The sequence below is a fragment of the Colobus angolensis genome, unplaced genomic scaffold, assembly GCF_000951035.1.
Source record: "Colobus angolensis palliatus isolate OR3802 unplaced genomic scaffold, Cang.pa_1.0 Scaffold11, whole genome shotgun sequence".
Taxonomy (NCBI): Eukaryota; Metazoa; Chordata; class Mammalia; order Primates; family Cercopithecidae; genus Colobus; species Colobus angolensis.
Genome location: NW_012112030.1, coordinates 2607544 through 2677933, shown reverse-complemented (window position 1 = coordinate 2677933; position 70390 = coordinate 2607544). Strand labels below are relative to the sequence as shown.

Genomic DNA, 70390 nt, shown 5'->3' with positions numbered 1-70390 from the left:
TGGTCAGGCTGGTCTCGAATGCCCGACCTCAGGTGATCCACCTGCCTCGGCCTCCCAAAGTGCTGGGATTACCACTGCGCCCAGCCTAATCTCTTTATTTTCTAAGTGTTCAAGTCTACATTCCTTTTGTTTGGAGGAGGGGTAATACAATGGTTTGAATGTGTCCCCAAAATATTAATGTGTTAGAAACTTAACCCCTCTGCCCTCGTGAGTGGATTAATGTCGCTATCATGGGAGTGGGCTTGTTATAAAAGCAAGCTCTCTCTGGCTTGCTTGCCCTTGCCCTCTCACCATGTGATGCCCTCCACCATATTAAGATGTAGCAAGAAGGCCCTCATTAGATGGTGGCACCATACTCTTGAACCATGAACTAAATCAACCTCTATTCCTTATAAATTATCCAGCCTCCATAACTATGACCTAAATAAACCTCTATTTTTCATAAATTACTCAGTCTGTGATATTCAGTTATAGCAACAGAAAACAAAGACAGGTAGGAAATGGGGGATGACCCCATCTGATTTGATTCTTTAGTTTTTGAATGACATCAGATGCAGAGTAACAGAAGTTTCCATGCTCTGGAAATTGCAAATCAAGTTACAATCTTTATACATGTACATTTGGAAGGGCTTGTTGGTTATGATTACCCATCCCTCCTTGCAGCCCTCATAGTCATCACTGGCAGAGACAACTTGGCAAAGGATGAAAGCAGTATATGTGATGAAATGCAGCAAATCCCAAAGCTAGGACCAACTAAATAGACCTGAAGAAATCTTAATTTGCTTTAAAAGTGTTCAAAGTAGTGATATCTAGATATACCCAGGTGTACCAAGCAGTACGCACCTAGGTTTGGGTACAAAGCATCTTAACTCCACCCCGGCCACCCAGTAGATAATGCTGCCAGATGACAGCAAGGACTGTAGTACACACTGTCTTTACCCCTATGTCTTAGTCTGTTCTGGCTGCTATAATAAAATACCTTAGACTGAGAGCCAGGGTACAGTGGCTTATGTCTGTAATCCCAGCACATTGGGAGGCTGAGGTGGGTGGATCACCTGAGGTCAGGAGTTTGAGACCAGCCTGACCAAGATGGTGAAACCCCATCTCTAAAAATACAAAAATTAGCCGGGCATGGTGGCAAGCACCTATAATTCCAGCTACTTGGGAGGCTGAGGCAGGAGAATCGCTTGAACCCCAGAAGTGGAAGTTGCAGTGAGCCAAGATCATGCCATTGCATTCCAGCCTGGGTGTCAGAGCAAGACTCCATCTTTAAAAAAAAAAAAAACCTTAGACTGGATGGCTTATAAACAATAAACATTTACTTCTCGCAGTTCTGCAGGCTGAGAAGTCCCATCAAAGCACCCGCAGATTCAGTGTCTGGTGAGGATCTTGCTTCCTCATAGATGGTGCCTTCTTGCTGCATCTTCACATGGTAGAAGGGCTAGCCACCTCTCTGGGATCTAGACACTAATCCCATTTATGAGGCAGAGCCCTCATGACGGAATCATCTCCCAAAAGCCTCCTAACCACCTCCTAATGCCATCACACTGGGGGTTAGGATTTCAACATATGAACTATGGAGGAGACACCAACATTTGGACCATAGCATCCTGCTTCTAGTAGAATCTTACCACTTTTGAAATCCAGAGAAGTTTCAGAATATGTCACCCTTGCCAAATCCAGCTGGGAACCCTTTGATTGTCCCCACACAGAAAAGGAAGGAAGAAAAAAAGAAACCAAGATTTTTTACTTGGGAATATTTCTCCAAATGAGTGGTTTTGCTCCCTTTTCAGGATTTTTTTCACCAAATATCTATGGCATACACAGATAAGCTGTGTGTGTGTGTGTGTGTGTGTATGTGCATGTGTGTGTGTTTGGAGAAAGACCCTGCTTAAGGAAAAAATGGAGTAGACACACTTTTCTCTATTCCTCCCATTCAGTACAACTTAAAACCCTGAGCATTATATGCAAACCAAACATAAGAAGACTCTAAAAGGTGTAGAAAAGAAGGCAGACTGGCTAGGGACCACAGGACCCAAGAAACAACATGGTAATGAGTCCCATGGGTTTCCTTTGCTTCACGTATCTCATACTGAGTGCTTAAAAGGCCAGCAACCCAGAAACACCAACATGCCCAGACAAAATAAATTCCAATAAAAGCCTGCTCTTTCTAACCAAAGGACAAGAAGAGGGGCAGCCTACCAAGACAGAAACTTCTAGACAATAACCACTCCATTCTAGCTAAACACCAAATTTAAAACTGTGCCCCTAACCACACACCCAGCAAAGGCCAAGAGGGGAATCTAGACTTCCTCCCTCATGAGGCTGTAACAAGACACCCCAATAGCCAGGTGGGTACCCCTAAAACTGAGGTGTCAGCAGAGCTATGTTCCTTCAGGAGATAGTAGGAAGAAATCTGTTTTCTTATCTTTTCCAGCTTCTAGAGCCCGCCTGATTCTTTGGTTCATGGCACCTACCTCTGTCTTCAGCCAGCAATGTCTGGCCAAGCCCCTCTACTACTGTCATCCCTCTGGTTCTCTCCCTGCTGCCTCCTTCTCTCACATATAAGGACCTCAGTGATCATATTGGGGCCCACTTGGATAATCCAGAATCATCTCTACATTCTCTCTCCATACCCTGGAGGATAATCTCCAGGACCTCTGCTACCAAGAGAATGCAGTAATAACCTTTTTTTTCCCGAGATGGAGTCTCGCTCTGTCTCCCAGGATGGAGTGCAGTGGTGCCATCTCATCTCACTGCAAGCTCCGCCTCCCAGGTTCACACCATTCTCCTGCCTCAGCCTCCCGAGTAGCTGGGACTACAGGCGCTTGCCACCACGCCCAGCTAATTTTTTTGTATTTTCAGTAGAGACAGAGTTTCACCTTGTTAGCCAGGATGGTCTCGATCTCCTGACCTCGTGATCTGCCTGCCTTGGCCTCCCAAAGTGCAGGGATTACAGGCATGAGTCACGGCACCCAGCCAGTAATAACTTTTCTTAAGCCACTTAGTTTGTGAAAAATTTTTATAGCAGCAATGAGAAGCCACTGACTTGGAGAAAATATTTGCAAAACTCCTATGTGATAAAGAACTGTTATCCAAAATATAAAAATAACTCTTAAAACTCAACAATAAGAACATAAGGTGGGCCAATTAATAACTTCCATCTTCAACTGTAATTTCTCTTTGCCATGTGGCCTAACATATTCACAGGTTCCAGACAGTAGGACATGAACATCTTTGGGAGGGACATTATTTTGCACCACACCCACTGAAAATATCCTTCAAGAATGGAGGGAAAATCAAGACTTTCTCAATTAAGGAAAATGAAAAGAATTTGTCCCCATCAGACCTATCCTGAGTGAATAGCTTAAAGCAGAAAGGAAACAATAAAAGAAAGAACTTTGAAACAACATGAAATAAGGAAAAATGCAGTAAGTAAAAATATGGGTCAATACAATAGGCTCAAGTTTTCTAACATGTTTGACAACTGAAGAAACATCATATCGTTGTTTATTTTTTGGAATAAGCATTAGCTAAACAAATGAAACCTGAGTTGCCCAACCAGTTACTTATATTCACCATCTATGAGTTTCCACAACTTCACCTTGACACTCACATTTTCTCATCTACAATCTGAAGGGATTGCACAACAGATATCTAAAAGTCCCCGTCTCTAAAATCTGTGACTGTCCATGTATACATATGTAACAAACCTGCACATTGTGCATATGTACTCTAGAACTTAAAATACAATTTAAAAGGAGAGAAAGGGAGAGAGAAAAGTGGGTTTCAGGAAAAAAAAAAAAAAGGTGGTGCCTTTGCACTCAGTGACAAGTTTTTGTTACAGATTAATTTTTCCATAAATTGAATCAATCAGTAATTTTAAGGTTTTGTTTTTTCTGAATGTAAGAGTTCAGGATTACACTCTATTAAAATTTTGCCCTAAAATAAAAAAATAAATAAAATCTGTGACTGTCATGTAGTAAGTAGTGTCAAATGCCCTCTATAAAAGCCAGTCTCATTGTCCATTTTAACTCAATAATTCAACAAGTGTGTATTAGGCATCTATTGAGCACAAGTCCTCATGCTAATTCCTTAATTTCTTATTATTTGTAATTCCTTATTATTTAGGCATTTACTCTGATGTTTGTATTATCTTTAAATCCCCTCCCAGGGCTTAACCTTACCAGTCCCACCACCACCACACACACACACTTACTGTCCATGGGAGCCTTTTCAAGCAGGCTGCTCCCACCCGGCTACCCAAGATGGCTTCCTGTGAGACCTCCACCACATTCATTGATTCTAAACAGTATCACTTTAAGAGAATGACAAGACGAGCTACTAACTTGGAGAAAATATTTGAAAAACTCTTATGTGATAAAGGACTGTTACCCAAATTTTAAAAGAACTTAAAACTCAATAATAAAACAAACAGCTCAATTTGAAAGTGGACAAAACATCTGAATAGACAAAAGAAGATATACAGATGGCAAATAAGCATATGAAAAGATGTTTAGTATCATATGTCATTAAGAATTGCAAGTTAAAACAATGAGAGACCACTACACACCTATTGGAATGGCCAAAATCCAAAACTGTGACAGCATCAAATTTTGACAAGGGCATGGAGCAACAGGAACCCTTTTTTCTTGCTGGTGGGAATGCAAAATGGTACAGCCACTTTGGAAGACAGTTTGGCAGATTCTTACAAAACTAACCATACTCTTATCCTATGGTCCAGCAATCACACTCTTTGGTGTTTAACCAAATGAGTTGAAAACTTATATCCATACAAACCTTTGCACAATATTATTCATAAACACCAAAAGTTGAAGAAGGGAACCAAGATGTCCTTCAGTAGAGGAACAGATAAGCTGTGGTTCATCCATAAAATGGAATATTATTCAGCAATAAAAAGAAATGAGCTATCAAGCCATTAAAAGGCATGGAGGAATCTTAAATGCATATTACAAAGTGAAAGAAGCCAATCTGAAAAGGCTTCGGAATACATGATTCCAACTGTATGACATTCTGGAAAAGGCAAAGCTATGGAGACAGCAAAAAGATCAGTAGTTGCCAAGGGGTGGAGGTCAGGGAGGAAGGATAAGTAGGTGGAAGACAGAGCATTTTTAGGGCAGTGAAGCCACCTTGTAATGGTGAACACAATCATTTGTCAAAACCCATAGAACTTACAACACAGTGAGTGAAGTCTACTGAAAACTATGGACTGTGGGTGACCATGATGGGTCAACGTAGGTTCATAATTGTAACAAATGTACCTCACTGGTAAGGGATATTGAGAGTAGGGAAGTCTGGGGGTGAGAACAGGAGGTATATGGGAACTCTCTGTGCTTTCTGCTCAGTTTTTCTGTGAACCCCAAACAGCTCTAAAAAATAAAGTCTATTTTTTTACAAAAGTATCACTGGACTTCTTCAGATGAAAATGGAGTATGTTTCCTACTGCCTGTTGCTGCAGAATTTAGCCAGCTCAGTACTCTTCCTCCCACATTTCTGTAACACAGAGGAGATAGCACACGCCATTGGTTACACACAGCCTGTATTCTGCAGACCTTGGCTGATGACAGGGTGAGCAAGATCTATTACGTGTCTCGGGGTAGCACCTACTAGCACCTGCTAAAAATTTTCTGCTAAAATTAAAGAGGGATGGTATCAGTAGATGGTATGTCATGATATAGTCATATAAGTCATAATTCCAGGCATGAGTCCCAGGAGCATGGGTCTCCTTCCTCCTCACATCCTTATTCTTGGGTGTAGGTGCCCCCTTCTGCACAGTATTGTAGCAAAAAATGACAATAACTGAAGTTATAGCAGTAACTCACATTTTTAGGTAGTACTCCTGTTCCAGGAACTGTGCTAAACACATTCTCAAGCATTCTCAGTAACTTTAAGAATGTGGGAGACAAGCAGGATTGTCTGGTGAATTACCTGGGGAGCTCCTTCCAGTCGCCTGGCAAGAGGCTAGCTTGGAGGGGTGGGAAGATCATTATCGTCTTTCTCCCAGCAGGACATGCCACTCCAGACAGAACTCAACTTCCCTAGTGACCAACGGCTTTCCAACCTCTCCTCCAAGTAAGAAAAGTAATGCCTGATCTCAGTATATTCCAAGGTCTCTAGATGCTGGGCTTCACGCTTTCCTAGCTATTGCGGTAAATGATTAGCACTCAAACTCAGACCGTCAAGGCCACAAAGCCCCCCATACTTGCCGCCTAAAAGTCACAGCAATAGGAAGAGGGAGACTTTTACAACCCCTCTTCAAGATGCTGAGAGAACAGGGAACCTATTCACCTGCTGACTCTTCCACCTGCTTCATCCCACAGCAAATGACCCACTAGAGTTTTCCCTAAGGGCTTTGCAAGAAAAGAATGTAAGCCCCATGACAGCAGGGACTTCAGCCGGCTCAGTGCTGGATCTCCAGGACCTAGAACTGTGCCTGACACACATAATAGATAATGTTTTAATTGGTTCTATTATTTTTAGGTATGGTAAATCCAACAGACCAGGAAATGATTGCCATTGAAAAGATAGTTTGTTACAATTCCCAGAGAAGTGGGGGGCACACCATAACTACTTTAATATACTTCAGCGGCTTTACCAACTCCAACTATGTCAAATTGAGCGGGTTGAATTGGCCACATGGACAGCCAGTGCTGTAGAGAAATGATTGAAATGTCCGCTCCTGTATCTACCAAACCTTTAAATTTCTTTCCTTGAATAGTTATTTCATAGGTAGGACGTTTATCAGTAATTTGATTTACCCAGTAAGCTGCTTTGTGTTGTTTGTTTGTGTTTCCAAATCCTCCTGTTCATTTAATTTCACTTTTTCCCTTTCCCATATACGGCACAATCAGGAGCTGTCCTATGTGCTCTCCTGGCTCTGCTTTCCAGGGAACAGAAGTAGATGTAACAATTTGAATTTCCCCATTATAATCTGAATCAGTGACTCCTGTATGTATTAGTACACCTTTTAATCTTACACTAGACCTTCCTAAAAGTAATCCTATTGTCCCTGCCAGCAAAGGTCCACAGACTCCTGTTGGGACCTTTTGCGGGGGTTCCTCAGGCAGAAGGCTCACAGCTTTTGTGCAGCATAAATCTACTGTGGCACTACTGGCTGTGGCGGGGGACAGACATTGTACAGGGTGAGGGAATGGCCTAGTTAGAAATGCCCCAGTTTAGAATGGGGCCCAGGACGGGCCCCTCATGGCGTTTCCCAAAATCGGGTTCCCATCTTTATCAAACTTAGAGTGACACTGACTAGCCCAGTGTTTTCCTTTTTTACATTTTGGACATATTTCAGGCTCAACAGTTTCCTTTTTTCCCCTATCTGGTGGCCTGACTCACTGATTTTTTTCTACATTGTTTTTTAGTATGAATAACTTGTCTAAATTCTTGGAGTAATTTAAAAGGAAAAGGCTCAACTGCAGCTATAGTATTTCCCTCTTGATCTGGAGGGTATAGTCTAACAGGGAACTGCCAAGCTTCTGAATCACCGTCTCATCTAGCTTGCTGAATTCCTGCCTGAATAGAACTAAGAGCGGTCACTCAAGGCACGGCTCGAACAGTCACTGAGGCAACTACTTTCCGCCCAGTGTCCTCCAGAAAAGAAAGATCTGGGAGGTCATTTTCTTCAAAATAATAATGAGAGGGTGCAGACACAGGGTAGGGATGAACCTCTCCTTCCTTTGCCACTTTAGCTTCAGCTGTCAAATAAGCATGCTCTGTAACCTCTTCTGTTACCTGGCTATACTCTTGTTCCTCCCTGTCATCGGTGTGAAAAAGTTCCAAGGTGGAACGAACCAGACCCCAAACTTGCCCCATTGTTACCCTGATGCTTCCGAGCTCCCCTTCTTACTCACCACAGGGATTGCTTTAAGAGTACTCGGGTGTCTTCCAGCTTGTTTTCCATTCCAACTGTCACTCCGGTGACCCTTCGACCTGGATTCGAGCCCCCACAAATGGACGCCACTTGCTGAGACCAGCTCGTTCGAGGAGACCCTAACCCAGCAGCACTAGAAGAATTAAAGATACACACACAGAAATATAGAGGTGTGAAGTGGGGAATCAGGGGTCTCACAGCCTTCAGAGCTGAGAGCCCCGAACAGAGATTTACCCACATATTTATTAACAGCAAAGCAGTCATTAGCATTGTTTCTATAGATATTAAATTAACTAAAAGTATGACTTATGGAAAGCAAGGGGATGGGCCGAATTAATTGCAGCAGGAACACGCCCTTAAGACACAGATCGCTAGGGCTTTTGTTTGTGGCTTAAGAATGCCTTTAAGCAGTTTTCCACCCTGGGTGGGCCAGGTGTTCCTTGCCCTCATTCCCATAAACCCACAACCTTCCAGCTTGGGCATTATGGCCATTATGGACATGTTACATTGCTGCAGATATTTTATTTATGGCCAGTTTTGGGGGGGCTTGCTTCCAACAGGGGCAAGTTTATAGCCAAATTTTGGAGGGCCTGCTCCCAACAGAGATATCAAAGAAAAATGTTCAGCCAGCCACTTGTCTACCACCATGGGAAACTGTCCATTGGGTCAGGGTCTAAGATCCCCAGTTTACTTATTTGAGAAAGGCCACTATTTGGAGCTAATGGAAGGTTAGCTCTGGTATTGACAGGGAGTTTTTTCCCCATCTCACCAGGGACAGTTAGGACATTCTCATTGCCAATGGCCCTTTTGCTTATGGTAGACACACTGATTCTGGCCCAGAGGCCAGCAAGTCAGGGGCTCTTGTCTGGGAATCCCAGATGCTGATCTTGTGACACTTTCTTGGGATGGGCAATTTTGAGGTGGCAGGTGGCTTTAAGCAATTGTTAACAATTTAACTTTTTGGCTATTTTTTGTATGTGTTTTTTCCACCTCTTTTGCCCTGGCCCTTTTGTTGTAAACTTTATAGGCCATGTTTAAATGTTGACTTATAGAGGTTTAAAGTCCCCTTGCTGCTTTTTGTAGCTTCCTCCTAATGTCAGGGGCAGACTGAGTAGCAAAATGTATACCCAGGAGAGCTTGCCCTTCTGAGGAGTCTGGGTCTGCATTGGTATATTTCCTGAGTGTCTCAAACAAATGACCCTGAAACAGTGGGATTTTTGTCTTTGAGTTATTTCTCTTGCCTTCTCATAATTCACTGGCTTAACCACACACCTTTTCTTCTGCTTTTTTTTCCACAGTACAGCAAGCAGATGACAATACTTGCAAGTCATGACGAGTTGAATTTTAAAACATGGTTTATTTAACAAATTCTTTTGTAAATTTTTCTGGATTCTCTGGCCAAATTTTTCCTTGTATAAAGCCAAATCACACATAGAAAATGGCACACGTATTCTGTTTCCTCATTTCTATTAGGCATTTCCCTCAGTGGACACAGGTTTGATTTTAGGGGCTGATATGGAGCCCTATTCCTGGTGGTACTGGTTGGGCTTACTTTCTCAGGCAGCAGGGGTGTATAGGCTGGGGTAGCTGGATAAGGGGAATGGGTACCCAATGATCTTGGGTGGAATTCTTCATTAGAGAACTGGCAGGAACCCCCTCAGAATCGGGGGACTGAGGAGACTCCAGGGAGACCATAGGCCTTCTAGGGGGAGCAGCTAGGAGGGGATCCCTTAGGCATAGCTTTCTGTTACTTAGAAGTAACATGAGCCAGTAAAGGATCATAAAACCCTGTACACAAGGGACCTCCTCTCGTTTTCTTTCTTCTTTACAGAATGAGTCTAATGGTAAAATATTATTATAACTTATAGAACCATGTTTAGGCCAAATCTATTGGTTTTCTAATTTGAATCGAATCCGAGTGGTATTGTAATAGAAAATGAGTTGCTTTTTCTTGAGGCCAAATTTGAATTTGCTCTAATAGCCTAAAAGACAACCCTAGTGGCAATTCCTCTGGTATACTTGTCATTGTCCCATGTCCAATAAGGATTTCTACTGGACATAGGTTTTCTAAGTCTAGGGAAAGGGAAAGGAACTGGGCTTTTACTATGTTTCCCTTTTAGATTCTCACTTCCTGCTGAGAAGGTCTAAGTAGCAAGGCATTATAAAAGTGGGTTAGAAGCATTTGCCAGTGAATGAACTATGATAAAAGGAGTATTTTTAAAGCAAAATGTAAAAGGAAAAGTGCAAATAAAGTGACAATAAGAAAAGAAGATGCTGTTATGGAAAATGAAAACTTTAGGGCAGGAAACAAGAAAAGGCAAGACCAATATTCCCCCTAGGGTGTGCCTTGAACCCACAATCCTAGAGGGAACACCAATGCTGAAAGCCCTGGAGCATTCAGAGGGTGGCCAACAATATCAAATGCCAATAACCCAGAGTACCAGAGTGTTAGCCAGTGAGGATCCCTACACCAAATGCCAGAAATTCCAGAGTACCTGGGGCTAACCAATGCCAATAACTTCAGAGCATCTAGGGGAAAGCCAACAGTGAACCCCAAAGGCCTGGTTGGAGCCACAGAACAATGTGACTCTAGCGTCCCAGAGTCAACACAATGGGAGGGCTCTCACAACCAGGTGACCTGCTTTAAACAATTGCCCAAATACAGTTAACAGAAAGTCAAAGCAAAAAACACTGCAGGCAAAACACACATTTAAGAACTGAAAATAAAATGGCTGGTTATTTAAGAAAGAGATAGTAAAGACAAGTCAAAAAGTTCAAGCATGTTGTAAATGGTCTTTGTAAGTCGTGATAAGGTTCATGAAGGGGAATTTATGAAAGGAATTCTGTGTATGATTAAGCTAGCTGTAATTAAAATAAAATTGCCTAAAATAGACTTTCTACTTTAGGAGGCCAAGGTGGGTGGATCACCCAAGGTTAGGAGTTAAAGACCAGCCTGGCCAACATGGTGAAACCCCATCTCTACTAAAAATACAAAAATTAGCTGGACATGGTGGCAGGCACCTCTAATCCCAGCAACTTGGGTGGCTGAGGCAGGAGAATTGCTTGAACCCAGGAGACAGAAGTTTCAGGGAGCTGACAAGATCATGCTACTGCACTGCTACCTTGGTGACAGAGGGAGACTCCTCTGTCTCAAAAAAAATTAAAAACTAAAAACAAATAAAATAGACTTTCTAAAAAACGATCTGCATGTTAAAACCAAACTTTCTTGAGGTACTGGTTTGCTAAATTATGGGAAATTTTGCTTTCAATACTATAACCAGTTGTGTTTTTTCTTTTTTAAGCTTCTCATATTAGTGTATCTAGTCCTTTCTGGGCCATCTCTTTTCCATCTTTTAGATTTCTTTGGACTCCATCATTCTTTCTGATCTAATTACTGATACAAGTTTCACACACACACACAATCATCATTGTGAATATTTTTAATATCTAATGTGTGTGAGAAAGACTATTTCCAAGTACCTGGGTTTTTAATCAATGTTTACTAAAATTATAATTATAAAACCTGATTTTGCATAAGGCTTTAAATTCAAATTACAAATCTTGAAATTCTGTCTATAAATGTACTAAGTGTTGTTTTTTGAAAAAAATCACTTCCGCTTGTTCTTTGATTGATGTTTAAATCAAACAGATTTATATTTTGTTAGCAATTAGTCCTATTTACAAAGTAAGTACATTTTTCATAACTGATATAAACCATATTCACATGCTTAACGTATTGGATTTTTTTTCCTCATGCCTTTTCATTACCTGACAAGGTAGACTTAGAATCCTTATACGCAAAATCTTTCTCATCACTTAAGCAACTCTTGTAAATCTAATTACTTGATTTGCCATGCTCAGATGTTTGATTTGTCCTAAATGTTCTAATACTGCTTATAAGCTTCAGCAGCATCTTATACCTTTCAACTAAAACTCATCAGTCTAAAATCAACACATATTTCAAGTTGAAAACACAATTTAAATTGAGGTTTAACTTAAATTCACACCAGTTTTTAAAATTTATCTTAAACTTGACATCACAATATTATAATTTACCTCACTGATTCTATACTAAGTTTCACACCTTGTAAGAGTTGTAGAGTCATTCATCCCACTAAGCAAAGCAATTTGACCTTCTCAGGAAGATTCTGGTTATTAGGTCAAAAACTTAGTACCTAATATGGAATGAATGTTTGTGTCCCCTCCTCCTAAAAAATTTATATGTTGAAATCCTAACCCCTAATTTGATGGTATTAGGTTGGTGCAAAAGTAACTGTGGTTTTGCCATTTAAAAAAAAAAAAAATGGGCCGGGCACGGTGGCTCAAGCCTGTAATCCCAGCACTTTGGGAGGCCGAGACGGGCGGATCAAAAGGTCAGGAGATCGAGACCATCCTGGCTAACAGGGTGAAACCCCGTCTCTACTAAAAATGCAAAAAAATTAGCCGGGCGTGGCGGCGAGCGCTTGTAGTCCCAGCTGCTTGGGAGACTGAGGCAGGAGAATGGTGTGAACCCGGGAGGCGGAGCTTGCAGTGAGCCGGGATCACGCTACTGCACTCCAGCCTGGGCGACTGAGCGAGACTCCGTCTCAAAAAAAAAAAAAAAAAAAATGGCAAAAGCCGCAATTACTTTTTCACCAACCTAATATTAGAAGGTGGAGCCTTTGGGAGATAATTAAGGCATGAAGGTGGAGCTCCCACGAATGCAATTAGTGTCTTTCCTTATAAAAAGAGATACGACCACTCATCCTCACTCTCTCTGCTCTCCACCATGCGCAAGAAGATAGATATCTACCAACTAGGAAGACAGCGAGCCCTCATCAGGAACCAAATCTGCTGACACCTGGATCTTGAACTTCCCAGCCAACAGAATTGTGAGGAATAAATGTATGTTTTCTAAGTCAGTGGTCACCAACCTTTTTGGCACCAGGGACCAGTTTCATGGAGGACAATTTTTCCACAGACTGGAGGGTGCAATGGTTTCGGGATGATTCAAGCACTTTTATTGTGCACTTTATTTCTATTATTATTACATTGCAATACATAGTAAGATAATTATACAACTCACCATAATGTAGAATCACTGGGAGCCCTGAACTTGTTTTCCTGCAACTAGACATCCTTTCTGGGGATGATGGGAGATATTGACAAGTCATCAGGCATTAGATTCTCACGAGGAGCACACGTGATCATGTGATCACGTGATCACATGCACAGATCACGACAGGGTTCATGCTCCTATGAGAATCTAATGCTGCCGCTGCTCTGACAGGAGGCAAAACTCAGGCAGTAATGCCCGCAATGGGGAGCAGCTATATCATACAGATGAAGCTTCACTTGCTTGCCTAACACTCACCTGCTGTTAGCACAGTTTCTAACAGACCACAGACTGGTACTGATCAGTGACCCAGAGACTGGGGACCCCTGGTTTAAGCCACCCAGGCTTAAGCCATCTCAAGGTGGCTGTTGAATTGTAATCTTTATAATCCTTTGGTTACCTATACAATCCTTGGCCCTGAAGTTGAATTTTGGAGACCAAAACTGTTGGCTTTACCCACTAAGAGTATTATATTTTTTCCAATGTAGATATCAAAAGGAGGAAGAATCCCTCATTATATACCATGGTATTCTGTTACAGCAGCCCAATTGACTAGGACAGTGCTATAAAACAGTTACTTGTCAGATTGAAGAGCAGGACAAGAGAGCTACATGCTGCCAAGGTAATTCTCACCAGTGACCTCATGAGCATTCTCCTGGTAGATTTACCTCTGCTGACCACAGTCCAGGTTTTTGGCTGGACTGTTTCACAGCTCACATCAGCAGGGCATCTTTTGCATTGTGCCTTCTCCCATCTTAGGTAGATGGAACAGTACTGCACCCGTACCTGGATCCTTAGCAAGTTTTCCTCACTTAATAAGTTATGCATTCTGCACTGCATTTTTCTTGTCTCACCAGACTCTATAGCCTTGTTAACGGCCTTGTCTAACCCTCTAATTGAGGGTCATCAGACCCACATACACCTTTTCTCTTTCGTACACATCTGGCCTGGCCTCTAAGTCCTCATACTCCTTTAATATTGTCCAGCTTGTCTTCAAAGACCATAAACCTTTCTCCCAGTGAAATTTCCCTCTTCCTCCATCTTAATCAGCCTTTTATTTTTCTTTTGTTTTTATTTATTTTCACTGCACCTGTTCCAGAAGAAAGACTAAATTCTGTGTTGTTTTATTGGTGCTGCTGCTGTTGTCTTTAACTAGTTCTTCCTTGATTCCTTGAGCAAATCTGATTCTTAGAATGTTTTAAACATAGGCATTTTAATTGCTTTCTTGAGCCTTTGGGTTTGCAGTAAGTTCAGTTATCTCTATATCTTAACAAGAAAATGGTATATAATGAGGGATTCTTCCTCCTTTTGATATCTACATTGGAAAAAATATAATACTCTTAGTGGGTAAAGTCACAGTTTCAGTCTCCAAAATTCAACTTCATGGCCAAGGATTGTATAGGTAACCAAAGCATTATAAAGATTACAATTCAACAGCCACCTTGAGATGGTTGGAAGTAACTCCTCAGAGCTTGTGGACAAGCCTCATGATCTGAGCTCAAGATACCTCCACACTTCACTGTCTCATCTCATGGTACAGTTCCCAATGACAGTAAGAAACTGACCAGGCATGGCCCACTTAGGCCTGCACAAAGCTCACACACACATGCTTGGGAGAGCAACTTAGCTTCTTTTTAGATTTGAAGCTCAGACTGAAAACCTGGCTGAAAAACACAACAGAAAAAAAAAATCATTGCATCCACCAATGCTTACCTAGAAAGCTTATATTTTTGAGAATCTTTTGAGATTCTGACCATTTTGAGATGACTCCAAAAGACTTTCTATATGGTGAGCTAACCTCCTCTATCTTTGCCTTCCATGCAGCACTAGGTCACCTTTGCTCATGCAGCTCAAGATCAGCCACAGAAGTTGAAATCCAAAACTCTGTGAGATCTTGCTTACTAAGACCCTAGAGGCTCAGTTCCTGTGTGCTAAAGCCCCCATCTATTAAAAAATAATAACAGGCCAGGTGTGATGGCTCACACCTGTAATCCCAGCACTTCAGGAGGCCAAGGTGGGTGGACCACCTGAGGTCGGGAATTCGAGACCAGCCTGACCAACATGGAGAAATCTCATCCCTATTAAAAAATACAAAAATTAGCCAGGTATGGTGGCACATGCCTGTAATCCCAGCTACTCGGGAGGCTGAGGCAGGGGAATTGCTTGAACTCGGGAAGTGGAGGTTGCAGTGAGCTGAGATCGCGCCATTGCACTCCAGCCTGGGCAACAAATGCGAAACTCTGTCTCAAATAATAACAATAGTAATAACACTGTGCCTGTTTAAATAATAACACTGTGCCTGTTTAAAACAGCCTGGCAATGATAGTCACACTCCTATGGACATTAGCCACAGTAAGCTTCTGTGAGCTGACAACGTGAAAAAATCCAGGTGTGTCTGGCTCCAAAGCATGTGTTCAAAACCACAACCCCATGCTGCCTGGGCTTCAGATGGGAGAAGCTTGAGGAATTCTGCCATTCCTAAAACCCCACGCTTTTAAAGACCCCAGCGTCGCTGGAACTAAGGATGGTTTTGTTTACCTCCCGGTAATTAATGACAATAATAGCTAACAAGTAGCATGCACTCTACAGTATGTCAGCTCTGAGTTATTCAGAAAAGGTTATCTTATTTAAGCCTCATTCAACCCCTTGAGTAAGTAATTTCCCCATTTATGTGATGAACCAACCCTTAGAGAAGCTGAAGACCAAGAGTCAACACTAAGTTCCTGGAATATGAACACAGGCAGCACCGACAGCAAAGTCCATGTTCTCAGCTCCCTCCCCACCACCACTGCACCCAGCAAAAGGAGCCCACTGTGCTTTGGGATTTCCTCAAAGCAAAAAGATGGCAGAGCAAGAATAGGTCCCTGAGGAAGAGGGGAAGTGGTCCAATGGTCTGGGAGGGGGCTAGACTTTCAGGGGGCAAGTGGCAAGAGCAGCCTGTATCCTCCTTGGGCCTGGTACCCTGGCGCTTTGCGCAGTTGTCTGGAAATTGTGTTTGCCTCGCTTCACTGCTTCATGCCTTTGGACTTATCTTTCCTCTCTGTATTGCCATGGAAGGAAAACTACTCTCCTTCCAGTGACCTAAATAAAAATCAGAGGTTTTCTCGAATGCTGCTTTTGTCCCCTGGTAATACCGTCTTCTCCCAGAGCCAGCCACACTGCGACTCAAGGAGAAAGGGTAACAGAATCCCAACCTTTAAGTGTGGAAGGGAAGAGACCACGTCTGATGGGGGAGGTGGGAGAGGGCGACAGAACTGGGGTGAGAACTTCTGAAACTCGAGTCAGGAGGCTGAGATTGGATATTGGGACAGAACTTCCCGTATCCTTATGAATTAGAATCCCCACTCAGGAAATACAGGATTCCTACTCCTTTTCTGACAACGCCAGCTCCCCACCCCATCCCGGAGTCTTCATTCCCCCTCTCCTACCCACTGTCGCTAAATTTAGAGCCTCATCTGTCCTCTTCCTGCAGGACGCGAGTATTTTAAGTGCTCCGCAGCGTGGTGCCGCAGGAGAGGCAGTGACGCCAGCACCGTGGAGGTAGGCGCGTCAGCTCCTCCTCGCTGCCTGTCAGACACGCCCACCTGCCCGGGCTCACCCGTCTCTCTCCACACACCTGTCTGCCTTCCTCCTGTTCTTCCTTTCTCCCAGGAGGCCGCCAGAGGGCGCACACTGAGAGCCTCCGCAGGTTGCTGGGGAGTTTAGGAAACTGCACAAAGGAACCTAATGGACACACTCATCTCCAATTCATGCTTATGGACATCTCAGGGAAACACCCCAGAGTCTGAAAGGTTCACCGGCTGGAAACACTGTCCAGAAGAGCTCCTAGTTGGGATAGGTCTGGGGATATAGGGGATCTACTTTGGGGAGCCCCTGACACAGACCTAAAATCTGAAGGGAACATGAAATATCCCACAGTACCTAGAAGGCTAGGAGCACATGTGACCTTCCAGGCCCACCCCAATGAAGCCCCCAGGGTGAAGGTGCATCAGCCCAAAGGCTGCAGGATGGAGTGCAGACTTTGAAAGTGGGTAGAGCCACACCTCTGCACACCGCCAGTGCATTTGTGTCCAGCTGCTCTGACGGCACAAAAGTGAATTTCCAGGACTCTGGTTTGGTGACAGGAAGAAGGACACACTTTGTTCTTGAACTGGTGGTTAACATAGTTGCCTCTAGAGCATCACTTTTCCCCAAGGATGTGCTTTTCATCATGCACCTTTAGAGAAGCTAATTAATTTTCATTGTGGAGAGTGGACTTGAGAGGAAAACAGCCTTCCATTGCAGAAAGAACGATTTGAGTGATGATGCCAAGGGAAATGTGTTTGCCGTTTCAAATTAAATTGGGAATAGGTGAATTGGAAACTCTGCCCCAGGCCTGATATCTCCAGGCTTTGCCAGCTTCTTTGAGGGAAGTTAGGAAACATCTTTCCAGGAGATCTTGAGCAACAAAATAAAAACTCATGCAGAATCCTGCCTGCTGCCCTTTCCCTGCGTCACTGGAGCTGGCCTCCTGCCTCAAACCTGATCCCTGTGCAGTGTATGTGTGAGTGTATGTGTCAGAGAGAGGCAGAGATTGAGAGAGGGAAGGAAGTCAGCAAGTGACAGCAGAGGTTCAGGGCATGTAGTGGCACAAGGAATTCATGGTCTTCTCCAGGCCTCTGGTGCCCATGTACACCCCCACCCCAGGTAACATCTCGATGGGCCCAGTAGTCACACAGGGAGATGTGCTAACCATGGGCCCAAGACCTGGGTGTCAAACACTGAGGGTGAAGAGGAGGGCCAGGAAAGGTTACACCAACAGAAATAATCAGTGGTCAGGGCTTCTGATTCTGGAGAGAGTTTCCAGGAATCTCAGGTAGAGTGGTTGCATTTAAGAGAAAACCCATGTCCAGCCCCAGAGGCAGCCAATCCAGGAAGGCCAAGAGTCGAGCCAAGGCTGGGCAGATGCTAAGAGAAGGACATATGCTACTCTGCGGCAGTCTGCAGGGGTGTGTACATCAAGAGGGAAGCAGAGTTCATGGCAAACTTGCCTTCTCACCCACGGCCGCTACCCCTGAGGCTTGAGCTAGAGGTGAATAAGGAGCCCCGAGCCTCAAGTCTCAACAACAGTGCAGGGGGCTCCAAGGACAAACACAGAAATAGTAGAAGCCACTTGGCTTCTGCCCCTCTTCATGGGAAACTGTATCTCTGAGACAGGGTAGGTGAGGACTAAGAGGATGACAAGGAGGAGGAGGGGGCTGAACTTCACCCACTGAAATTCAGGACCACCAACTATTAATAAAAACTCTCTCTCAAGCCCCTTTGAGAACCAAAGCTCTCAGATGTCTGAAGTCTGTGATCTTTTGAGCCTCTGGAAGGCTCTAGGTAGACAGGCAAGGCGGTCTTCTATGCAGTTTTGCCACAGACCCCGGAACGTCAGCTTGGTGTCTAGGCAGACCTAGACTACCGGAGAGGCCACTGCAGGGTGTCTGTTTGGCCATGCTCAGCCCCTGGACCTCCCATGCCGTGAGCCACCAATGGAGGTCTCCTCTCTCTTCCTACCAGTGAGTCGTCCCTGAGTCTGAGAGCCATACACATCACCTCAGTCACCACTGACTGAGCCCCTACTGTGTGCCAGGCCCTATGCAAGATCCTGGGGATACAGAGAATCTGTGGGGAGACAGACATGTCCCACAGCTTTGTAGTCACTACCATCATGGAGGCATGAACAAGGGGTCCCGGAGCACAGCAGAACTCCTGGAAGAGGCAATTCTTGAACCGGGTCTTCAGTAATAGTAGAAGACTGCCAAGGCACACAATGGGTAAGGGACATGCCAGGGAGAGGGAACAATACCTGCAGACACAGAGGCGAGAAAGAGCAGGGTGCGTGTGGGAAGCATACATGATTTCTGTGACCCCACCGCAGGGGTGCAGGGGTGGTAGCTGCAAAGAGGCCAGAGAAGGAGGAAGGCAGGACCTGCTCCACCTGGGTTAAGGGGCTAAGGCTTCGGGATGCGACCCAGGCCTGTCAAGGAGGTAGGAAAGTTGCTATACCGGAGAGTGGTCCAAACAGAGTTGCACTTGAGAAAGGCCACTGAGATCCAGAGTTGAGGACGGGTTGGAGTGGAGCAAGGCATAGGAGACAAGGGCAGGTGGGAGGCAGGTGGAGGGCAGGTGGGAGACTCTTGCCACAGACCAGGCAAAAACACAGAAGGTGCGGGTCAAGGCAGAGGCAGCAATAGGGGGAATAGAAAGCAAAAGACCTATTGGAGAGATTTTAAGGCGTAAGAACAACAGGGTTTCGTCACCATTTGGCCATCGGGTTGAGGGAGAGGGAGGAATCTAGGCTGACTCTCAGATTTCTGGCATAGGCAAATGGGTGAAAGGTGATAGGGATAGGTCACAGAGAAGCTGGGGAAAGGTGGAGTCTGAGGCACAGGAAGGGCAGGTGAATATGCCAATAGGTAGTTGCAAATATGAGTTAGGACAGAGATCCAGGTGGGAGATAAAAATATGGAGGCATCAACATACAGCTGGGAGTTTATGGCTATGGGCAAGAACAATGGTACCTGGTAGATGTCAGAACAGGCGTCAGGTGGAGCACCCACCTCCACCACAACTGCGCTACAGGCAACCACAGAGAACCAGGAAGAGCCTAAGGATGCCCTACCCCCTCATGCTGCAGGAAGGAACTAAGACTTGGATCCCTGGTATTTCCTGGGCCAGGACAGCACAAGGGGGGATGCTCCCACCAGCAGTTCACTCTTCTGAAATAACCCCTTCGGGTTACCATCCTTTATCACCTGCGGGTTGAGTAAGACCTGGGTCAGAGAACTAGTGGCCCAAAAGGCTGTGGAAGGGCCAGACTCTGCCTGCTGTCAGGCCAGGGGCTGGGCCAGCGTGGAGAGGGCTGAGGTCATTCAGCAGCCATGTGAGGTAACCACGTGGACGTGGGCAAGGAAGGCAGATATCCCCTGGGTCTGAACCTTGGCCAGCAGGGAAGGCTCAGCCTGGGAACAGTCTCCAGATCCCTTTGGTACAAATATCAGGGTTGCCTGCCTTCTCCCTGGGGACACCCAGCAGGGAGCCCGTGTGCACAGGCAATATGTTCCAAGTTGTGGGGTGGGGTTGGCAGCGCCCCTACAAGGCACTGGGCATCTGCCTAGGTGTCCATAGCATTCCCTGAATCTTCTATACTTTTCCAGCGGGTACTGAAGGAAGGGGGTGTGGGAACCTTCTGCCCCAGCTTACTTTCCAGGTGATCTGGCATCCTGGGGACTTACCCGGTCAGGCCCTCAAGATCACCAGCCCTGCCCACCTCACTTCAGCCCTGCGCAGAGACCAAAACAGCCCCTGAGGCCTCAGAGCCTCCGTCATGCCCACACAGGACCAGGCAGGCAGGAGACACCTCACAGAGCTTTTTTTTTCTGATTGTTTTATTTGAAAACCCTAGGATATGTCCCTTCCCTCACCACCCCCATCCCCCGCCCCTGCCCCAGGACATGACGATGCCACACACACACACACACACACACACACACACACACACACACACACGGCTGTGAGCTGCACACGGGAACACAGGGGCTGCACTCACAACACTGAAAAAATATACATTATATATATACACCTGGGGCCCCCACATCCCCTCCCGTCCCCGCAACTTGGCCACACCAGGTCACAGAGGAGGGGCCGGGGCTGCAGGGCCTCAGGACTGCAAGGGCAGGAAGGGAAACAGGACAAGAAAGGAAGGAAGTTGGAAAGGAGGGAGAAGCGGGGTCCCCAGACTGAAATGGAAACGAGGTGGGGTGATCATAAGAGAAGCAGGGACGACGGCCCGGCTGAGGGAGCCCTGCAGAGGGAGACAAGCTTCCCATGGACGGATGAGAGAAGGGAAGGGGAGAAGAGAGGGTTTTTTCTTCAGTCCCACTCCCAGCTCCAGCCCCAGCCATTGCAATTGTCACCCTCTCCCCAACACAGTGACTGCTAAGGGGGCAGATGCCATTGGGGGTAGAAAGGCAACTGAAGTCCAGCCCACTTTCCCACCCAGTCAGCTCCAGTGCAAGGGGCACACCAGGAGCATGACAGCCCAGAGGTGAGGGATGGGGGGCTAGGGGAGGGGCAGGCAGACTCCAGAGGGCCTGCTGGGGTTTTGAGATGAAAGGAGGACTGGTTCTGAAGCCTCTCTCCCTCTTGGTCTCTATTCTCCCAGAAGGTCCTTCTCCCACGTCTGGAGTGTCTGTTTCACCAGGGCAGAATTCTCCCTCTGCATGGGGAGAGGTGTTGGCCTCAGTAGCGGTGTGGGGGGGTCTCGATGATGCATCTCTCGTCGCTGCTGGGGGAGTCAGCCACCTCCGAGTCACTGCTGTCCTCGTCCTCCTGCTGGCCCCTGGCAGCCCCTGCCACACAGGCCTGCCGATTCTGGTAGGACTGGAGGGCGGGAACAGAGAGGAGAAGGGACCAATGGCCTGCCCACACCCCAGCCTCTCTTTCAGGGGTCACACTTCCCCCAGTCCCCTTATCCCCTTTGCACCCCCCTCCCTGCCTGAACCGCTCTCCCTCCTGCTCACTGCAGCTCTGCGAACAGCCTCCACCCGGGGCCTGCCCCTCCTCAGGAGTTCTCCCAGTGTGTGCTCCACAGTCTTGACCCTACAGAACCCCCCTTCCCTGGCCTCTCACCTCCATGGGGTTCACAATGATGGTGAGAGCTGAGTCATCCCAGAAGAGGTCAGGGTCCTTGGGGTCACTGGAGGCCCCTGGAGGCCCGCCAGCCCCCGAGACGCGGCGGTGAAGGGAATGGATGCGCACCAGGCCCAGGATGACCATGAGCACCAGGAAGCCCACGCACACCACAATGATGAGGGTCGCGGCGCTGGGAATCACTGCAGAGAGAGTGCGGGGGGTGAGCAGAACGTGACCAGGCACACCTGGGGGCACTCAGACAGGGGGCTGGGTAGGAAAAGAGGCAGCCCAGGCTGAAGGAGTCCCAGGGCAGAACCCACAGTGACCGAGAAGAGAGGAACACCTGGAGAAGCCAGAAGAGAAACAGCCCGCCAGGAAGGGCAGGAGACGAGAGGGGAGGAAGGGAGCTGTTGCAAGGCAAAGGGACGAACACAGAGGGTGGCAGCTGTACAGACAGGCAAGGGCAGCGGAGGAAAAAGACTCCCAACCCAACACTGTCATGAACAGCTCTATTCGCACAGGACAGAGGGCAAGGACTGGAATCTGCCCCTGTCATTCACCTGTGCCTTCCCCAGAGACCACTCAGCCGAGGAAAGAGGTGCCAGTGCCCAGTGAGGGAGGGGCGGGGCCACTACATGAGCTTGGCTGTGCAGGAGGAGATGCAGCTCCAAGCCTGGCCTGGCTGCAGGAGGAGGGCACTAGCACCTGAGGCTGGGGACAAGTCCAAGGGGCACAGAGCAGCCCCTTCCCTTACCCACCTGGGCTGAGCTCACTCCGTGACACCTCCCTTCTCCTGGTGGGCTTGGGGCTCCTGGACGCCTGGGGTTCCTGCTTCCCCAACATCTCCCCCTGAGGCGCACCTGCCTCCCCCATGGCTCTGCCATGCTTCCGGCCCTGCAGACCCACTTTGATGCCCAGGTTCAGAGGGGCATGGACCTTCAAAGGCAGTGAGACACAGAACGGCGCGTGCACTCTCACACGGACCTGAGAGCTGATGGCGGCAAAGCAGATGTGCATGCACAGGTACATGCTCAGGAAGACCGTGTGGGCACACAGCTGCACAAAGATCGCCACACCCCACACCCGAGCCAGGCCTCTGCCAGCCTGCATGCCGGCCCACACCAGCCACCTGGCCGCCTGCTCACACAGCGGGAGTAAAGGAACGCATCTGAGGGTCTCCAATAAGGCACAGCAGAGCCATATGTGCAGCATCACCCAGCTCCCCACCAGCTGGGCAGACCAGGCAACCCCCTGAAGGAAGACGTAGACACTACAGACGTGGGCTGTGAGGGCCACAGAGCGAGCCACCGTGAGCACAGCCCTGCCTGCTTCCTGCACACACACACACAGCTCTCGGAGTAGCACAAGGAAGCAAAGCAGGAAAGCCCGCAGCCCCACGGACAGCAGGTGGAGGTAGAGACCCCACACATGCACCCCCAAGCCCAGGGCCCTTACGGGCAGCTGGGTCACTACTCCCCACATGGGTGCACACCCCTGCCCACCATGCATGCACACGGCTTCTCCCTGGGCAGTCCCGTTGCTGAGGGACTATTCCACGTATGTGTGCCCCAAACACACACAGAGACTGGCAATCACACAAGCAAGCTCCTAGAAACATACACACATCACATCCCAGCCCCGTCCCCAAATTACCTACAGCCTGAGACTCATGTGTCAGTACACAGAGCAGAGCGTAGGGAAGTACATGGCCCAGGAGCTCCCCCACGCTCACACCCACACCCTGCTGCAGCGCCCCTCTCCCCAGCAGCCAGCACACTCCGCTGCCACGCACTCCAAGGCCAAGCAGGTGTGTGGAGAATGCCCTGCCTGGGCAGGCCACACACCTCCCTGAGGCCGCCCTGATGGCTGTCTGCCAAGTTGGTCCCCATCCTGACCCGACCCACAGCCCACTTGAGGCCACTTGCCAATTAGAATGGACTCTGCTGGGGCACACTCCCTCGACACTGGTTCCAAGGTGAAGACAGGACTGGCTGGATCAGTATTTCCCAACTGCCTGGGAACGGGGGATGAGGGAGGAGGGGACAGAGCTGCCTCTTCTGCCCATCGGCAGGAAATAGTGCCTCTGGTCTCCATGTCAACAGACCAGACCCAGGGGCAGTGCCTCCACTGGCAGATGGGACCGGTGGCTAAGCCTAGGCTTTAGAAGGAGTGGTGACCCCAGCCTCAGAGTGGAGGCCAAAGCAGGTGAACTTGCTGTAAGCACACAATGGTAACAAGCTAAAGCTGGTTTGTGCCTTAATCAATGCAGTGTCCCTCCGCGCTCCTGGCCTAATGAAGGAAATGACAAGTTGATTGCCAGGACAATAAGAAATGACCACAGGAAAGACAAAATGCAGACACTGTATCTACAAGCAGACAAGTCTGGTTAATTAGTTTAAGATGAGTCAGCAGCCCAGGGAGATGGGAGGATTTTTAAATCAGCTACAGATAAAAATCAAGAATTTAAGAAGTATGGTCAACTTTTCTTGCTACATGAGATGTGAAAAGTTAATTCCAGCCTTGAATGACCTCCAGAGCCAACATAAGGGGTGACTTAGCAAATGGTCTGTGGGATTGCGAGGACACTGTTGAAAGTCCTGCCCACAGCTCCACATGGTGCCCTCTTTGCGAAGAGCCTCGGGAGAGACTTCTTTCTGCCCCCAGTCCCAGGGCTTTTCATGAAATAGCGTTCGGCTCCTATCATGGCTTTCAGAACTGCTCAGGTTTCCTTTTGCTTTAGCTTCAAAGAAGCTCAGAGTCAAAATTCTGGCCCATGGTAGCAACTGCACGGCATCTCATAGTATGCATGTTATGAGCTGACTTTATTCCCTGGCTTCATTTGATCTTTATTTCATCATTACCTGTTCCTCCTCACTTCCTCATTCATTCTCTTTCTGTCCTATTGCTTTCTAACTCTTCCTGCAAAGCTTCAGATACTTGTAGGAAACAAAGGAGGAAAATTATTCCCAAACTTTTAAAGATCACATGGGATTTTTAAAAACCACTGATACATGGCTCCCACCTGCTAGACATTCTAGGGTGTAATTTAGGTGCCAAGAGTTTTTAAAGCTCCCCAGGTGATTCTGGCAGGCATCAAAATTTGATATGAGTGGATGCACAATACCCTCATCACCTTGGCTCACTCTTCTTAACCAACCTTATTCTCTCTAACCGTAAACACTCCTAACCACCCATCTACCCCCAGTTCTCAAATTCTCATTCTCTCTCACGCCCATCCAAAACTCCCTTCTACACTTCAGGTCCAAATGCAAACTCTACATGTGCCATAAAATCTCCCCTACTGTTCCAGTTTACACTGGTTCCAGTTCACATTGATCTCTCTTTCTCTAGTGCACTTAGGAGATTTAGAGCGATGGGCCTCTGTGCCACTGGAGGAGATCACACCTCTCACTGCTTCTGCATGTTTAGAATGGTTTGATATTGTGAAACCACAATTCTGCGACACCACTCGGCATTTGTAGGTGAAAGGGAGGGAGCACCTTGCAGAGTCAGAAAAGGCATATAGAAGGGGTTTTATGCAATGAATGGCCTGTCAGCTCAGGCATGCCAATCACCGGTGTCCTCAGGGAAGCTATGAACTCTGTGTCCTACTCAGGCCAACATAAGAGAAGCAGCAAAGGAAAACTGCTGCTCTCAACTGAAATCTGAGGGAAGCTTGATCAGCCTGGACATGAGCTCAGAACAAAGGATGGGGAGACCGGGCTTCACTGTGGGGAGGTGAAAGGGTGCCATGTGCAGACACTGCTCCAGGGGCTGAGGGGTGAGAAGCGCTGCCCGCCAGGCCAGCCCATGCAGGGCAGCTGGACACTCAGGGGAGAAGGTGCTGGGCTCTTAGTACAAGAAGTCCCGGCCGGGCGCGGTGGCTCAAGTCTGTAATCCCAGCACTTTGGGAGGCCGAGACGGGCGGATCACAAGGTCAGGAGATCGGGACCATCCTGGCTAACACGGTGAAACCCCGTCTCTAGTAAAAACCATACAAAAAAATTAGCCGGGCGTGGTGGCGGGCGCCTGTAGTCCCAGCTACTCAGGGGGCTGAGGCAGGAGAATGGCGTAAACCCGGGAGGAGGAGCTTGCAGTGAGCTGGGATCCGGTCACTGCACTCCAGCCTGGGTGACAGAGCAAGACTCTGTCTCAAACAAAAAAAAAAAAGAACAAGAAGTCCCTCACCTGGGGCCTTATACCAAAGAAAGTAAGGATCAAGAGTCTCACCAGGCCGGGCAGCGCTCCTATCTACCTTGAGCCTAATCAGAGTAGCAGGACCTAGTATCCAACCCAGAAAAGATTGAGTGGAATGATCCCCAATGAAAGAACTGGAGAAAGTGCTATGAAATCACAAGAAGGAAAAAAAATACGTAGCTGCCCTCAAGAGTTTATTTGAAATAAATAGGTTTGGTTTGCTAACATGTCTCTATTGACTAAATACTGTGTGAAACGTCTCTGAATCTTTGCAACTTGGTTACGCCTTATATTCCCCGCGAATCCTCACTTCCACCTACTTGCTGTAGTGAATCACAGAAGAACACTGAAAAAGGCCTCTGCAAGTCCAAATGCGGCGGCTCACACCTGTAATCCCAGCACTTCCGAAGCTGAGCCAGGATGAGTGCTTGAGCCCGGGAGTTCAAGACCAGCTTGAGCAACAAAATGAGACCTTGTCTCTATAAAAAAATCTTAAAAATAGCCAGCATACTGGCATGCATCTGCTCCTCGGGGGGCTAAGGCAAGAGGATTGCTTGAGCTCAGGAGTTCCAGGCTCCAGTGAGCTATGATTACCACTGTTCTCCAGCTTAGGCGACAGAACAGGACCCTGCCTCCCCCTCCCAAAAGCCTCTGCAGTTGTTTTCAGAGAAAGCAGGGAAGAAGGGAGCCAGTCCCAGAAAAAAGAAAACATAAGAGACGGTGTAGGTGGTGGCCGCGCAGGAGGAGAGGAAGCCAGACTGAATCCCTGGGGGCATCAGAGGAGCTGGCCTCTGTCAGAAAACCCTGGGAAGCCCCTCAGGGGCTCCCCCTAATTATGTGCAACTCTAAAGTCACAAGACTAATGTTTTTTAAAGCATCAAACATCTGAGGAGAGGGGTGAGGGCCATGGTTAGCGCACAGACTGGAATCTTGCCTCCTGGATGTAAACCCTGGCTCCACTTACTTTCTAGCTGTGTGAACTGGGGTAAGGCACTTGAACTCTCTGTGCCTCTGTTTCCTTGCCTGTAAAGGGGATAATTCTGGTACCCATTTCATTGGTTGTTTATGATGGCTAAATGAGTTAATATGCGTAATCCCCCAGCACGGTGCCTGGCACACGATGAGAGCACCCTGTGTTTGTTATAACTATTATTACCATCACATATATTGAAATAAGCTCTGCACTTTCACATAGGGTTCGGAGACCACAAACTTCTTCCAAGAAAGCACTAGTGGAATCCTCTGAGAATTGCCTTAAAAGCCTGTGGCACAACCTTTTGACTTTTTTCAAATGTGACCAATCTATGGCCTTTGAGAGTGGGTTTAATGTTTAAAAACTTAGAATTATATCCAGAGCCAACTTTGGCAAAAGTGGATGATGAAGTTGAGTAACACTGAACAGGGTCAAAAGCAAGTTATGTCCAAAAAATAACAAAAATAAATGCACCTCATGAATTGGCTCTGAAAGCAATTCTAAGAAGGGGTTCCAAAAACCACTTTCAACAACATCAGCATCATTTGCGATTTTTAATAACGTGGGAGAATACTTGTTTTATAATATGAAGTGTAAATATCAGGTCACAAAATAGGTTAATCCTAACTCTATAAAAAGGAAAAATTAGGCATAGAAAAAAGACTAGAACAGAAAATTTCATATTATCAGTGGTTTCCTCTCTGATGAAATTATGGCTGATTTTTCTTTGTCTTCTTTTTTTTTTTTTTTTTTTTTTTGAGACAGAGTCTTGCTCTGTCTCCCAGACTGGAATGCAATGGTGTGATCATGGCTCACTGTAGCCTCGGCCTCCCAGGCCCAAGAGATCCTCCTACCTCAGCCTCCCAAGTAGCTGGGACTACAGGCAAGTGCTACCATGCCCAGCCAATTTTTTTTATTTTTTGTAAAGACAGAGTCTCAGTATGTTGCCCGGGCTGGTCTCAAACTCCTGGGCTCAAGTGATCCTCCCGCCTCAGCCTCCCAGTGTGTTGGGATTGCAGGCATGAGCCACTGTGCCTGGCCTGATTTTTCTTCTTTAAAAGAAATATTTGATATTTATTTTCTGGTTTTTCTACAATTATGCAACTCAAAAGTTGAAAATAAAATTGCACCATTGGTAAAGGACCATGACCGGGAACCTTTCGGACCATGGCCAGGTTGCTTTGAAGGGCAGCACTCCATCTGACTGTAATGCTTTGCATATTTGCATATTTTTTTAGACATATTCTTGTGACTGCACACACAGCACATAATTTTACATGTAATAGTGCCAATTCTCTCCTTGGGGATAGGGACAGTATCTATCCTATAAATCATTTAGATCATCTTAGGACAGTGCTAATACATAGTAGGTGCTTAGTAAATGCTTGATAGCTTCACCACAGAGGATCCTAGGTCCAGGGCTAATTTGATATTGCTTGGGGCTGGGGAAGGAGGCATCATCAGGAAAAACAAACACTTCTAAACCCACACTGACTTTATGATTCCAGGAATAAGCACCCCTACAATGACACAAGGCTCATGTTCTTCACAAGGGAAAGTGAGTGATCCAAAGGGAGAGAGGGATTGGTCCGTAGCTGTCAACTAAGGCAGGTATCACAGAGGAACAGAACCCATTGCTCCACCCACCTTGTCCTCTCCCAGAGGTAGAGGGGGAGGATACCTGTCCCAACCCACTCACCTGCCACCTTCCCCTCCCTGCCCAGCCCCACCAGGCTTACGTACTGGAGTTTCGGTGGGAGCTGGCCAGGCTGTGTCCAGCCATCTCAGGCGGGGGCTGGTGCCCACGGTGCAGGAACTGCTGGGAGCTGAGCACGTGGCTGGGGTGGGCAACCCGGTTCATGCTGTGCAGGACATTGACCTGGGCAGAGGGAGGCCTCCATGGGCACACACGCTTCTCCCAGGTCCTCCCCACTTCCCTAGAGCCCAGTCCCATCTCCTAACTACTGCCCCCATCTCCTTCTTCTCCACCCATCGCAGGGTCCAGCAGCCCTGCAAGCTGCCATGTCCATGCCCACCAGCTAACATTTTGAGTCCATGCCACCTCAGCTCATTTCTGGGGGTGGGTAACTGCGGAAGGAAGGAGACTCTCTGGGTACCTCCACGATGAATTCATTGCTGGAGTAACGGCCATTCATTTCCGAGCAGGAAAGCCGGAATTTCCTGGCGTAGAGGGCAGCTCCATGTCGCAGCCGATAACGAGCCTGCCTCAGGATCTCTTCATACACAGTGATGCTCTCCACCCCTGGAGATGAGGAAGCACCTCAGGGCAGGTCCAGTAGAGGCAGGACCCTCTCTGCTGGACTCCCACCAGCTGACACCACACAAGCTGTAGAGTGAGTCAGCCCCATCTCTGCAGAAGTGCGACCTGAGGTCAAAGGGAGAGATGCTCCACTCCATCCCTGCCCGCTCTGCCTAACTAGGATGGAGAGATCAAGGCTCCGTTTCCTGCTCTGTAGGTTCTGAGGAGGAATGGAAAGAAGGAGATAAAGACATCCTGAAAGACAGAAAGGGAGATGGCAAGCAGGAGGGAATCTGAGAAAGAAGAAAACACAGAAGTCCTCAGTGAGCCCTGGAAAGGAGTGGAAATAGAAGGGAACTGGTTATCTCCACCTTCTCCATTCTCCCTCCTGGCTTCCTTTGGAAACTACCAAATCATCACTCCCACTATTCACTAAGAGATGAGCACTTCTTGTAAAGCTCTGGTGTGCACGTGAGATAAGAGAGCTGTACAACAGAGATGACCAGTAACAAACAGCTAGAGGGTTAGAAAGCTGGGCAGAGATGAGCCGAAGGAGGAGAGGAAGGAGAGAAGCCTGAATGGAAACAGGAGTGGGACCAGAGGTGGAGGTGACCCAGGCTATGCAGAGGAGCAGGAAGAGAGAAGCATTCGGAGCCTAAACCCAGCACACCTCCCCTAGGGACAATCGAAGCCAGAGGATCTTCCAGGCTAGGAAAATGCAAAACAGCACTTGTCCACATCCCTGGACCTGGAGGGAGGACCCTCTGGGCTTCCCAGGCCCTTACGTTTTAGGAGGGGCACACACACACAGAGGACAGGCCCTCAGGCCCCACTGACCAGCAATGGTGAGGTAGGCGGATGTGTTGGTGAGCTCCAGCCCTCGCTGCTGCACGGAGGTCGTGTCCAGGAGCAGGCTTTCCCGCTCGGGGTCCAGGTCATCCCCCACCAGAGAAATTTCACAGCCATCCAGGTTGTGCACAATCTCATCCGACATGCGTGTGTCTGTCACTGGGTTGGGGAGAGCAGGGTCTGGGTCAGAGCCAAAGGGCCCACAGGGGTTCTGAGCCCCAGCCATCCCCTCACCACCACTCTCCCCCACTTTCCAGGGTCAGGGAAAGGGAAGGCAGCATCATTTCCAAGAATATCATTATGCAGCAATTCATTTCCACCCACGGGTTTCCCGCTTGCTCTCCTTCTCAAAGGTAAGTTGTTTAATCAAACAAACACAGGATGGAGTCACTTTCTGCTTCCAGCCCCAGGAGTTCTCCCGCACTCTGGCTTCAGACACTGGCTGGTTCTCTGGATGGTGTTACTCCCCGGAGTCATCCTTACCTGTGCCCTGCCAACTTTCATCCTTTTTGGCCTCCACCTGGTGAGAAATGGAGCAGGTGATTTGAAGATCAGGGAACAAAGGGACGCCCTCCGTTCCCTCAAAGTCCACGGCTGGGCGGGCAAAATGGGCAGTGCCACTCAGCAGGATCTGGGGGGCATCGGGCTGAAGGACCACCACATAGCCCTCCACTTCAGGGATGGACACACAGGACTCTTCACTGAAGCATCTGTGTGAGAAAGGAGGAGAAGCAACATGTGACCCCAACACTTCCTCCCTGAAAACCTACATTCTGTTTCACTCCCTGCCCCAGCTACCTCTATCATAGAGCATCTCACGTCAGGGAGGGGCAGGGGAAGAAAGGGGGTCATGCCTCTGCACCCCAACCCCCACAGCAGTTGAAGGGGGACATATCCTTTCCTGGTAGGATGTCACCAAGGAAAATGTCGAGGACAGAAAGTCAGGTAACCCCAACCTGTGGGTGTGATCACACCATCAATGCCTTACCCCAGGACTATGGAGTACCTATAAATGCTGTTTTAATGAAAAATAAAGCAAACTGAACTGACAAACATGTATATATACACACACAGTTCTTTATCCAGGAGTTTAAAAATACATGGGAACAGTATACTCTCTAGCACATATGCGCCCAAAATTATTCAACACTAAAAGTAGAGGGTGGACATCTACCAAAGGATGTCCTCCTCTGTGGTGTGTCTTTCACTCCCTTCAGTAGCGGGGAAACACACTTTGGTAGGTGAGATCATCTGGCCACCTTGGACCTAGATCCACTGTCTCATGAAGCTTTAGGATCCAGGCACCAGGACAAGCTATCCCTAGAGGACGCCGTTGAGCCAGACCAACTAACAGCACGGCTGCTCAGGAGTGATGCTCTCAGGATCACATTTAGCCCCACCTTTTACCAGAAATACCAACACCTCACAATCAATAGCCCTTGCCAGTTATGAAGCCTTTTTCCCATATTATTTCTTTTGTTCGTTTGTCTGTTTTTTGTTTTTTGGAGTTTTTTTTTTTTTTTTTTTTTTTGGTGGAGTTTCACTCTTGTTGCCCAGGCTGGAGTACAATGGTGTAATCTTGGCTCACTGCAACCTCTGCCTCCTGGGTTCAAGCGATTCTCCTGCCTCAGCCTCCAGAGTAGCTGGGATTATAGGGCACACGCCACCACGCCCAGCTAATTTTTGTAGTTTTAGTAGAGACGGGATTTCATCATATTGGTCAAGCTGGTCTTGAACTCCTGACCTCAGGTGATCCGCCCGTCTCGGCCTCCCAAAGTGCTGGGATTACAGTCGTGAGCCACCACACCTGGCCCATATTATTTCATTATAACCTCACTTCTGTGCTGTAAAATGCCGAAAGCTCAGGCTGGGCATGGTGGCTCATGCCTGTAATATTGGCACTTTGGGAGGCTGAGGCGGGAGGATCCCTTGAGTTTAGGAGTTCAAGACCAGCCTGGGCAACATAGTAAAACCCCGTCTCTACAAAAAATACAAAAATTATCCAGGTAAGGTGTCAGACACCTGTAGTCCCAGCTACTCAGGAGGCTGAGGTAGAAGGAACACTTGAGCCCAGGAGGCAGAGGTTGTAGTAAGCCAATAAGATCATGCCACTGCACTCCAGCCTGAGTGACAGAGTGAGACCCTATCTCAAAAACAAAAACAAAAACAAAAAGAAAGAAAAGAAAGACAAAGAAAACAAAAGAGTCAAGGCTTGAACCATTCCTCTCCTTCCAGGTCCACTGATTTTTGTTTTGTTTTGTTTTGTTTTGCAGAGTCTCGCTCTGTTGCCCAGGCTGCAGTGTAGTAGCGCCATCTCAGCTCACTGCAACCTCTGCCTCCTGGGTTCAAGCGATTTCGTGCCTCAGCCTCCGGAGTAGCTGGGACCACAGGCATGCGCCACCACGCACGGCCCAAGTCCACTGATCTTTCCACTAAACCACAGGCACCATATGGGGCCTGGGTTTGCACCAAGGAAATTTATGTGTAAAGACCTTTCCCCACTTGAACAAGCAGACTTCACAGTGGAGTTAGCGATGCAGGAGCAGGGACTCTGATCCACATGCTGGTGCTAGTGGAAACAATTTTGCAGAGAGGACTGTAATTATTAGTGTTACTGAGCATGCCCAGCTTGAATGCTGGAGCAAAAAGGGAGAAGGCATAATCTCAGCAGGCGTGATGAGCTCAGAGCCCCTGAAGCTGCCAATGCCCATGATGTGCTGAGTTCCTGTGCCACATGGAGCAGGGCCTATTACAATCTGCACTGTCATCCAGACAGGCCTAGGGCAAAGCCCCTTGGGAAACAATCCCAGATGACCCTGAAGGCACAGACTCCAACAGACATCCTCCCTGCAATGAGCAATGCTGTGCTGTGCTGCCGCTCTGGGAATCCCAAGGGGAACAGCGGGCCTGACCCAAAGGCACTGCTGGTCTGGTAGAGAGACTAGACATGGCACACAAAAGTTAAAACAAAGGCAAATATGGTCATCACCATATGAGTGCAACAAATAACTAGAAGAGTTCAGAGGAGGGAGAGGTTAGTTCTGGCTAAGATAAGAGGAGGGTGCTTGGAAAAGGAAGGTAGGAATGACCAGAGAAAGTAGCAACTGAGCTAGCCTTTGAAGGAGGATAGCACTGACCCAGAGTGGATGGCAAGAAGCTTGCCATCTCTCTAAGGAGAGTAGAGGAATATGAGGCAGGAACGACCAGGAGCCAGATGGCTGGTGGCTTTAAATGCCATGATAAGATCTGACTTTTTTTCTCTAACTTTTTAGAGACAGGGTCTCACTGTCACCCAGGCTGGAGTGCAATGGTGCAATCATGACTCACTACAGCCTTGAACTCCTGGGCTCAAGTGATTCTCCCACCTCAGCCTTCTGAGTAGCTGCGACTACAGGCATGCAGCCTGTTGGTTGTCCAGGCTGGTCTCAAACTTCTGGCCTCAAGTGATCCTCTCACCTTGGCCTCCCAAAGTGCTGGGATTACAGGTGTGAGCCACTGCGCCCAGCACATTTGACAGTTTTATGCAGTGGGCAAGAGGAAGCCACTCACATCTTTTCCATCAGGGAAGTGTGAGGGTGAAAACTCACAAGATCACTCACTTAGCCTCAGAGTGGAGGATAAATGAAATTAGAAGACTAGAGATAGGCCAGCTAGTTAAGAGGCAATGGGCCAGACAAGAGGTAATAAGACCTGGGCTAGAATAATAACAGCAGCAAAAGAAAGAGGGGACAGATTTCAGACACCCAGCACAGAGGTAGGGTCCAGGTGACCTGGCAACTGATGGGCAGTGGAGAATCAAAGATGACTCAGAGCTTTCAAGCTCTGGGTAACTACAAGGACAGAGACACCACTAGAGAGAGAGTTCAGGGGGAGGGCTGTTTGGGACTGCAGTTGATTATTTCAGCATTAGCTCATTTGGTCAAGGTGCTGGCAGAACTTCTACATAGAGGCTACAGGAAGCAGAAGCAGGTGGAAAGTCAAAAGCTGTGGAAAGAGGACAATACTAGAGAAAAAGATGTGGTATCTATCTGTCCGGGGATCAATGCCACAAGTAGATGGGCTTTCCAAGAAAATACTAAAAAAAGCCGGGCGCAGTGGCTCAAGCCTGTAATCCCAGCACTTTGGGAGGCCGAGACGGGCGGATCACGAGGTCAGGAGATCGAGACCATCTTGGCTAACACGGTGAAACCCCGTCTCTACTAAAAAATACAAAAAACTAGCCGGGTGACGTAGCGGGCGCCTGTAGTCCCAGCTACTCGGGAGGCTGAGGCAGGAGAATGGCGTAAACCCAGGAGGCGGAGCTTGCAGTGAGCTGAGATCGGGCCACTGCACTCCAGCCTGGGTGACAGAGCGAGACTCCATCTCAAAAAAAAAAAAAAAAAAAAATACTAAAAAAAAAAAAAAACTTAAGGAAAACCTGCATTTAGGCATTGACCAAATAGTTGCATAAATCTGGCTTTAAATAGACAGACATCCAAGAACTGAAAACTGGAAGCTACAAAAGCCACATGGACAGGGGCAAGGAGAAGCATCAGGGAAAGGGAAGTGTTGCTAGGTACCTGTCTGTCTCTGTTGCATGCACACACACACACACACACACACACACACACACACATCCCTCTATATTTTCTCCCATCACCTCAGGGAAGTATAAGGATAGCACCAACCATGTAGTAACCTTAGATATGGAGAAATGTAAACTCCGTTTCTTAACCTCATAGAGAAAACATCAAGGCCCCTTTCCTCATAGGCAGCTTCCAAGCCCTTGGATAAACCTCTATCCTGGGCATGAAAAAGATAGGAGGAATTCAGATGAGCCACTCAGCAAAGAAAATGTCAACTCCTCCCCATGCAGGAACTCCCCTTGCAGAGCTCCACCCTAGGCCAAAAACCAGAGCCCTCCCTTCTGACATGGCTCCTGAGCACTGGAGGGAACGAGGCAATGCCTTGGCTTCTGAGGGATTATGCCTTTCATAACTGAATGACAGCACTTTAACAACTGGAGCTCTGACTGGGACATGGTGGGGTGCATACTCAGCAATCAGCTGTACCCACATTAACTCATCTGCCTGTGACCTTCAGCTCCATACCCTGAACCAGCAAATTCCCAAAAGCCACGGTCCAGGCCCTTCCACAGCTCTAACTCTGAGGCCTGATGATCACACCCAGTGATCACAGCCCCTCTAGGGCTCAGAGCGCTCTCCCCTCTAAACCCACCCCTCCCAGGATAGGGGCAAATTTGAGATGTTTATCTTCATATAGCTCACAGAGAAACTGAGGCAGAATGGGGGATGGGGTAACAAGATTGGAACGCAGAAATCCTGACTCCTAAAGCATGTCATTCACCCACTAGATGGCAGCATCTCCTAAAAACCGCCCATCAACCATAATAAGGGGTGAAAATGCCTTCCTGTAATAGCCAGCATTTAAGCAGCATCAGCTCTCTGCTAGGCATTTGATCCAGATTATATCATGTAGTTATGATAACAATTCCATGAGTTACTCTATTGCTATCACTACTTTATAGCATTTGCCCAGTGCCAAAAAGCTAGCAACAGACCCTATGCTCTTAACTATCATACTTTCATTGCCTCTCAATTAATCTGTATTTTTAAACATGGAATATATACTCAAACCTTGAAATAATCTACAATTTTTCTTTTAAAGACACCAAAAGTCATTCACTTAGAATTCAGAGGTCAGCAAACTTTCCTTTTTTTCTTTTTTTTTGAGACAGAGTCTCGCTTTGTAGCCCAGGCTGGAGTGCAGTGGTACAATCTCCGCTCACTGCAACCTCCACCTCCCAGGCCCCAGTTCAAGCAATTCTCCTGTCTCAGCCTCCCAAGTAGCTGGGATTACAGGCATGTGCCACCACGCCCAGCTAATTTTTGTATTTTTAGTAGAGACGGGGTTTCACCATGTTGGCCAGGCTGGTCTTGAACTCCTCGTGATCCGTCTGCCTCAGCCTCCCAAAGTGCTGGGATTACAGGTGTGAGCCACCATGGCCGTCCAGCAAACTTTTTCTATGAAGGATTAGATAGTTCTGTTTGCAGGGCCATATGATCTCTGTTCCAACTACCCACAGTTCTGCCATCCCAGTGTGAAAGCAGCCATAGACATATGCAAACGAATGGGCACTGGTGTGTTCCAATACAACTATTTACAGAAACAGGCGGCAGGCCAGATTTGGCCTAGGACTGCCAACCCCTAGACTTAGGTCATCGTATGTGACCTTGCAAGAGCTTGGTGAAGCAAGATTAAAACAAGTGAAGCAGCCAGGACTCACCATTTGCCCAGGGTTATCCAAGCAATTCATATTGAGTCAGAATTAATGTCAGGTCTCCCCATTCCCAATCCTGTGTCCCACTTTACGTATCAGCACAGAGGCATAGAGGAGATCAAAGCCCAAAAACCCTAGAAGTGTGACTTGGTAGAAAGAGTAACGGATTGATTGTTGAGAAATCTGAGTGTAGTCCAGACTCCTCTACCAATATTGCTCTGTGAGGGCCCAGTCTCCTCATCCATAAAACAAAAGAGGTATGCCTAGCTCTAGGTGATGCCTTAGGCCAAGGACCTGTGACACAGTCTGGCTCTGCTCAATGATTTGCCCTGCCCCACCCAACACTCACTTGACGGCAGTGGTGAGGCGCAGGGGCCTGACGCCGGGCGTGGCAAAGCGCAGAGTGTTCATGTAAGCCACGTGCTGCAGGGCATGGTTGAAGGTCTCCACATCATCCCCCTCCAGGGTGAGCAGGGACTGTGAGGGGTTCACGTGGACCTGGGCCCCAGATACAGATACAGCTGAGAGCAGGGCCAGGAGATGGGAGAGGAAAGGAGCAGAGGTAGAGGGGTAGGGCAAGGGGGAGGGGCAGGGGGCATGCGGGGAAGAACAGGGCTAGAGGATGGGGCAATACCTTCATGCCTTTGCCCAGGCTCTCGAAATCCCTATAGTCCAGCCCCTCCCGACATGCATAGAGGCACTCGATGACCTCACGGCTCTCCAGGCGACCTGAGCGCACGCTGAAACCAGCCAGGTAGCCATGGAAATAGTGGTGGATCGGCAAAGGGTCTCCTAGGGTGGGAACACAGGCGCGGGACGGAAGGTGAGAAGAGAGGAGGACGGAAAAGGGTGAAGGCGGAGAGAAAGGGAAAGGAGAGAAACAGCAGAAGAGTCGAGAAAGAAAACAAAAAGGAGAAATGTGGAAACAAAAAAAAAAGGAAAAAAGAGAGATGAGAGGTGAAGGAGAAGCGAAGAGAAGGGGGGAGGCTGGAGAAGGGAGAAAATGAGACAAAAGAAGACAGAATAAAGCCAGGGGAGAAGAAAAAGGGTGAAAAGTAGAAGCAACAAAGACGAGAGGGAGGAAGAAAAGGAAACAGGACCAACAGGAGGAAAGAGTCAAAACAAGGAGGAAGGGGGAGGTGGCAGGAGAGGACGTCTTTCCAGACATGCAGGGAGACCGGGATGGATGTGAGCGAGCTTCACAGATGCCCAGACCTTCCCCTCCTGCGTGTCTGACTCCTGACTCCTGCCACCTCCCTTCTGCCATATGGAAAGACACCAAGAGAACCCCATTCTTCGTTCTGTGGGCAGGACAGGACACCCAGAACCCAGCCCAGCTGCCTCTGGCCTTACCACTCCAGGAGCCCCTGCCCTGCTGTAGTTCTTGGAGGCTCTGCCCCCTGGTGGCCTAGGAGGCTGTCACAGGCTGGATAGGATTTGGGGTGGAAAAGGGATCTCAGAACACAAAGTGAGGATGAGAACTCTCTGGTCTCCAGTTCTTACACACAGAGTACCTTGGGTGATGTCTGTACTGTTGTCTCCCTTTTCCTTCTCTTTGTTCTTCTCCTCTAGGGATAAAAAAAAAACAGTGGTGATGACTTCAGGGATGTGGAGAGATTGACAGAGAGGAATGAGACGTCTTCCTCTCATCCCCATGAGTGCTCTCATGTTCACATGGGACTCTGACCCTCCCGTGTATAACCTGCAACCTCTCAGCTCAACCCCAACCCTTCTTTTGTCATGTCCCAAACTCTCCAGCCTCTGTTAGAGACAAACCCCCAAATACGATATACTGCTGAGGAAACACGTGGGCTCTGGTAAGACAGGCAGGCACATGTGTACACACACACTCCCAAGAGGAGAAAAGTTTTTTAATGGCTTAAAAGTTGAAAGACTGAGGACACTCTAAGGGGTTACTCTCCTTGAGCAGGGGAACAGGCTATGGAAGTCATCATCACTTTGATAGAACAAAGTGGAAACGGGCTGGAGTTACAGAGAGTCTGGGGATGCCTGAGAAATTAATTCCTCCGAGTCAGAGGTGGTGACCCATTGGATTAGTAGGAGATATGGGAGGGAGGCTGTGGTCCCTTCCATGGAGATCTTCAGTCACCCTGCCCAGCTGCAGAGAGATGCATGAGGTGGCCTCAGCCGCCACGTCAGACTGCCCTTGCTCCTCACCAGCCTACCTCCCTTCCCAAATCCTAAACCACTGGAGTCTTCACTGAGAAGCTCAGAGGGACTTACCAGTCCAGCAGGCCCCAATCATGAGAGCAGGCTCCCTTCGGGGCGGGTGGATGAGGCCATTGTCATGGATGAGGGCAGGGTCGAAGGAGATGCCATCGGTGTAGAGTGTGACCGTGGGGAACTCGAGGTTCAGAGCGTAGTGGTGCCACTCATCATCACAGACCTGGGCGAGTAGGGTAGGGGCAAGAGCCTCTCAGGTAATTCCTCTTCAGAGAGCTAACCCCAGGCACTGCCCTGTCTCCTGGGAGACAGGGGACAGTCCCTTTATTCCCAGTTCTACCAACAGGGCTTACTAGTGCTTTGCTGCCTATCCAGCTCAAGGAATAACCTCCTTGTCCAAAATCTATCAGGCAATCAGCCTAGTAGCAAAGATTCCACTCTTCAGGGAAATCTTTAAAGCTATAAATATTCCTAAGAGGAGTAACACACTGTCATGAATAAATTTCCCCCCAAAATTTGTGTATTACGTATGTATGTAAGGCACTGGAAACTCTAGAGATGGGGTTTCCTTCTGTCCCCCAGGCTGCAGTGCAGTGGTGCAATCATAGCTCATTGAAGCCTCAAACTCCTGGGCTCAAGCAATCCTCCCACCTCAGCCTCTGGGGTAGCTGGGACTACAGGTATGTGCCACCACGTCCAGCTAATTTTTTTATTTTTTAGAGATGAGCTCTCACTATGTTGCCTAGGCTGGTCTCAAACCCCCGGCCTCCAGTGATCCTCTCAGCCTCCCAAGTAGCTGGGATTACAGGTTATCTCTAGGGTAGCTTCTAACCCACCATTAAGCACTAAAATAAATATTGCTTCCCTTTGCAGTCTCTCCTAGGGCCAGCCAAGATGGAATGGGGGATGGTCAGAGGAAAAAGAGGCAGAGAGTACTCTGCCTCATCCAGTTCCAAATGTTGGGGCTCCTCAAGGCTCAGACCTAGGCCCTCTTCTCTTTCCTCTCTACACTCTCTTCCTAGAAGTCACCTCATCTGTTGCCATGGGTTTGGGTACCATAGTTATACACTGGTAACTCCAAAATCTGCATCTCCAGCCCAGAATTCTCCTCTGAATGCCAGGTTCTCTGCTTGGATGCCCACAAGTATCTCACATTTAACACATGTAAGATGCAAGTCCATGCCCTTTCCCAACTCCCTCAGTTTCTCCCCAGGCAGAATAAATGCTCCATCATCCATCCAGCTGCTCAAGCGGCTGACACAGGAAACAACTTTGATCTTCCCTTTCCCTCAGCCTCCACATCCAGTCCATCAGCAGGTGCTGTTGATCCCAGGTCCAAACAGAGCTACAGGCTGCAGGTTTCTGTGCAGGACTCTCCGTCTCCGTTGCCACACATCAGTCATGTCCCCAACCCCTTTCATGAAGACTGTTGCAACAGTCCTGTTTACTGTCACCATTAGATCTCTTCAATACATCCATCCCACAGTTGCCAAGGGGATCTTGTTAAAATGTAAATCTGGCCAGGCGCAGTGACTCACACCTCTAATCCCAGCACTTTAGGAGGCCGAGGCAGGCAGATCACAAGGTCAAGAGATCAAGACCATCCTGGCCAACATGGTGAAACCCTGTCTCTACTAAAAATACAAAAATTAGTTGGGCATGGTGGCAGGTGCCTGTAGTCCCAGCTACTAGGGAGGCTGAGGCAGGAGAATTGCTTGAACCCGGGAGGCAGAGGTTGCAGTGAGCCAAGATCACACCACTGCACTCCAGCCTGGTGACAGAGTGAGACTCCATCTCAAAAAAAAAAAAAAAAAAAAATATATATATATATATATATATATACACACACACACACATATACACACACACACATAAATCTGATCAGGTCATGCCTCTGCTTTAAATCCTTCAAAAAACACTTCCCATCTCTCATATGACAAAAATCGAGACTAACCCTGCTGAAAAAGTCCACTGTACAACCTGATCACTGCCCATCTCTGCAATTTATCTCCAGCCTTGTTCACTGTACTCCAACCTCACTGCCCCTCTTTCCATGCTTGGGACATGCTGAGCTCTTTCTTGCCTCAGGGCCTTTGCATCTGCTCTTTCCTCTTCCTGGAACCTTCCCACTCTCTTCCCACAGGCAGCTATTTCTCATCCTTTAGCACTAGGCTTAAATTCCGCCTCAGTCGAGTCCCCCAGGAGCATCCAATCCAAGGTGACTTCTCCTCTCCTTGCCTCCCCCCATGCTCTGCCCCAGTCCCTTGCTTGCTACTTTCAGAGCATTTATCACAATTTATCGTTTTTACATGTCTATTTCCTTTTTAAAAATTTATCTCCCCAACTAAAATGTAAGTTCAATGATGGCAAAGATTTTGTTTCATTCATCGTACCCCCAGAACCTAGCTGAATGACAGAGACTTAGTTGTATTTAATAGATACTGGTTGATTAAATGAGGTTGAATTAAAGAAAGACAGCAAGGGTCACGTTATCAATATTTGCAATGTGTGGTGGGAGGACGGAAATCAAGAAGCAGCAAATGGCAGACTGTCTCTTTAAAAGAGTGCCACAGACAGCAAAACTTTTGTCGATAGCCCTCAATTATCTAGTTTATAAATTATCTGGGCACTTCTCTTTCTCTGTTCTGTTTGTTGTTGTTGTTGTTGTTGTTGTTGTTTTGTTTTTGTTTTTGTTGCCATTTGCTTACTCAGCCACTCCACTAGGACTTACAAGAGAAACAGAAGGAGTGAAAACTCAAATTAGTCCTCACTGGTCTTTGCAGTCAGCCTGGAGAATAAATAATGAAGAGGCTGCAACTCTTGGCTCAAGAGAGGATTTTAAATATTTTATCCATTTTTATTTATCCCTCCATAATCAGGGCTGATAATAGTGAGAATTAACATATACAGAGGGAGTGCTTTTCAGTCTACAAGGGTCTATTACGTCATTTAATCCTAATGACTCTGAGATACAGAATTCTTTTTATCCCTATTTAACAGGGTTTTTTTTAACCCTGAAGTTTATACATATTAACGAAGATTTCATAGCCAGCAAATTCCCTTGGCAAGACTCAAACCCAATCTGTGTACCTCAGAATGACTTATCTTGATAACTGCCTGAGAGTCAGGGACATATACTGTTAAAGTCCTATTTAAGAGAGAGATGGGATAAAACAGGGAGGAAATAGATGGTTGGTCAAGTTTGCTGTTAGTAGTCATTTGTTCCTTTTTTTTTTTTTTTTTTTTTTTTTAATCCAGAAGTGCTTTCTGCAGGGAACAAGCCTTGGAAAAAGGGAACAAGAGGACCTGGGAGTAGAATGATCACAGGCTGAAAGTGGAGAAGCAAAGAGAGCGCAAGGGGGAACCCAGAAAATGCTGACCCTGCCCAGAGAAGGGTCACATCTACTCAGCCCTCGCAGGAGCCTGGCTCTGGCCTCACCTGCTCCAGCTTCCAGAGGAACTTGACTGGGCGGGCACTCTCCAGCAGGGGCCAGTAGAGGAAGGCAATCCTACAGCCATGGACAGTCAGCGAGTAGTGAGAGAAGCCATCCTCTGAGGGCACAGGAAGGGGACGGGGTCAAGTACAGAGGCTGAGGCCAGAACAAGTTCAAAGCAGCAGGAAGGAGAGGACGCTGGATTCTCTTAATCCTCTCTCATTCCCTCATTCTCTAGCGTTTCTCTCTCTCTCTCTCTCTCTCTCTCTCTCTGTCTCTCTCTCTCACACACACACACACACACACTCCAGTCCAAGTGATAACCTGGGCTTCTGAGGCACCCTGGCTAGCTGAGCGGGGAGCGTCAGCGGGCCCACTCCCTCACCAGCTCATCAGTCCTTTGGTTAATACATACATCATGGGTGACAACCCTTTTCAAAAGAGTTGTCAAGGTCAAGGGAAATGAGGTTGGAGAAGTGGCTAGAAATGAAAGAGCAGGTCAAGACTGAGCCCTCTCCAGTGGAGTAGGCCCTTCAGTTGAGGGAAGAACAGGCCTCGGAGATGGGGCCAACCAGTCCCAAGATGGGAAGATGAAAGAATGGGGCACACCATTACCCAGGCTTTCCCACTGCAATGGAGGGGCTTTAATGGGAGAGGAGATAGGGGGTGGGGGCAGCCTACCACATGGTGGTAAGTTGATTGGGCAACTGAAAATGAGAGTAGCAGCAAGGAATCCCATTGCACTCTGACCGCAGTAGGATCCAACATGTCATGTTCGGGATAAAGCACAGAATCAAGGCATATCGCACCTGGCACTTGCACCTCACAAATGAAGAGAGGGGAAGTGACCTGTTCACAGTCACACAATGGGCAGTGACAGAGGCAGGAAAAGAAGACAGTTTCCCTCTCTGAGGGGAGGCTCACCATTCTGGACAGTGTTACATACAATGGTTTCCTCTTCCTTCTTGCCCTTGTTGGGAGTTACGCCATGCTTCATCCAGAAGGACAGGGTGAAGTGGTCACTGAGGCTGTCCTGGGGCCCAGAACCCAGTCCACTGGGGCCACCCAAGGGCACCTGCACAGCCTGGGTGCCATTGAACCAGTAGATCAGGCTGCTGTCCTGGCTGTAGTGCACCGAGAGTCCTGCTGTCCAGTTGGCATTGGGGCCAGGCATGGGCAACAGATCCACCTCCCCAGTGGCAGCACCTGTGGGAGCCCCAGGAGGCACAAGTGTCAGAGCCAAGAAGTAGCAGATGGTGAAATGGGCAGGAGGCAGGGAAAGAGGGACTGATGGGAAAAGATTTCCTGCAGCGTATCTCGCCACCTCTTGTGGCCTTTCAAAGACAAGAGAGGGATGAACTCTCTTCTAAGAGTATCTCTCCAGTTAACCCATTCTCCAGCTCTTCATCTCTCCCCACCGTTGTTCCACCATGCATCTCGTGACTGTCTGGTGCAACGACTATGCATTTTTGCCAAAGACATATGTACCTGCCTTTTGGGCCACAGAAGCTAACCATGTGTCACAACCTCTATGGATAAACGCCTGTGGATGGCTGGAGGTGACATAAAGTAGAGTCTTGGAGAAGTTTGGACAGAGGTTGGATGAGAAGGGTTGGGCCTGAGGCAGTGTTGGGAGCACACCTACCGCAGAGTTTCCGCAGCGCCCGCTCTGAGTAGTTGTCACGGTCGCAGCCCTTGGCCACGTGGCTGGTCTGCAGCTCTATGGTGGCCTGAATATTCCAGAGTGGTTCATCACAGGTCTCCAGGCGGATACCAGGGAACAAAGCCAAACTCCCAGCGCCTGGTGCATATTCGATCCTTTTGTTCCAGCCTGCATGGGTGAGACAGAGAGGGCGATGGGGAGAGAGAAGGGTAAAGCAGCCTCCCCTCTCCGTGCTCCTCTTGCCATGTCCATGGACAGTTTGGGACTCCTGGCAGGGTGGCCTGGCTAGAGGAGATAGCTGCAAATCTGCCCCAATATCCTCCAAGCCCTAGCCTAGACCCCATGATTGTCAGAAGGGACAGAAAGAGAGACGAAGAAAAAAGAGGATTCACAAGATGGGGCCCAGCGCTGGGCTCTCACCTTGCCAGCTGGGTTTACAGGTGGGCTTCACCTGAATCTCCACCTCAGCATCATCTGCCGCCCGCTTCTTCCCACAGTCATAAGCCGTCACTGTAAACTTATAGAGCCGCTCACCACTGTACTGCAGCTTCTCTGTGTTCTCAATGTTCCCTGGGGTGGGGTCAGGAGGACAGAGCGTTAGAGCACTGGAGAAAGCCCAGGGCAGACAGGGGAGGATGTGCGAGTTCATCGGGCAGTAGGCAGGTTAGGCAGCAGGACGCTGGGAAAAGGCATCTGGGAAGGGAAGGCTCCATTTGGGAAGAAGGGTGAGGCGAGGGTCTGAGGGGTGAAAGTGGAGAGTGGAACCCCGAGTTGTCCTGAGGGAGGTGGGTGCACAAGGGGAACTGGGTGGCCAGGGAAGCCAGGGGCAGACTCACCATCGTTGTCAATGAGGAAAGGGGTGTTGGGTGTTAGAATCTCGTAGTAGCAGATCTGGCTGTACTGGGGGGAGCAGTCACCATCAATGGCTTCCACCCGCAGGATACGATCATACAGCTTTCCCTCTGTCACAGCCGCACGGTACAGCCGCTCCACAAACACTGGGGCAAACTCGTTCACATCGTTGACCCGCACATGCACAGTGGCCCTGCACATACCAGAGGGCAGGAGGAATGGGGACACGTCAGCCAGCCTCGATATTATACATCGAGATACAGCCTTGATACAGCACACCGAGGTACAGCCTCGATACAGTACATCAAGATACAGCCTTGATATGACACACGGAGGGACAGATTCGATACCGTACACCGAGCTATAGCTTCGATACTGTACACCAACGAACAGCCTCAATATGGGCACAACGAGATACAGCCTCAATACTGTACACCAAGGTACAGCCTCGACACGTACACCCATATGCCAGAAAGGAGCAAGCAGGAATCCCGACCGGGAGCCAGAGCAGGAGGGAGCCTGCCCATCTATCCCCGAGACTGAGGCAGCCAGCACGCTCCTCCCCACCCCACAGAGCACCAAGCTGCATCAAAGCCATGCCAGGGAGAGGACAACACCAGGGGGAGGGCCCGAAGAAAGGGGACTGATGTAGGGGGTAAGGAACAAGCCCCAGGGGTACTCAGGAGCTGATTTTGATGACTTCTGTGCAGAATGCTATGGATAAGGATGCCAAGAGGAAGGCTAAGGCATAAAATCCAGCAGGGCCTTCCTTCACAACAGTCAGCTCCGGGGGGATAACCGAGGAAGATGCAGAGTAAAAGCCAAATTAAAACCAGCCATAAGAAGGGAAATGGCATTTGTACAAAGGTCACAAGTCATCTGACACATCTGAAGAGCACGTGTGGGCAGCGCTGCCTCCCGTGCATGTGGCCCCTCCGTAGTCATGCGCCAGGGCAAGCAGAGCTGGGTCGAGGCCCTTCATACTGAGCCCTGCCCCCAGCCAAGACGCAGGCTCCCAGGCCCCAGGGGCAAGGGTCCTATCTTCAAATGGGAAACTGAGTCACAAAGAGCATTTTTATCTCTAGTGCCTCTTAGTGGCTCAGGCATCCTGACTGAAGATCTTTCTCTTATTCTCAAATAAGAAGTTAGCTGGCAACAGGCGTAGGTGTCCCAGACCCGAGCCTCTTTCTTGCTACAACCATCCCCTGCCCACCCTCACCTAGAGCTATATGTATGTGTTAGGGATCGTGTATGTGGTATACACTGCAAATAGACTGGAGGGGGCAGTTGAAAGGAATCTGGATGCATGCTGAGTGTATTCATCCTCTTCCTTCTTGCTCCCCTCCTCGTCATTACACCCATGTACTGAGCCCTTCACCATGTATCAGGCATTGTGGTCATGCTTTCAACGCAAACCATCTCCTGGAATCTTCACAGCAACCTTATGAAGTAGGTATCATCACAATCTCCATTTTACAGATAAGGAAAAGCAAGTCCAGGGAGGCTAGGCTGCCCAAGGTCACGACAGGCAAAACCAAGATTAGATCCACTGAAGTCTACTATACGTTTCTGTCACCTTGCCTGAAGGTCCCTAAATCCTAGGAACAGCAGCGGATAGGGTTCCCTAAGTCCTAGGAACAGCAGCGGGTGGGGGTGGATATTCGATGACTGCACAGACAGAGGATGGTGGGCTTGGGAGAAGGCAGGAGGACCCCGCAACACATGGGGCAGGAGACAAGGACTTCCTCACTTGTGGGACTTCTTGGTGTTGGCCCCGTCGGGGCCCTCGCCACAGTCATAAGCCTGGATGGTGAAGGTGTGTTCCTTCTGGGCCTCGCAGTCCACAGGCTCCTTGGCCCGGATCAGCCCCTCTCCTGTCGCCTTGTCAAGGATCACGGCCTCAAAGGGCACCCCAGACCCATGGAGCCGGAAGCCACAGATCTCACCTGACAAAGGGGAGAAGGGGAGGAGTGAGGCTGCTGCGTCTCCTTCCCCACCCTCAGCCTCCCCACCTGGGGTCTGGCTCCACCTCTCCTCCCGAAGCCCTGTCCCTTCTCCTGTAGGCATAAAAGCATGAATGATCAAACACACAACTCCAAGCCCAGCTTCCCTGAGCAGCAACCTCCCAGAGCCTCCAGGCCTGAGATCTGACAAAATCATGATGTGTTCAACCCTTGCCTGGCCATGTCCTTTTCTGGCATCCTTGATTCAATCTCCATTCTTCAATGGAGCCCATTTCCCTCCTTGAGCCCACCTTTATTTTCCCAAGGCCTCTTCCCTTACTTTCTCATTGCTCCCAGGACCTTCCCTCCCTCCCTTGATTTTGGCCCTTCCACCCACTTTTCTCTGTCCTGCCCTGCCTTGCCATCCCCCAATCCCAATTACCTGCATAGCGCAGCGGGGCATCCTTGTCCAAGGCAAAGAGTGGTGGGTTCAGCAGGACCGTGTTGTCATTCTCCATGACGATGCCCTGGTACTCTGCCTCAATCCATGGCTTGTGCTTGTTGGCTGGCCCCACCCCAGGGAGAGGAGAAGAAGCACCTGTGAGCAGGGCCTCTACTCCCACAACAACCCTTGTTGACCCAGACAACTCACACCTCAGCACCCTCATCCTTTCCACCCCCTATACGAGCACCTTACAGGAGGCGGGCAGCTGGGGACAAGAAATCAGCTACTAAAGGAGTCAGAGGGTCTGCGGAAGGTCATAGCCTTCTCCTATAGTAAGGTAGACAGTTCCCATGGAAACTACCTGCCCTGGGGGTGAGAAGGAGGGGATCACTGTCTCCCTGGGAACCATGGTCAGGATGTGGAGAATGTTCTTTAGGGATTTCATGTGCTAGAGAATGGAGACTGGGAACTTCAGGGAGCAGTGGTGGGCCATGAGAAGGCCCTGGAAAGGGAAGGGATAGATTAAGGACAGAATTGAAACTAGAAAAAGAGCTAGAAGTTTCCTGAGATCCTGATTGCTTATCCTCCTCCCAACTCATTTCAATCCTGATTCCTTCACTCTGCACTTCTCCCAGCCAAGCCCCAACTTGAAGCCATTCTCCCAGAACACAGGATGGGGAGAAAGGAGAGAAGTGAAGATATATAGGACAGAGGGAGGGGGCAGAGAGGGGCAGGAATGGAGCAGAGGAATCAATGCCGAGCAACTGGACCCAGCAGAGCCGTCATCCTAAGGGATTATCGGGCTGGCCTAGAAACATGACAAATCCTGTCCCTGCTTCCCACCCCCACACCCAAGAGAACACATTCGAAGCCGGCACATTTCTATGTCCTCCACCAGACCATCAAACCACATTCCCTGAAACCCACTTTTTATACAGAACTCAATCCCAGTTCTTATCTACCCCACCCCTCTTCCCTTCAACCACCAGCCAATTCAGAATGGATGCGGGACTCGTCAGACTCCAAATCTCCCCATCTTCTACCAAATTCAGCCTGGTGAGGGACTGTGGGGAAGCATATTTCCTCCCCTTCCGCATCACTCCCAACCCAGCCTCCACACTCGCTCTATCTAATCCCATCAAGCCATCACCCAGGCTCCCAAAGCACACCCATGAGGCAGAAGGAAACCGAGTCACCAAAAGGAACCTCATCCCCAGTATCTCATGGTGAGCAAGAAACCCTGATTTCCATTCTCTCCTTCAACCACACCCCAGCAAGCCTGTGGCATGGGAAGGATTTCTTACTGATGACCACCATAACCCCTTCCTGAATGCTAAGGAGAAAGCCACAAGATGGTGCACAGGAGGCGGTACAGGAAGTGGCAGGAGGCTAAGAGGGGAGGCTGAGGTCAGAGATGCAGGCGAGGAAGAGAGCGCGATGGAAGGGCAGGGCTGGGCACCTTCTGCACAGCTCCCGCTCCCACCCTGCTTGTCTCCCCAGGTCTCTGAGCCTCTGTCTCCTCTCCTCCTGGCCCCCTGCGGTCTCTGCGTTTGCTCCCTTTCACTCCTAGGCTCCTGGGCTCCTCCTTGACTCACTCGTTTCCTGATTTTCCTCTCATTCTTCCCTCTTTTTTCTGCCTCCACCTTTACCCTTTTCCATCCCCTCCTCACCCCGTCCCACGCCTCATCTCCGGTCTTCTCCTTCTCAGCTTTCCCTCTCCCTACTCATTTAGCGCCCCCCACACACCCACTTCTGCCCTTTCCTGCCAGTCTCCATCCGTTTCCACCTACCTGAGCCCTCTGCCCGCAAGCCCCCCCCAACGTCCTCCCTCTCTGTCCGTCCGACAGCCCCGCCCGGCTGAATGTATCCGCTGTCTGCCAGAGAGGGCAGCTCTGGTAACCCACAGCCCAGCTGATGCAGGCATAAGGGTATGAATGCAGAGGCACACGCAAAAACATACGTGCTCCGAATTGCTGAACTGCAGCAAATACTTTCTCCCCAGGATGGGATGGAGGCGAAGCAGATGGATCTGCCACACACCCTTAGCATGCGCCAGTGAAAGGGAGAGCCGCTGGGAGACGTTTATCACCCGCTGGGGGCAGTCCCTCCCAGACCCGAGGTAGCCACTGGCGTGTAGAAATTGGGGGAGGGGGAGAATAGAGACCACAGGACGGCAATGGAGACCAAATGCGTGCAAGATGACCAGCAAGAGAAACGCATGGGTAGAGACGGACCGGAAAGGAAGATGTAGCTGGGAGGAAGAGAGGGAGAGGAGACGGAGCAGGTCTGAGAACATGGATGGGAAGGCGGGTGATCAGAAGAGGACCGGACACCTGTCAGGTGCCAGGGAGCCTCGACACCTCCTTCCCACCCCTACCGCGCACGGCGCTGCCCGACACCCCTCTTTCAGGACCCCCACCCCCACCTCACTCACCTTTGTTACAGGAGCAGGATGCGAGCAGAGAGGCCAGCAGAAGGGGCAGCAGCAGGAGGGTCATGGTGCGGCGTGGGGCAGGGCAGGGCCAGGCGTTTGCCTCCCCCGGGAGCCTCCTGCCTGCGGATTCCACCTTGCGGGAGGGATACAGGGTGTCTCTAAGGAGCGGGGAACAGCAGGGCAGGGACCTAAAGGAGCCTACCGCCCACACTAGTCCATAAAGCGGGCCTGGGCAGATCCCAATCTGGGTAGCTGAGGCGGGGGACTTGCAGCGGCTTCCAGTTTCCCCCAGCCCAGCGTCCTCACCCTCTCACTCCCACCCCAACCCCGCTACTGCAGGATGACGTCAGCACAGCCGGGCAACGATTGATGGCGCTGCCGGCCAATCAGGTGACTGGAGGGTACCAGGTGCTGCAGCGGGGGAGGGAGCCAATGGGACTGGGGCGTCGGGGCTGGAGGGCTTCAGGGCTCCTTCCCCTGGCTGCAATTTGGGGGAGCCGAGGAACTGCGGGGGCTGGGGAGGAAGCTGGAGAGCCACGGAGCGGGTGGGAAAGAAGAAGGACGTGAGGAGAAAGAAGCCAGAAGCCAGGGGGTGGCGAAGAGAGACGTCAGCGGGACCTGAGGGCGGCCAGGAGGGGTGGCGCCGCGTCACCCCGCCCCCCAAACTCTGCATTAACCTCTTTCCACAGCCCCTTCCATCCACAGTTCCCTGCTGCGTGCCCTCTGGGAACGGTGAAGTAAAACCCTCAGTCTGAGTCTGAGAAATCCTGGCATTTGTAGCCCAGGTCTGCGAGGAAATCACAGGGCGGGAGCGAGGCTCTGGGACCCGAGGAGGGAGAGGACGTCGTGCACCCCTCGCGCGCGCACCTGTCGGGACCGGTCGCCTCCTCCCGCCTACCTGCCCTCCCTCCTTCGCCCCGAATTTCACCTTAAACCGTGATGAACCAAGCCCAGTGGATTCTGAAGACCGGGACGATGGCAGGTTCCAGACAGAACTGGGCAGCTGGGGGCGGGGCACAATGTTATTTAGGCGCCTCCACCCCACCTTCACAGAAATACATCTGGAAAGCTTGGGCTGTCCTAGGGCTGGAGACTGGGGGTTATGGTCTCACCGATGACTCAGAGGGAGAGAAAACCCTCGGGGTCCCAAGCCAAAGAGAATAAAATTCTCCAGAATAGCCAACAAACTCCTCTCTGGCTGTCTGTTCCGGACTTTGAACTCAGCACCCCTCGGGCTCCGCCTCCCTCCTAATGGCTCCTTAGGACCAAGAGTCTGGAAAGCCACTTTGGGGTCCCAGTTGAGCACATTGCCTGAGGGAGCTTTGGGGGCCAGGCCTACGGGTGCTCTTCATGGTGGCTTCTGGGCAGCTGGCTGTCCTCAGCCCTCCCCTCACATCTTCCAACATCACTCAGGATCTCAGGATATTGTTGGAACTCATCTCCACCTCACACAGCCAGACCGGCCTCGGGTGCCTCCCAGGAAAGGCTGCCCCTCAGGCCGTGGGACGGTTCCCAAGCCTGCCAAAAATGAGGTGGAGGCCAAAACTGGTCACTGGATGGTTCGAGTTTTGGATGACTGACAGCCCCAGATCCTGCTCCAGGTTCCTTCCTCAGGAAAAGCCAAGGTCAGACACAACTTTGCCAAATCCCTGCCCCTCCTTCAGGCTGGAGACACCACCCCCAAACTCACTATAGGGGGAGGGAGGAAGTCTGATAGGGACTCTTATTGCAACAGGGCCCCAGCCTTATAAAAAGCCCTGGGAACCAGGCCGTTACACATCCTGTCTCTGTGTGTGCGCGGGCTGGCCTGAGTCTCTCAGCCTCACCTGCCAGACAACACCCCCTCCTTCCTCACCCTGTCTCCTGTATTCTCCTGAAACCTGGATCCACACAATGCCTCCCAACCTCACTGGCTACTACCGCTTCGTCTCGCAGAAGAACATGGAGGACTACCTGCAAGCCTTAAGTAATGGCCTCGCCCTCCCAGACCCCTGTCACTCCCTTTCTCCCTCTTTCTTCCTGCCTCTTGGTCCCATGGAGAAGAGGGAATGCCCGGGGTTGGACACTGTGGAAAGGCTCAGGCGGCTGGCGCCTGACCTGGGATCCATTTCTAACCAGGCATTGGTAGGAGGGGGTGAATCCACAGTCCCAGACCCAAGGAAGGGAAACTCACAGCCTTGAGGGGCTGCTGCTGGCAGAGGAGCTCCTGGCTGGCTAGCAGCACCCCTGCTAAGAGGCAGCCCCCACAGACATCAGCTTGGCTGTGCGGAAGATCGCGCTGCTACTGAAGCCCGACAAGGAGATCGACCACCAGGGCAACCACATGACGGTGAGGACGCTCAGCACCTTCCAAAACTACACTGTGCAGTTCGATGTGGGAGTGGAGTTTGAGGAGGACCTCAGAAGCGTGGACGGACGGAAATGCCAGGTACCTTTCTCCTGGCTGGGCGGTGGCCAGAAGGAGGCATCACAGGAGATTCCTAACAACATGGGGCAAAACAAAGTGACCTTCCCCAGCCAGAGCAGGGGGGAGGAGGGGAATGGTCACCACAGCAGGGAATGCAGTCCCCAGGATACCAGTCTCTAGAACTAACAGGTCCTGGTGCTCCCCGTCTCTCTCCCACTTCTTCCCTGCCCTCTCTTCACACCAACCCAAAGGGCAAAAAACAGGGAAACCCAGACCGAAGAGCAAACATTTGCCTGTGACACTGTTGGTCACCCAGAGTCTCTTTTACTTTAGCATCAATAACTTCACTCTCCTGCATTTCTTTCAACTTCTTACATATTCCTTCTTAGCCTCTTTGCAGATCCTAGTCCTCCTATTAATCCTTTAAACTGGAGTTTTCTCCCCAGAGTTTTGTTCTTAATGTCTTCTCCCTTTTGTCTGCCCACTATCCACAGGATAAATCATCTACACCCATGCCTTCTGCTTCCGTCTATAGGCTGTCCTTGGCATGAATTCTCCAGCCAGAGCCATCTCCTGAGCTCCAGGGCAATGTTTTCAACTGCCTACAAAATACAGTTGGCCCTCCATATTCATGGGTTCTGCATCCACAGCTTCAGCAAACTGCAAATGGCAAATATTTGGGAAAAATAAAAATACCAAATGATGCAAATAAAAAATAACACAGTATAGCAACTATTTACAGAGCATTTGCATTGCATTAGGTATTACAAGTAATCCAGAGATTCTTTAAAGCATATGGGAAAAGGCTGGGTGTTGTGGCTCACACCCATAATTCCAGGACTTTGGGAGGCTGAGGCAGGCAGATCATTTGAGGCCAGGAGTTCAAGACCAGCCTGGCCAACATGGTGAAACCTCGTCTGTACTAAAAATACATAAATTAGGCTGGGCGCAGTGGCTCAAGCCTGTAATCCCAGCACTTTGGGAGGCCAAGGCAGGCAGATCACCTGAGCTTGCGAGTTCGAGACCAGCCTGACCAACATGGAGAAACCCTATCTCTACTAAAAATACAAAACATTAGCCAGGCATGGTGGCGCATGCCTGTAATTCCAGCTACTCAGGAGGCTGAGGCAGGAGAATCACTTGAACCTGGGAGGCGGAGATTGCGGTGAGCCAAGATCGCGCCACTGCACTCCAGCCTGGGCAACAAGAGCAAAACTCTGTCTCCAAAAAAATACAAAAATGCAACAATTAGCTGGGCATGGTGGTGCATGCCTGTAATCCCAGCTACTTGGGAGGCTGAGGCAGGAGAATTAGATTTACTTGAACCCGGGAGCCAGAGGTTGCAGTGAGCCAAGATCATGCCATTGCGCTCTAGCCTGGGTGACAGAGCAAGACTCTGTATCAAAATAATAAAGTATACAGGGGGATGTATGTAGGTTCTCTACAGATACTAAGCCATTTTATTCAGCAGATTTGGTGGGGTAAGGGTCCTGGAACCAATTTCCATTTGAAGGCCCAAGGTCAAACTCAAATTCACCATCTTCCTATCCAAATCTATCCCACTTTTATATCTACCATCTCCACTAATGGCAATAACCAGCCAGGCCAGAGACCTGGGAGTCATAATCAGTATCTCTTGTTTCCTTACCTCTAGGCTCCTAGCACACACACAAACACACACACACACACATACCCCACCACCACATCTAATTGGCCAAGAAATCTTTGTAACTTTTCTGCATTACCCAGTATAGCAGCTGCTAACTTCAGATGGCCATTGAATACTTGAAATATAACTAGTCCAAATCTAGATGCTGTAAGTGGACTTTCAGACAATGCCAAATAAAAAGAAGCATTTTGGAAATGTTCATATTGGTTGCATGCTGAAGTAATAATATTTTGAATATTTTTGGTTAACTAAAATATATTATTTAAATTAATTTCCCCTATTTATCTTTACTTGTCTAATATGGCTCCTGACCCATTTTATTTCTGTTGAGTATCACTCTTCTAAATGGCTCTCCTGTGTTCCCTCCTAAACTTTCTCTATCACCACCCTAATTCAGGCCTTCATTTCTCACCTAGTGCCTGAAATTGTTTTTTTTTTTTTTTTTTGTAAAGTTGGGGTCTCACTGTGTTGCCCAGGCTGGTCTCAAATTCTTGACTTCAAGTGATTCTCCTGCCTCAGCCTCCCAAATGCTGGGATTAAGGGTGTAAGCCACTGCACCTAGCTGGTTCTCAGTTTTAACCGTCCTCTAATCTGCATACTGTAGCCACAGGGTCTACCTAAAATATAAATGTGACCATGTCACTCTTTGATTTACACCCTTTCAGTGATGATCTATTACATTACATCATCTATTACACTTAGCTCAGCCTACAAGGGTCTCTGTGAATCAGCTCTTCGATTGCCTGCACCACATATACTCTAGGTTAGAGCCCTTCAGAACTAATTGCCTTTCTCTTTTACCACTATTTCTAGCTGTTTCTTTCCTTGCTAGAAATTTCCCATTCTCTCCAATCTAATTAACTCCCAACTTCCTTAAAGATTTCACTCTGCCTGCCCCACTGCCTGGTGTCACAGTTACCTATTTACTGCTCCTCTATCCGTTCAAGACTCTGAGCTCCTTGTTTGGGGCCTCTCCTATGGGAGAACTCAATAAAGATTGATTGAATTCTCAGGCCCAGAGGGGCTGACTCTTTATTTCTAAGCATACTTCAGCTGTTCTTGAAACCGAGAAAGAGGAGAAATGAGATTACCTGGTAGGATTCCCAACCAATCTCTCTTTTTTCTCAAAAGTCCCTCTAGGTCAGCCAGAAGTATCCAGAGGAAAAAGTCTCCATTCTTCATAAATGTCCTCCCCAATTTCACCTCTACTTATTCTGCTACCACCCCTGCTCTCACCCAAAGGTCACTGTAGACAACTTTGGGCCCCCCTCGGTGACCTTTAGGAGTGGGAAGCTGGGTGTGATGGCTCATGCCTATAGTCACAACACTTTAGGAAGCCATGGCGGGCAAATCACTTGAGCTCAGGAGTTTGAGTCCAGCCTGGCCAACATGGAGAAATCCTGTCTCTACTAAAAATATAAAAATTAGCCAGGCATGTTGGTGCACGCCTGTAATCCCAGCTACTCGGGTAGGTGAGGCATGAGACTCACTTGAACCCAGGAGGCAGAGTTTGCAGTGAGCCGAGATCCTGCCACTGCACTCCAGCCTGGGTGATGGAGCAAGACTTGTCTCACCGGAAAAAAAAAAAAAAAAAAACTGAAGGGGAAAAGGGAGTCCTGCTGAATCAGAGCAGCTCCCTCGCTCAATGGAGGGGCTGGAGCAGACAGTATCTGCTGCGGAGTAGCAGAGTGAGTTGGGAAGCATTTTGAGCATCCTGCCTCCCAATGTCTTTATTCCCTCTTTCCCCTATAGACCATAGTAACCTGGGAGGAGGAGCAGCTGGTGTGTGTGCAGAAAGGGGAGGTCCCTAACCGGGGCTGGAGACACTGGCTGGAGGGAGAGATGCTGTATCTGGTAAATGGGGTAGGGTCTGGGTGTCTGGGAGAAGGGCCTCCAGCTATGAAGCATTCCCTTGTCCAAACCAGATAGGTCCACCACTCTTCCCCCAGCCCAGCCCCACTCCCTGTCCAAGGAATTGACCAGGGAGGGAAAGCAAAAGCACTGGGAGGAGTGGGGAGAGGAAGAAACAGAGTGGCCAAGGTGTGCCCTGGCTACGAGTCGGATGAATGCCCATAAATCATCACAGGAGCAATGGAGGCTTCAGCCATTTCACATCCCCTGACCCGGCCACCTTCCTTCCTGAGGGGTGGAAAGTTGAGGATGTGGAATAATGATACAATTGCCCATACATCAAACACTCAAGCTGCTGTATCCGGAAGGAGTAAATGGAGGTCAAGGACCTTGAGAAAGGGGCTCTGGCTGGCAAAAGCCCTCTTTCTCGCTCCCCCTTACTTCCCCTCTCTCCCCAGGAACTGACTGCAAGGGATGCAGTGTGCGAGCAGGTCTTCAGGAAGGTCAGATAGCCAGAGAGGAACTGAGGCCCCTCCAGACAGCACCAGCCCACAGACCCTCCTGCCGTGCCCCCTTCAAGCCCAGATTGTGCCAGGTCAGCTGTCCCTGCCTCTGGCCACCTACCCTCCCTCTGGGTCCCTCCTCACCCCTCCCCGTGTTAATTTGTAACTTGCAGCCCCCAGGCCAAAGTCCTTTCTCACACACCACTGCCCAATAGTGACCTCACTTCCAGGTCAAGGTCTGGCCTCCCAGATGAAAGAAGCAGGCAAAGGGAAGGAACCCCTGAGAACAACCAATGTCCCCTCCTTCCTGTCCATTTGGCCTCTACTTTTCCTTCTGAGAAAGAACTAAGCTATGGGCATTTGGCGATTAGTGAAAATTCTATCCTGATGGACTTCTGGAAAACTGTGAGTGGGGTTCAAGAGTTTCAACAAGGGCTACTGGCAGAGGCTTTTTGTTCATTTCTTTGTCCTTATTCTCGGGAAAGCCTCATGTACTCAACAAAACGAGGCCCAAGACACAGCCCCACCCACACAGGGTTCAACAGACCCCACAGTTCTGACACTTCCATCCTATGTGTTGGGAAAGAGGGATGGGATGGGGTAAGACTTTCTTCCAATGCTGGGGGAGGCAGGGAGCTTCTAAACGGTGACCTGTCTGCTTTGGGAAGGGCAAGCAGTGAGAAAGCCAGAAAAAGCAGAAAAAGGAAGTAGACGGAGGATGCGAGGTCAAGGAATAAAAGACAGGAATACAGGGGTGTGAGGGCATAGGAGGGAGAAGCCCAGCAGTCCTGGCTATAGGGACCCTCTGCTGAAAGGCCAGAAAGGCTGGAGACCAGAGATAAAGAGGAGAGCTGAGGACAGCAAGGGTCCCAGAGTCGCTGCCTTGGAAAACAGCCCAGAAGGGTGGAGCTGGCTCAGGGACAAGGCCAACTCCAGCCTCGGGCCTCCTCTCCACCTCCAGGGGCCTTGGCTCTTTCAGAATAAAAGTCCTAGGGGGGCAAGTGTCAGAGAGAAGAGGGCTTAATGTGAGGGTGGGAACAGAGCCTGGGGGAAGGGTTGAGGGAGTTGGAAAGTCCCTGGCCCTCATCAGATGAAGACTCTTGCCCCATCTTCCTGCAATGGCTGGACCCCCCATGCACACAAGACAGTCACTAGGGCTCTGGCCAAGAACTAGGCGTGCGATACTGATCCTACCACACACTCTGGAATGAATTTGGAATAGAAAAAAAAAAAAAAAAGGAACTCGGGGTTGAGTGGAATATCCTATTCCCTGCCCAACCTCTCTGCAGATGTCCCCAGTAGAGTGGAAAGCCCCTTTTTCGCGAAGCCAACCAGCAGAAGCTCTGAGGGCTGCTGGAATCCACCTTGTCCCATTCCAAGGCACAGGAGGATGCTCTGTGCGTACTCACCCATCGCCCACATTCCAGATCAACAGTGTCCTCGCTCTTGAGTTTACAGTGAACGTCCAAGCCTCTTCCCACAGGACGGTCCTCCATGCCCTTCAGTGACCATGCTGGTCAGTGGAGTCTCGGCAGAGGCCTTGACTCAGGAGCTTGTAGGCCCCCATGGTGGGTTTTTCTAAATATTTTTATACATTTTTATTTTCCCCCCAAAGTTTGACACTTCTTACCACAGTGGTTTTAAGACCCAAGCTAAAGTGGGTTCAATCCCTCAAAACTCCCAGTGATGTGGGCGTCCAGATCATGGCCACTGCAGGTCCCCATCCTCCACTCGACCACACTCCTCCAGGAGCCAGACCCCACCAAGACGCCTGGAGACCCCCTAACGGAACACAAGCATCAGGGGTGGACTACGCAGCTTCAGAGGCATCTCCAAGAGGGTGGGAGCTGGACTGGCAGAGGGGAGGGGACCGCTGTGAGAGGCTGGAGCTGCTGTTTCCCCTGCGGGCAGCAGGGGGCGCTATACACCGCAGCAGAAGCCAGGGATCCTCCAAATTCAATCCTCCCTCCTCCACCACCTTCTTGGATATTCCACTCCCACCACACACACACACACACACACACACACCCCTAACCCATGTCCTCGTCCTCACAAGACCCTTACCCCTCATTCAAATCAGGTTCCATCCATCCGCAGAAGGAAGAGATAGTCTCCAGTGGGAACAAGATGTGAGTGGAGAAAGGGCAGGGGAGGGGACAAGGGCCACAGACAGGTGGGTCGCACACTAGACCCTCCCAGGGACACACAAAGTTGTGGAGTTGACTTGGTTGGCCAGAGTATTAAACCCCAGGGATGTGATCAGGAATCCAAAATGTTTATTTCCATATGAGATGGAATAACTGCTCTCTAAGTCAGCCCAATGCAGGCCCCTGCCCCACTCCCACTCCGCCAGGCCCAGATTCCGGCTGGAACTCCAGATGGTCCCTGAGAGTCTGTAAAGACCAAAGGTCAATTCAGAGCCCTCTCCCCAAAATAAACTGAGCGAAAGTAGATGGGGAGGGTGGGTACAGGTGTGTGTCCTGTGAAGCAGAGGACCATGTGCTGCCCAAGGACTTGGGCTCCATCCCATGGGGGTCCCAAGACGAGGCAGAGCAACAAGGTCCAGCCGTGTACCGCTCCCAACTGCCCACCTCTCCCCTCGGCCACCACCTCCCACATGACCCTGACTCCTATGTGCCCAGGCCTGTATGTTGAAAACGAGCTCAGGTAGAAGCAGGAAGTGCCTCAACTCTAAAGCGCAAAGGCCATCCCAGCCAGGGGTCCGATCCTGTAACATGGTTGGACCACTTATTGGCAGCAGGGAACCCCTAGAGGCCACTACAGATCCCAAGATCCCAAGAGACAGCAGAGGCATGGCCATTTTGGTCCCTTTCCCCCACCCTAATGTCACTCCCTAAGATGCAGGAATCACATCTGGTCTAGGCTTAAGTACCCCAAGTAAGAGGCCTGGTATCCCTAGCGTGCAGAGGATGGAGATGAGGGTGGGGGCTGCCCCTTCCCTCGCCCCTACCCCCTCCAGCCACTCCCTGCTCTTCCATAGGATGTAATTCCTCCCCTAGAGCCTGCTGCTCCCACCTGGCCTGGGACTAGGACCACTTTTTCTTTTTCTTTTTCTTTTCTTTCTTTTTTTTTTTTTTGAGACAGAGTCTTTTTCCGTCGCCCAGGCTGGAATGCAATGGTGCCATCTCGACTCACTGCGGCCTCCGCCTCCCAGGTTCAAGGGATTCTCATGCCTCAGCCTCCTTAGTAGCTGGGACTACAGGCACATGCCACCATGCCCACGTAATTTTTTTGTATTTTTAGTAGAGACTGGGTTTCACCATGCTGGCCAGGCTGATCTTGAAATCCTGACCTCAAGCAATCTGCCCACCTCAGCCTCCCAAAGTGCTGGGATTACAGGTGTGAGCCACTGCATCAGCCATGAGGCCACTTTCATAACCCCCAATCGGCTGTCTGGGAAATCTCCCCCAGCTCCCTCTCCCTGGTGTAACGCCCTCAGTCATCAGAGTATCCATGCTGTCAGGGCCCCTGGGGGCTCACCCTGCACATCCTGGAGTGGTGTCCATGATTATGAGCAGGTGGGAATCAGGAAGACCTTGTAGGTACAGCAGGAGGTGAAGGGCAAGAGGTGAGGAGACCTAGTGGGCAAATCCAGGCACCCTGTGAAGGACTCTGCTATAACTGACCCGAGTTTGCATGGAGGACAGAAAGAAAGAAACAACAGCGGTAGCCAAGGCCTCTGAGGCCAGGGTGCAAGCAGTACCCAGAGAACCCTGCCTGCCCAGGGGCCAGAATCAGCAATCTCCAGGCCCGCACCCTCTCCCCAGGCCTCAGCCAACAGGATGGCATTGCTCTGTGGGAACCTGTGCTCCATGCTGAATTTGCACTCCCACTAGAGGCCACTTAGGTACCAGGGGGACAAAATGTAGCTGACCTTCCACACTCACCTTTCCAGCAAAAACAAGAAGGACCTCCATCTTTCTCAAGGGCTTCCTGAGCCACCATCTAGCTGGGGGTGAGCCTCCTGCCTCCCCCTACCCCACCCTTTCCCAAGCTGCCTTCCCTCTGCCCTCATTTTACTCTGGCCACCAGGGATTGGAGGCAGCTCTCAGAGCCTCTGTTCTGTTCCCCATGGGCAGTGAGTGCCCAAGCAGAGGGTCACCAGCATAGCCAGGCCATTCGGTTCATGGACAAATCACTTGCCTCAGAGGCTCTAGAGGAACCTAAAATGCCACCCAAAATTGGGAGGCAGTGCTGCATAGTGGCCAGGCATGAAATGCCACCTATCAGTAGCTGCGGGAGTATATACAAATCGCCAGCCTTCAGCAAATGAGCCACATCGACCAGCCCACAAGGCAACACAAAGAGCATTTCCCTCTTGCTGAGAATTCTGTGAAGATTGCACGCACATTCAGCAGAGGACCTGGAGTGGAGTGCGCCCTGACAGATGCTGGCTATCATTACTTGCACTATTCCCTGCCTCTTCACCTGATGACTGAAATTCCCTTAACTAGAAGCAAAGCCTTGTATTCTTCAGTTAAGGACAAGGCAGCAAGTGCCACTACCCTTGAGGTTACAGAGTGACGTATTTACACCAAAGTGTAAGTGATGCATACCAGAGAATGGGGGCTAGTGTAGCCATCATCTTGCTGCCCAGGCAGGTAAACCATCTGGGGGTGACAAGGATGAAGGGGAGTTGCCTCCCCAAGGAATCCATATCCAGAGTCTCTCATTGCACCCCACTCCCCATCCCAAGAGAAGGATGCATGGGCTCCCCAGGACAGCACTGCCCTCCAGAGCCCCTGCTGCAACAGCCACTCTAGCCTTCCCATCCATGGAGAGAAGGCTTCAATACAGGAGAAAAGGGGATGATGCAGGGTCAGCTGTCCAGCCCAGTGCTACTGCAGTGATGGCTGCACAGTCATCAGCTCCAACCACCCCAACCCCCCAGCCCTTGGGACTCCCCCATCCCCCACAGTACGTACTGAAGCTATCTCATTCAAGGTGCTAGGCACCAGCAGCAGAGGCCACATCCCAGGCCTGGACTCCCCCAGTCACCAGCTGCAGGTACTGCCACTCTCCCTTGACCCTCCCAGCTGCTCCCCTCATCCCTATGACAGCTGAATACAGGAACCAGAGCCCTCACCCTACCCTGGAGATTCCTCATGCTTCCCTCTTCTTGAGAGGCCTCCACCCTCCTGGCCCTGGTCTCCTGCAGGATATCTCGCTATCTTTCTTCTTCCTCTTCCTCCTCCTCCTCTTCCTCCTCCTCTTCTTCTTCTTTTAAAAATTTTTTTAAAAACACTTCATGAATTTGCGTGTCATCCTTGCACAGGGGTCATGCTAATCTTTTCTGCATCCTTCCAATCTGAGTATATGTGCTGCTGAAGCGAGCACATCCCGTTATCTTTCTACACTAGCAGAGCTCCAGTTTCCCCTCCATTCACGCCTCAGTTTGTACCCACACCCCCGCCCTACAGATGAATCGTAGATGGAGGGTCTACCTCAGTGTGAATGGAACAGTTTTTCTTCCACGCAAGTGTGCATATCCCACACGATTCTGCTTGCATGCACTTCTTCAATGTACAGTGTGTGTGTCTACTGTCGTGTGGTCTCTCCATCTTCTGTTCTATAGAATTGCTGAGAGCCAGCGTCTTCCTTTCCCTCTTTGCGCACAGAACAACAGCTGTGGCATCTTCCTTGACCCAGGCAGGTGGCACAACGCAAAGTCAAAGACACCGCTCGAGGAGTCGTGTAACCTCAGGCGAATTCTTTCACTTCTGTGTGCCTGTGCCCCCTCCCAGGCCCGGTCCTGATCCACCTTCCGTCTTGTCTTCCACACCTGCTCCTCCCCTTGGATTCCTCTCCCTTCCTGGCTGTTTTCAGAGGCTCATATCCTTGACCCAGCTGTAAGGAAACTATTGTCACTCTTAATGCAACTAAAGCTTATCCTGCTTGGTCCTCACTGGAGCAAGAATCCACAGGGGAAGGGGCAGCCAGGTGGCAAAACCCCACTCCAGCCTGTCTCCCACCACTCCTTCTTTTCTGAGAAGCACAGGTGGGACAAGGTGAGCCTCTTGGATGAGGGTTTTTTAAAGTCCTGGAGGAAACAAAAGGGAAATACACACCTCGGTTATCTGAGACACAAATGCAGCCTCAGCCATAAACGTATTGAAGGAAGGGATAGTCCAGTGTGTAACAGAAGCGCCCTGCTACTGGTAAGCAAAGCACAGATGGAGTGAATTTAAAGAGTCCTTTACTAAAGGACTTTGCTTCAGGACGAAAGACCACACAGAGCCCACAGGGTGTGGGAGGTCTGGAACTGGAATCTCCAGGCTCTGAACTTGTTCTGTTGGGCAATCTGCTGGTGGAGACCTTGTCTTCGAGTGTCGGGATGCACACTGCGGTCAGCCTCCCCTAGGTTGCAAAGGGCGTTCTATCTGGGACTTGTCTTCCCTGCCCATCTGCTCTTCTTTTCTTTTCTTTTTTTTTTTTTTTTTTGAGACGGAGTCTAGCTCTGTTGCCCAGGCTGGAGTGCAGTGGCGCGATCTCGGCTCACTGTAAGCTTCGCCTCCCGGGTTTACGTCATTCTCCTGCCTCAGCCTCCCGAGAAGCTGGGACTACAGGCGCCCACCATCTCACCCGGCTAGTTTTTTGTATTTTTTAGTAGAGACGGGGTTTCACCGTGTAGATCAGGATGGTCTCGATCTCCTGACCTCGTGATCCGCCCGTCTCGGCCTCCCAAAGTGCTGGGATTACAGGCTTGAGCCACCGCGCCCGGCCTTGCTCTTCTTTTCAACAGCTTATTGGTTCTTTGGAAACCTATGCTGTCTTCCCAAAGCCCTACCTGCTATTGTGTTGGCCTCCTGTAAGCCATGCTTTGATCTGTCCAGTCCTGCTCTTGGACGGGATGAACGAGAGGACTCTACAGATCTCAAGGTGGAGGAGGAGAGGGTCAGAGCCCCCAAAGGCACTCTGGATTTAGGTCAATGCACCTGAAATACAAGCATACCCAGCAAAAATAATATCCTGCTAGCTGATCGTCTACATGTATTGTACTAAAATAATACATATACTTCTATGAGAACCAGTGTCCGAGACAGCCACCAATAATACCTGCTTCCCAGTATTCCTGTCCTTGTGATGTCTCCTTCCATATCGTACCAGGATTGTCTGTGTGACCAATGGAATAAGGCAGAAATGATGCTATGTCACTTCCAAGGCTGGCTTATAAAAGACACTGTCGCCTCTGCCTTGCTCTTTCCATCTTGGGTCACTCTGGGGAAAGCCAGCTGCTATGCCACGAGGACCCTCAAGTGTTCTTATGAGGAAGGCCACGTGGCAGGGAACTGAGGCCTCCTGCCCACAGCCATGTGAGTGACCATCTGGAAGCAGACCTCCAGCCCCAGTCCTGCCTCCGGAGGACTGCAGCCTGCACCTGGACCAAAGCCTTGTGAGAGACCCTGATCCTAAACTACCCAACTCAGCCGCTTCTGGATTCCTGACCCACAGAAACTGTGTGAAATAGTACATACTCGCTGTTTTAAACAAAATGTGGGGGTGATTTTTTACAAGCAGACAGATAACTGAAACATAGTCTCAACCTTGATTTGCATTGCAATGACCCCATCCTGACCACAGCCTCAATATTCACTGAGTGGGCAGAAGAATGGGGTTGAGGGGGTGGGGGCAATAGATGACTTCGGGCATCACTTTCCACCATGATTGTAAGCTTCCTGAGGCCTCCCAGTCATGCTTCCTGTTAAGCCTGCAGAACTGTGAGTCAATTAAACTTCTTTTCTTCATGAATTACCCAGTCTCAGGTAGTTCCGTATAGCAGTGTGAGAATGGACGAATACACGAGCGAAGGTGGTATAAGGGCCTTCTGTTCCACTGTGCTCTTCCTGAGTCAGAGCCTTTGGGCAGTCCCCGGCCTGCCAACTAGAGACTTCTGCTGCCACTCAGGAGAAGCAAAATGCCCACCAGGCCCAGATCTGCTACCACTTCCAGAAGCCCCGTTACCAAATGATAGGCCCCAGGTGAGGACCAGCCAGGCCCTCTCCGGGGCAGGATCCTTCTCCTTCCACTCACAGAGCTGCTCTCTACAACTAAGTACCAACAGTGAGCAAGCAGTCACATGGCAATGATCAGGCTTCTCACTAGAGAATAGTAAATGGGGAAGGGCCGTGTTCAGACCCTCAAACTCTACTCAAGCCCAGCCTCCAGACGCACCTGTCTACCACCTGCTTCTCTTCCTCCCTGCACACCTTGAAAACTCCAAAACCTGGTGCATACTCCCCACTCTGCCCCATCGCAAGAACTCACCCGCAGACACGGGCGGACACCTAGATGTGCTCAGTGCTAGGGCTGCCACAACCTGCAGGACAAAATTCCTCCCTCAAGGAGGCCCACAGCCCTGTGGGAAAGACAGACACGCGGGCAGGAGGTTGTCATGCATCATGAGCACAGGGAAAGTCATTCTCTCTGAGTCAAAGAAGGCTTCGCAGGGGAGAGGACACGGGGAGAGAGGTGAGTAAAAACGGCCGGCATCCCGGGCATGATTACTACATGCCGGGCACTGACCCTTCTCAAGAACCCAAGCACATGTCATTGTCCCCATTCTACAGATAAGAACACTAAGGAACAGAGAATTTTAAGTAATTTGCCAAAGGTTATACATCAAATTCAAGACAGAGATGGGATTTGGACCCAAACGGATTGGAGCCTGACCACCCAACCCTCAGTTTCTCAACCTCGCCGCTGTTGACATTCAGGGCCATGTTTTGTGGGAGGCACTGCCTTGTGCATTGTACGGTGCTTAGTACCATCTCTGGCCTCTACCCACTAAATGCCAGTAATGGGAAAAAAAAATCTCTAGATATCGTCCAATATCCCCTAGGGAGCAAAACTGCTCCTGGTTAGAACCACTGATCTAACCATGTTGCTATTACATTCTGCCTAATGACACTGATTGTTTGCCAAATGACAGGCACTGCCCTAAGCAATTCTGGTTGTTAACTCGTTTAACCCTCACAACAACCCTGGGTGTGGGTACCGTTGTCCTCATCCTTGTGTTCAGATGAGGATGTTTAGAGGCACAGAGAAATTATGTAAGCTGGCCTTTGTCACCAAACTTTTAAATGGTAGAGCCTGAGTTTAAACGTGGTGAGTGTGGCACACAAGCCCACCCCTTTAACCAGCATGTTATGCTGATGACTAAAGAACATGGCATTGGTTGGGGAGTCACACATGCAAATGCAACCGTGTTTGCGAAGCCATGGCATCATGACTGTGCCTGGAACACACCTGCGAGGCGGGAGCAGTGGAGAGCGGGGCCAGAAAGTCACGCAGAGCCCGATTATGAAGGAAGAACCTGCCGAGACAAAACAAGGGGCTGGGGCTTCAACTCATGGATCAGGAGGCGCAGTCATTGAAAAGTTTTAACCTGGGAAGGGGCATGGTTGATTGAGATTTTAGATACTGTCAGAGTAGGGAGGATGGGCTTAAGAGCTAAACCTAGTTGCTGACACTCCACTGGGGTTGAACTGGCCACTGCCCAGGTGTCCATAAGGCATGGAAGTTAAGGCCCTGACTTGTAAGCCTGAGATTACTTGGGGGTGGAGGAGTGTGACCCACCAGGGTCATCCCTCTGCCCTGGGCTGTCCACATCTCCACTGGCCATGCCAGACAGAAGCACGGGGTCCCAGCCTGGCTGACTCAGCCGCCTCATCACCCCTGCTGCTCTTCACCTCGCTCCTGTTTCTCCCTTCTCACCTGGCGCTGGGCACAAAAGCCCCCACGTGTCCCAGCCCACGGCAAGGTATCTAGAGATAAGACAGGGAAGCTGTGGACAGGAATGACTCGTGCTGCCCCAGCCTCCTCTGCCTGGGCTCCTCCTGTGGCTGTTTGGATTCCAAGAGAGGGCAAGCTCCTCTCTACATGCTGAGGGCTGATGAAGGCTGCAGAGAAACTCCCTGGCCAGGAAGCCCCAAGGCACTTTCTGTTGTCCTGCCCTTCCCCTTTCAGGACAGGAGGGGGCAGCACCAACACGATTTTAAAAAATAAAACCAAAACGTCACTGGAGCACCCCAACCTTGTTCACCCAGCTACCGTTGGAAAGACCCATGCCTGGCCTAAGTTTATATCTAAGGACAAAAACTTCTTCACTAATCATGTGGATCAGAGATGTCGATTAATCTAGTCCCGTCATTCTCTAGTCCTGTCTGGCTCAGATAGGACCATCTGGTCACAATTATAATTTCAGATACATTTATTTTGTAACTATTAAAGTTACTAAATAATATTACAGAAGTTTTACTAAACAGAGCAACATGGTTTAAATCATCCACAACCCCATACTCTAATAGGAAGCACTTATTTTAGATTTTTCTCACAGGTGCTTTCTGCATTTGTAAACATGGTATCCTTACAATTTGGTAGCTACCTTTACTTAGCATGCCAGGAATCCCAGCTTCCCTACCTACATCTGGGGGCCTTAACATAGAGCAGAAGCGGCCTGTGCTCTTTAGGGACTCACACTTGGGTAAGGAAAAGGGAACCGAAGTAAATGATTGAAGTGTTAGAAAAAAGGTGACCGACTGTCCTGGTGTGTGCCAAGGACACTTAACTGGTTTTAGTGTTGAAAACCTCATGTCCTAGGAAACCCTCAGTCCGAGACAGACCAGGATGATTTCTAATAAGTTACCCTATTAGAAACAAGTCCCCCCAAATTCAGACATCCATTTTCATTTCTCTTTTTTTTTTTTTTTTTTTTTCTGAGACAGAGTCTCGCTCTGTCACCCAGGCTGGAGTGCAGTGGCGCAATCTCAGCTCACTGCCAGCTCCGCCTCCCGGGTTCCCACCATTCTCCTGCCTCAGCCTCCCATGTAGCTGGGACTACAGGCGCCCGCCACCTCGCCCAGCTAGTTTTTTGTATTTTTTAGTAGAGACGGGGTTTCACCGTGTTAACCAGGATGGTCTCGATCTCTTGACCTCGTGATCCGCCCGTCTTGGCCTCCCAAAGTTCTGGGATGACAAGCTTGAGCCACCACGCCCAGCCTTCCATTTTCATTTCTACATTGGCCTTTTAGCTATACTTCTTTGCCTTTTTTCTACTAGTGGTCCCCTTAGGGCAACTGTTCTCAAACTTTATACCCTTAAAAATTACTGAGAACCCCAGAGAGCTTTGGCTTATGTAGGGTATATCTATTCGTAGTCACTGTACTAGAAATCAAAATTGAGAAAATTTTAAAACACAAAGATACACAAGCATGCAGCCCACTCGTTACCACAGATTGCACATCATGTGGCCTTTGTAAATCCACCGTACCATGACAGAATGACAGAATGAGGGAAAAAGCAAATAACATCTGAGTATTTTTATGAAAGTCATTTTGTTACCTCACAGACCCCGTGAAAGGATCTTAGGAACTGTGGGTCTTCCCAGACCACAGGTGGAGACCCGCTGCTCTGGGAATTAGTCTGCATCCTGAACTCTTCAGTTTTCTCAGTTCCTATTGTACCACTTCATGTGAAATGAAGGAAACTTGTAACCATGAGTCCACCCCCTTGTCCTCTATACCAGCAGTCCCCACCCTTTTCGGCACAAGGGACTGGTTTCATGGAAGGCAATTTTTCCACAAACCAGGGATGGGGGCCAGAGGCAGACGGTTTCAGGATGATTCAAGCACATTACATTTATCACATGTTTTCTTGCTATTATTATTGTTATTGCAATAGATAATGAAATATTAATAATTATACAACTCACTGTAATGTAGAATCAGTGGGAGCCCTGAGCTTGCTTTCTTGCAACTAGACAGTCCCATCTAAGGGTGATGGGAGACAGTGACAGGTCATTAGGCATTAGATTCTCATAAGGAGCACGCAACCTAGATCCCTCACATGCATAGTTCACAATAGGGTTCATGCTTCTATGAGAATCTAATGCCGCCAATGCTCTGACAGAAGACGGAGCTCAGGTGGTAATGTGAGTGATGGGAAGCAGCTGTAAATACAAATGAAGCTTCCTCGCTCACCTACCACTCACCTCCAATACCGGTCCGTGGCCCAGGGGTTGGGGACTCCTGCTTTATACTATAGCCTTCATATATGTTACAGCTACCTATGTTATAAACCTCACAACACAATGTTACCATTTTTGCCTGGAACAGTTTTACGTATTTTAAAGACATTAAAAATAAAATTGTATTTTGTATTTACCTTCAAATTTACCATTCTTTTTATTCCAGCCTGCAGCTCTGCTCTTCCATCTGGTTTCATTTTCCTTCCCTCTAAAGAACTCTTTTCTTGAGACAGGGTCTCATTCTGTCACCCAAGCTGGAGTGCAGTGGCACCATCATGGCTCACTGCAGCCTCCATTTTCCAAGCTTAAGCAATCCGCCCACCTTGGCCTCCCAAAATGCTGGGATTATAGGCATGAGCTATTGTGCCTGTCCTAAAGAACTTTCTTTAGCGCTTCTCATAGTGGAGGTCTGCTGGTGACAAGAATCTCTGTTTTCTTTTATCTGAAAATAGCTTTATTTCATCTTCATTCTGGAAGAATACTTCCACTAGAAAAACAATTCTGAGTTGACATTTTTTTTCTTCAAAATTTTAGAGTTATTCCACTGTCTTCAGGTCTATATTGCTTTTGATGAGAAAACAGTGATATTGAAAATATTGTTGTGTATAGTCTTTAGGATGAGATTGAAAAAAAGAAAAGATTTTCTCTTTGTCTTCGGTTTTTAGCAGTTTGACCATGATGTGCCAAGGCATGCCCTTTTTGTTATTGACTACTCTGCCAGTTAGAGATGAGGTCCCATGTAGGGGAGGTGGTGCTGAAAACCCAGGAGGGCACAGCTCAACCCTAGCCCACAGCGGCCTGCAGTGACCAGCTATGCACAGAGCCATCAGCTCCTTCTGCAGTCCCATATCACCAGCCATTCGTCCCCTTCTCCTTGACCCTAACTCACACTGCAGCCACACACACCAGCTAGGTGAGACCAAGGTGGGCCCTCATATTCAGAGTGCTGGATTACCCCAAACAGGGACCACATCCAGGTCCTGGACTGCCCAGTCACCTGGGGCTGCCGGTGCGTCAATGCCTCTCCACCCTCTTGGCTCCCTGTCCTCTTTCCCACCCAGCCTCACTCCAGCACTTTAACCCCTATCCATTTAGGGTGACCACCAGTCCTGGCTTGCCCAGAACTTCTCTCATTTTAAAACAGAAAGCCTCATGTCCTGGGAAACCCGTCAGTCCCATGCAAATCAGAATAGTCGGTCACCCTACCTGTCCTGGAGTTTCCTTCCAAGGCCTTACTCCTCCCTCCTCCAGCTCATCTCCAAGAAAGTCTTCTCAGATGGGCTAGCTGGGTTTTCCAGTTCCTGCCCCTCTTAGCAAACAAGGAAACAATGCTCTGAAGGGAGACGAGAGGTAGACTCCCCAGTCCTGATCTGAGTCTTGGCTGGTTTCTTCCTAACACACGGGTCTTGGAATTGGTACCATCGTTCACTCTTTGGCTGCATCTCTGGCTCCCAAGGTGCTCCAGGTGACCCTAAGAGTTCTATGAGAGAGCAGGTTTCAGTGATCTCACGGGAGGAAAGAAGTCGTAGTCAGAGGGGCCCACTCCTCAAAAGATGGGCATGGGGATCATCCCCAGGTGTGTCTGGGGTTGGGATGTGGCAGACAGGTAGGTTTGATCTCAAGGCTGTACCTGAGAAATTATGTCTGTCCTGGCCATCACTCTCTTATCATCGCCTTGTCGCCACGGACTGTGGCTCTCCTAAATCTCTCTAGCCTAGAAAAACCAAAGATGCAGAGCATATCCTGTTTAAGTCTGTAACTTGCTGCCATATTACTATGTGCAAAATGGAGGAAGCAATAGATTCTTCTCTGAGAGGTGTGTGTGTGTGTGTGTGTGCACGTGCATGCATGTGTACAACGTAAGGCCTTCCACACACCTGCCTTCTCTGAGGACAGGACCACCCACCTCCACAAGGGCCTTCTGGCCTCCTACCAAGTTGTGGGTGAGAGTCCCTCCTCGGGCAGCGGTGACAGCAGCCATGGGCTCTAGCGTCTGCCTAAAGAAGCTTGAGTGATGGCTTGAGTGATGACTGGGACTAGGGACTGAGGGACACGTGGGCTCGACCCCAGCCCTGACCATGCTGGACAAGCAGCCTCCAGAGGTTGTGGGTAGGATTCAAAAAGCCACCTAAGCGCATGTCCCCCACCCCTGCTTGGTGAGGAGGGAAAGGAAGAGAAAGCTCAAGTTCAAGGATCACAAACTTCAATTCCACAACAGGGAGGCTCCCCAGGTATGTCGGTGAATGGAGAGGTCGGGGAGGAAGAGACATAGCTGCGTGAAGGCAGCAGCCATAACTCACAAGGAGTCATCCTACACACATGGCAAAAATCAATGTTAAATAGTACAAAAGGGTCGGGTCAGGGTCCTGTCACCCTGACCTCTGAGGGCCAGCGAGGTTTTTGGACGTTTTTTCCCCTGAGCTGCGGAGGGCCCGCTGTTCCTGAGTCCGACGGCAGGTGGCGCTCCGCCCGGAGAATTGGAGAAGGGGAACTGAGGAGTTGCTCAACACTTCCAGCAACTTCCTCCTCCCCCACCGGCCTTCACCTTTTGTTCCCTAGCCTGGGCCAGTTCTCTCGCAGGTCCCAGATGTCCAGTTCCAGATGCCTGGACCCAGAGTGTGGGGGAAATATCTCTGGAGAAGCCCTCACTCCACAGGCTGTCCAGGCGCAATGTGAGTGTGGCCCCGGCAGAGGAGCAGGGAAGAGGACGGGAGGGAAAGGGAAGGGAGGATGTGTGGCCGCCA

The 70390-nt window shown here is 49.5% G+C and overlaps 3 protein-coding genes across 5 annotated transcripts in view; 2 read left to right on the top strand and 1 right to left on the bottom strand.

Annotated features, from left to right (window-relative positions):
• Positions 1–20392: 20392 nt before the first annotated feature.
• CLSTN3 (calsyntenin 3) lies at positions 20393–50159 on the bottom strand. Of its 2 annotated transcripts, XM_011952537.1 has the most exons (19): positions 50069–50159; positions 49171–49303; positions 46734–46856; positions 46099–46294; positions 44333–44541; positions 43917–44066; positions 43479–43664; positions 42758–43039; positions 41839–41951; positions 38460–38622; positions 37730–37783; positions 36850–37007; positions 36565–36713; positions 30419–30645; positions 29924–30094; positions 28944–29089; positions 28570–28705; positions 21654–21856; positions 20393–21404 (listed from the first exon to the last, which is right to left on the bottom strand). In XM_011952537.1, the coding sequence occupies exons 2-19, from the start codon at positions 49232–49234 to the stop codon at positions 21264–21266; spliced, it is 2871 nt and encodes a 956-aa protein (XP_011807927.1). In that variant the 5' UTR covers positions 49235–49303; positions 50069–50159; the 3' UTR covers positions 20393–21263. The 2 variants fall into 2 exon arrangements, with proteins under 2 accessions (XP_011807927.1, XP_011807922.1); XM_011952532.1 differs by lacking the exons at positions 49171–49303; positions 50069–50159 and having other exon boundaries at positions 46734–47549.
• A 740-nt stretch (positions 50160–50899) lies between these two features.
• Positions 50900–56047, top strand: RBP5 (retinol binding protein 5, cellular). The gene is made up of 4 exons (XM_011952524.1): positions 50900–51136; positions 51420–51598; positions 54999–55100; positions 55556–56047. The coding sequence occupies exons 1-4, from the start codon at positions 51064–51066 to the stop codon at positions 55607–55609; spliced, it is 408 nt and encodes a 135-aa protein (XP_011807914.1). The 5' UTR covers positions 50900–51063; the 3' UTR covers positions 55610–56047.
• Positions 56048–70151: 14104 nt separating this feature from the next.
• C1RL (complement component 1, r subcomponent-like) overlaps positions 70152–70390 on the top strand; it is a 12392-nt gene continuing 12153 nt past the window's right edge. For both annotated transcript variants that reach the window (XM_011952456.1, XM_011952447.1), the window contains exon 1: positions 70152–70318. In XM_011952456.1, coding sequence (XP_011807846.1) covers positions 70248–70318 — 71 coding nt within the window. In that variant the 5' untranslated portion in view covers positions 70152–70247. The remainder of the gene's footprint in view (positions 70319–70390) is intronic.

Bases quoted from the DNA above. Each gene is read 5' to 3' on its own strand.
- RBP5 (XM_011952524.1), top strand. From the start codon at position 51,064: ATGCCTCCCAACCTCACTGGCTACTACCGCTTCGTCTCGCAGAAGAAC. The intron at 51,599-54,998 runs GTACCTTTCTCC...TTTCCCCTATAG, and splicing joins TGGACGGACGGAAATGCCAG to ACCATAGTAACCTGGGAGGA. The intron at 55,101-55,555 runs GTAAATGGGGTA...CTCTCTCCCCAG, and splicing joins AGGGAGAGATGCTGTATCTG to GAACTGACTGCAAGGGATGC.
- CLSTN3 (XM_011952532.1), bottom strand. From the start codon at position 46,959: ATGAGGGTGCTGAGGTGTGAGTTGTCTGGGTCAACAAGGGTTGTTGTG. The intron at 37,784-38,459 runs GTAAGTCCCTCT...TTTTATCCCTAG, and splicing joins GATTGGGGCCTGCTGGACTG to AGGAGAAGAACAAAGAGAAG. The intron at 29,090-29,923 runs GTCAGTGGGGCC...CCTCATCTCCAG, and splicing joins CGCCTACCTCACCATTGCTG to GGGTGGAGAGCATCACTGTG.